Source organism: Fistularia commersonii, chromosome 20 (genome assembly GCF_037954325.1).
Source record: "Fistularia commersonii isolate RoL2024-O1a breed Wild chromosome 20, RoL_Fcom_v1.0, whole genome shotgun sequence".
Taxonomy (NCBI): domain Eukaryota; kingdom Metazoa; phylum Chordata; class Actinopteri; order Syngnathiformes; family Fistulariidae; genus Fistularia; species Fistularia commersonii.
In genome coordinates, this window is record NC_141303.1 from 4,980,575 (window position 1) to 5,052,663 (window position 72,089).

The window sequence follows — 72,089 nt, forward strand, 5'->3', positions numbered from 1 at the left end:
CGTTCCATGGTCCAATGATCTGTCAGCATAGCACAGGGAAAAGCAGAGCCAATCCACTTCCTTGGAGTCACGCACAAACACACAAACCGGTGACACTGTTTATTAAAGGTGAAGGAGTAAGGAAAGGTGTATGTGCGTGCATGTTCAGATTCACATACACAGACTGGTGTTCAGTGTGCGCTACATTGGCTCTTTGATACACAAACACAACTCAGACTCACATATTCAGTCATTCACACACACACCTCAACGGCTTGCCTTGCTCCGACCCGTGATGGATTGGCTGCACTCCTGCCGTGACAGACGAGCGATGGATGGGGAGCTGAGAAGATGAAGGGGAGAAAAGGAAGGGGGGTAGTGTGTTGGTGTGTGTGTGAGGGCGTGTTGGAGGAGAGGAAAGAGCTGAGCACAGTGGTCTTGGTGCCAGGGAGGATCTTACATGGGGCCAAGAAGATCATTTCCTCCTCAGCAGCACGTGTCATTTCCTCTAAACAAACAGCCTTTCTGTGGACAGGAGAGAGGCTGGAGGCTGGTCCTGTCAATCTCTCGCTTTGCTCTCCTCTGCCTCCCTCTGTCCTCCTATATCTCCACTGTGTGCATGTGTGTTTGTGCATGTGTGTGTGTGTGGGAGAGAGAGAGAGTGTGTGTGTGTGAAAGAAAGAGAGAGGGTGAAAGAAAGAAAGAAAGAGAGAGGGGGAGAGAGTTTAGAGGCTAATGTGAGACAGCACCCACGCTGTCAAATGGAAAATGTGAAAATGTTTCAATCCAAACTGATCTTCCTCAGGTTTCTCAATATCAATATACATAGCATAGGTCATCTGATCACATTCATGCAGGGATTGTGACCTCATAAATTCCATGCGGACAAGCGCCTCACAACTTCATATCTAGACTAAAGGACAAGCAGAAGCCGGCATGATGACTTCCGTGAATAACAGTCGACAAGGTATCAACGGCCAAAAAAGTATCATAACATCCTTTAAGTTACCTGAAGTTGACATATTTTTGGAAAAGCTTTAATCCCTTTGACTTAATGATGTCAGTTCTCACTAAAACCTTTTGACTGGAAAAGCTCTTTGATTGGTACAATTTGTATGTTGAGGACAGAAAATAAAAATCAGTCATGTTTAGGGATGTAAAAACGCACTTTTACAGTTTACAAAATTGTCTGTCAAAGTAGCACAATGTCTGTTCAAAGGAGAATTTTTTACAAGCAGACAAACAAATAAAAGCATTTACAGTTTCTTTACTATTCAATGGTTTGATTTCGGATATGTGAAGACAGGTTCTTCTTTCATTCATGGATTAGTTTTACATCCTACTCATGTAATCAATTAGAGAAGCATGATCAATGTACTTCTAACAAGACTGTTGGGATTGAGATTGAAAAAATGTGGCAATTTCAATACTGCGACAAAACAGTCTTTTCCATCTGGGGAGGTTTATCATGAAAAGTTGCTTTGGAGCAACATTATCAAAAATGTACGTTATCTTTATCTTTTTGGCGAGTGCTATATGCTAAGGGCTAGATAGCAGTAGAGATAACTTAGCAAATTACTGATTTATGTACTGCTTCACGCCTAGTAATCATTTAACTGCTTAAAGCTTGAATCTGAAGACCAAAGTTCAAGTTTCCTTATAAAATTCAGGGTACTTATTTTAATATAGGTTGGCATGTTAACCGTGATGTAATCGAGCAAATCATATGCATGTATGCGCACATTATTTGGAGATTGCTTGTTAACATGAACACTATGTCGAGTCTTCAAAACCAGATACAGTGGTTGTTATTAAGACTATGCAAGAGCTGTTAAATCCCCCCTCGTATCGTAATCGCTGGTGCACTGTTTTGGGATCTGATAAGCCTTTTAATTAATGTATCTAACTTCCTGGGTATCATCTATTCTCTCTTTGTTCTCTTTGTTTTCTTTTCTTATTGCTCTTGTTAAGTCATTTTTCCAAAATACCAGAGTCTCTTTCCAGCTTCTCATATGTCATTATCTGGATATCACATACTGTTGAAGCATTTTTTTGTAAAAACAAAAAAAAAAAATCATCAACTGAGTTTTTTTTAAAAAAAAGTAATAAATAAACAGGCTAACCTTTTATGTACTCTTTCACGATCAACTCTGTAGCCCTACCTGAAATAAGTTGCTTCTATGTGCCTTTATGTGTACATGCATACAGGAAAAGCAGGCATATACCGGCACCACCTGTCAATACTGCTGTAAATAGCCATGTTAGGCATTGTGTCAGACATGATTTGTGTTTTCCAACCACGAGTGTGTTCTGTGTGCAAACCACCAATTACACTCGCTTCTAATTACACACTTAAAGACATAATTAAGCTTGCCTGTTCCATCGCAGACGTAAAGAGATATTACAAACGACACCAAGGCACTCCGTGGAGGGAGAAGGTTCATACATGGGCAAGGAAACACACATGCGCATGCATTTTAATTAGCATTTTAATCTCATACGCAACATATATAGAAAACTAGCCGGGAACAAGTCTTATGCTTTGTTTTCAGGTTTATACATTTTGGACTGATTATTCTGAGGCTGCAGCAAAGACTCTCCACAATAGGGCAAGAGCATAAAAAAATGTAAATGAAACAAAAAAAAAAAAAAACAGCCATCAACAGCCCACATATGAATTATGTTACCAATCAGTTAACAAACTTTATACTAGTTTTAAGATACAATTGATTTTCTGCTTTTATATAATAATGACGAAGTAGCTTTGGTCCAACATAATATTTTTTCCAGCGTTTAAATATCTGTGTGTTATCATTTTTCTATTCTTGCTGTTGATGGCTGTGACCATTGTTGCAATATCTCATGTTTCATTGATTTGTGTTATTTCTCTTAAATGTGCCAACTACACTGTAAATGTTGTAAAAAGAACCATGCTGTGGTATAATGTACAGTCAATTAGCTAAAATAGCCACAAGGGGTAGAAAAAATTTTGATTATGTTTCATGATGTCAACATAGGTTTTTTGAAAAAGGAAAACTAAATGCTTAAATTTAAATCATACAATGATCACTAACTTGGCAATCTCAAATTTAATTCGAGGCATATTAGCTCTTAGTGGTTTTGGCACCTCAAGCAAAACACCAAACATTGAATAAGTAACTGTATTCATTTTTAATACAATTTTAAATAACAGAACTAACAATTTAAAATTTCTGACATCAAGTCAGGATGTCCTTGCGTGTACTTGGATAAAATATTCCACTTTGCATCGTCCCTTTCCTCCTTCCTCTGTTCCATCTGTAAAACTACTAAAAATGCCTACAACTTAAAAATAACCTAAAAAAAAGTCAATATATGTGATAAAAATAATGATATGACACCCTGGGAAATCACAGACAAACACGTACAAACATATCTAATCGTTACCTCAACAAGCATGCTGAAGCTCTGAGGCACTGAGCTACAAGAGAAATGAGACACGAGCCTTCGTCTGAACCTTGAGATATGAGTGGTGTGTGTGTGTGTGTGTGTGTGTGTGTGTGTGTGTGTTTAGCAGCCCTTACTCTAGCTGGCTGCTTAAGAATCCAGTCACATCTCTTACTAGCAGGCAGGCAGTAAGGCGCTTTCACGCTCACAGGTTTGCTTTGGTTGGTCCTAATACCCCTTTCTTTCTCTGCATGTGTACGGTTAATGTTGGTGTGTGTGTGTGTGTGAGAGAGAGAGAGGGGGAGAGAAAGAGAGGGAGCAAGACAGGGAATGCATGAGTGTGTGCGCATCCAGTACATGTGACTAAATCTAATGGCATGTTTCTCTTACTCCATGATTCTTTGTTTTGTTTTTTTTAAGTTTCATTTGGATGTTCATGTGGACAGTGTGTGTGTGCATGTGTGTGTGTGTGTGTTGGCTCTTCGCAGCACTGATAAACCCACTTAGACTCTCCCCTGATCTGTTCACTTTGGGTTGGCAGCCCCCTACCTTGGCTCTCCTCTCTCCCCCCCCGACACACACACACACACACACACACACACACACACACACACACACACACACACACACACACACAGCCCTCTGCTTTAGCTGCTAGCTGATCTGTGACGGCCTGCCACTCAAATGCAGCTCCGTTGAGACAGTGCACAAAGGAGGAGGGGAGGATGCCGAGAGTGGAGGGAGAAAAAGAGAGGAAGGGGGGGGGCTGGAGGTGGAGGGAGAGGGTATCAGTGTCTTTCTTTCTGGTGCCTGCTAGCTGCTGCTCTCTGGCTGCCTCCTTATCTCTCCACTCCTCATTCTCCTCCAATGGACTGGCTTTGGCAGCTGCTCCCCCTTACACACACACACACACACACACACACACACACACACACACACACACACACACACACACACACACACACACACATACACACACACACACACACACAATGTCTTCCTGTTTTATTTTTATTTTTTTACCTAGGCAAATATCAGTTCATTGTGCCCTCGTTTACTTCTCAAGACAAGGAAACTTAGTGAAAAAAGATAAAAAGACAGAAGGCAGGCAGTGGCCACGTCATGAAGACATTCTGTATTTTTCATGCATACACTCACAACAACACATTGTGTAAAAGAAAGAAAAATATTGGATACACAGAGAACAAGAAGCAAAGAGGTGTGGACAGAGAGGAGATAAGAGCAGATAAAACAGCAGCTCTCATACGTATGCTAGTTTTCGATGGATCGCAAGTAAAAAGCGCAAACCACATCCAGAAGCTCAAGAATGGCGACACATAGAGTTTCAATCTCAGCTAAGTTTCCAAACTTCTTCCTTATAATGCAGTTAGAATATTCGGACAAAGAACTAAAAGCCACTTTTGGTGTCAGAGATAACTAAAGTGGCCTAATGGTCCAAAGTAGCCAATTGAAAGCAAGATTGTATTTATGATACAAAAGCACATTTGTCAAATAAATTGCAAACCTCCTTTTTTCAAGATGTATGGGGAAAATCGAACAGTTGCACCTGCATGTTTATGAATAAAGGTGAGTGCCAAAGACACATGTGACAAATTCATGGGAAAATTGTTAGTAAATGTTATGAATCCACTCATGTATTCAACATGTCACAGTTAAATAATCAACACTTAACCATCCATGTTGCCTTCTTGGCACAGTTAAAGTGCTAAGTGGGTCCAGGTGGTATGAAAATATGACAAATTGCAAGATTAAGATTTAAGGTGTGTTTGTGACTGATGGGAGAGTATCCAGTCACAAAGATGCTCCAATGGCATCTGTATTTAGCAGGGACAGGTACTTAGAAGTCAGGGGCATGTGTGGGGAAAAATAACTGAACCAGGTGAGATATTATAGTAAGGCACATTTGACCACTGTTATAAAGCATTGATATACAGTAAAATATGGTCGATCCTTTGGAAACTATCAGCCCTGGATTTCAAGACAAAACACAACCTCATCATAATAACAAAATATGTATTCAGATTAAGGTAAGCAAAACCCCTTCAAGAAAAAAAAAATACAAATGAGAGTCTAAAAGGAAGAGAAGTCAAAGATCAGGCGATTCATTGTTCACTATATAATCAACAAGTGGGTTGGTGGATAGGAGGAATCCACCGAGAGGAGTTCTTGACTTACTGAGGAGATGTATGGATTCTGCCTTGCTGGAGGGTTAGGGTCCATTTGTCCCATAGAAAAGCAGAGCAAGAGTTCCTGCCAATCAATACAAAGCAGGTGTAAGGGATCCCATTTGTCATGTGATACTGATGGGAGTGGTCTTTTCCAACTAGGGGGCGCAACGGATAACTGAACATCTGATGAATTGTATATTATGTGAATTATATGCTGCGGTCAAACAGAAAACATATCGGCAAATTTGGACTGATGCATTTGACAAAGCAAAATAACTATTTTGCAGTTTGTTAGCAGGCAGTGATCTGGCTGTTGTCAATTATCTACCGCAGTATTCAATAAATAAAATGTCAAAAATATGACATTGCTGATGGATGATATATGATGTTAACTGATAGGCTGACAAGACTGATTTAGTAGTATTTCACAACTTTTATAAATTGAATCAAAGTCTCCTGTCCCCTAAGAACAAAAGATGTTATCTCCTTCTGTGGAAGGGTATGATAAGATTCCAGTAAATGAACAAAAATACATTTAGACAATAATCCCTTACACGACAGGTGGTCAGCTAAACAAGGACAGGTAAGATGTTACGGTATCGAGGCAAAGGCACAGTCACTTCTCAAAATTGCATTTCTGCTTAGGTCTAATAAACATTTTAGCAACTTTTTATTCACTATTTTGGTTTTGACATCAAAAACATCAATTTATGTTCTTTTTGTATTGTTTAATAGTGCCCACCCAGCCCCAAGCACCAAACAGACTTGCCTGGGAGTTAAAGGAAACCAGGAACAGTTCAGGAAGAGTTGGACATTCATTCATCCATGGGTAAGTAGTAAGGCTGCAAAATAAAAATAAAAAGCAATTTATTATTATTATTTCTTGTTTTTAATGACATTGCAATTTAATGTGAGGTAATTTTGAAAGGAATGATTGTTACATTATAATTTTTGCTGTGATTGAAAAACATTTTAAAATGACGGCTGTTTAGGGATTTGGATAAACATGCCGGGGTGCCACTATTGTGAAAGGACCCCGTAGAAACCTTGGAAAAGGTAAAAAAAAAGGGTGATTGAATGATGGATTGCAACTACATGAACCAATCAGACAGTGAATTCATTTGGGAAAAGAGCAAATATATTTTTTTCTATTAAGTAAAAGCCTTCAATGCGGCTCCTTGTACTCCTTTCATTTAAGATATTCTGCTATCGCAGTATCATCGCCTACTGCTTAAGGAGCTGCTGTTGTAACTGTTTCTACAGACTCTTTTTCGTAAACTGGAGTTGACTTTACTGACGCCAAAAGTGTTCCAGCCAAACAGAATAATTTAAGAACGGATTCTCATGTGATCTCACAAAGGTCGCAATCACATATCAGGGTTTGCTATATGTTTGCTCTTCTTGTTTTCACTACAATGAATTCATGCAGCATAACTGGAAATAATTCTGAATCTGCCTATTTTGCCATGGTTGAGATGGAGTTAAAGCGTAAGAAGAAGTTTTGATATTGAGAAAGATGAGAGTGGGTATAGACAATAATCAACATAGGGTGGGTTGACTGATGGGAACAGACATTAAGGGTGAGTAAAGAGACAAAGAAAGGTGATGTGGTGAGGAAGCAGTGTGCTCAGCAATATGGATCCATAACCCTTGGTAAGTGGAGGCAGAAAGAATTCATCATCAGAGCACCGATTGATGCCAATACTGCTGAGTCATCGCTCTGATGTACAAATGCACAAGAAAGAAATAACACCTTTCTCCTCATCTCCAGCAACTGCATCACTTAACAGCCTTGTCACTGGCAATATACAAGATAAAGGCCATTATCTGCATCTTTCAATATGAGCGAGTACAAAAATATTCAGTTTTAATGATCACTTTCTAAATGAATAAACTGTTGGTGAAGTTCATCCCTTTAACTATTCTTCCTGAAGCCTAGAGGGAGATGCCTGGAGCTATCGGGCATCTTTCCCAGTGCCAGCCTCTCACCTGCCCCTGGCAAAAACAGAATAACTATGCAAAACTCACTTTCACTTTTGCAGGCTGCCTCTCCTTCCTCGTTTTCCTCTGTCTCTCTTTCAGTTTTTAATTAAACAGAAGCAGAGGGCTGCAAAAACCTGCGACTAATTACACAGCTAGTGCCTCTCTCTCTCTCTCTCTCTCTCTCTCTCTCTCTCTCTCTCTCTCTCTCTCTCAGCTCATCTCTCCTCTCCTCTCCTCTCCTCTCACTATTCTCATTCTCTCTCCTCCGTGGAGCTATAGTGGAGCTCCGCCAACAGCCTGTGGAATCAGTCACCAGTTATCACAATGGGAAAGAAAATGTACACTCCTCTGCCTATGCAGACTAAACAACAAATCACAAACACAGTGCCACACGGTGCACGGACCACGCATGGCCACGGGACACTTGTTCACAAGTAAAATATGTCATGATTCTCATGATAGATCAGACTGTAGACATACTGTACTTACATAGTCATACTGACCTACCATCCCATTTCGGCATTGTAACGGTGTGTGTGTGTGTGTGTGTGTGTGTGTGTGTGTGTGTGTGTGTGTGTCTGTGTAGTTGAGACCAGGGTGATCAGCACACTAATAGGTGAGAAGACTAATCATGTTTCACACTGACACAAACACAATCACATCTGTACCTGCTGCGTGCCACCCTCTCTCCCCTTCTATTCCTCCCCTCAACCCCCAGCTTACCCACCCTCCGGTCTACCATACTCATTCATTTCAAGCATTTTAGTGCTTACTTTTTTTTCTTTCCCATTTTTGGGCTCTTTTTTTCCTAACAGAATAGAAATACAAGCTCAACATCAACTGTGTAGAAAACAGAACACTTTCTTCTCTCTGCCTTTCTCTATCCCCAGTGCCTCCCTTCATTGAACGGAGTTCTTTTTCTCCTCTGCTTGCTCTTTTTTTTCCAGCTTTGTACAATGCACTTTTATTTAAGCTTGTGTTTGGCGTGGTGGTAACGCCAAAGTAATTTAACACAAGATCGTCTAATCCATCACACAGACAAAATATGCATATGGCTGCCATGCATCATCTGCAGACAAGTGTGTGCATCTGTATGTGTGAGGAGCTGATGATGTGTTCAAGTACGAGAAAGCAAAATACTACGTCAGCAAGAAGCAAAGGGGCAAAGGAGGGAAGCAAAGGTGAGGATCACAACAGAAAAAGAGAAAGAAAGATGGAAGGGATAAACCAGATTGTAACCTAAAGATGAGATGCGTCCACTAAGGAAATGTACAATCACACCTCTGAGCAACATGATAAAACCAGAGAGATAATAGAAAGTAGAGAGAGCAGAGAGAGATGCAGCTTTTGCTAAAGTAGCTGGACAGCAGGGGTGGGCGTGACACAGAAGCCCCCTCTGCTGCATTCAAGCTTTTGTCACCATCTGGACGCCATTTTAAAACCATCAGCTGTGGCTCCCCATGTAAACAAGGGCGCGACCCCAAACATGTTCCCCTAACTAAATGGGCTCTTTCTGGTACGTCACACCTCCAAATGGCTGACTTAAAGGTGTTTGAATCTGAACCTGGCTTGCCGACTATATCAGTAAAGTGGGTTTACTGTTCTTCATTATTGCTGCAGTTCTGGGTTACACACAAGATGTTTTGTCTTCATTTATTAAGGCAACTTTGCATGCAGTGCCACAATCATCAGATATTTTTTTTCATTTTGATTTGTTGAAAATGAGGGCAATAATAAATCTATATTGTTTTCAAACCCAAGGAATATATACAGATGAAATTTAATTTATTGATATAGAAAGGTTAAAAAACAACCAACAGACCAAGCAAACAAACCAGAATTATCGATGTGTTATGAACTACCTAAATTTTACACTTTACATTTTCACTCACATTGATTAATCGGTCATTTTTTGACTGTGTAATTTGTACATCTAGATATTACATTGCATAAGTGTAAAAGGAGACTAAGAACAATTAAAGCATACTATGTGTTATTGATACCATTCAATAAATTAGAAATGCATTAAACAAGCGTTTTAATTTGCTCACGCTATGCTGAATTTGGGGAGTTGTCAAGGAAGTCACCTAATAAATTACTTGTTCATGTTTTCAACTGTGTCATGAACATACAGGCCAGGTTGTGACATTGCAATCTAATCACATTTTGATGCGGCCCGGATCCAACAGGTGATTTCGCATCAAGTCTTCAGCGTCGTCCACCTGTTTCTCTGATTTAAAGCTTTACAACTGTGGCCAATTCTTTACTTTAATTGGTATTTAGATTAGCTCCAACAAATAGACAAACAAGGATTATGAATGGCAGATTATTTGAGAATTATAACGTGTCCAATTGGGTGTGCGGTTGAGATACAGAGATATAGTTTATGACTGTGAAAAGCAGGCATGTAAGAGGGATATGTGTATTCCTGTGGGGGATTGTGTATACAATGTATTTGTGAGACACAGGAAGAGAAACAGTTGAAGATCGGTTGCAAAGTTCAGTCACATGCATGCACGTGTGCACACACAGACAGACACATGTCGTAGGCAGCACTATGATAATGACATGGAAATGATATGGTAATGATATGGAAATCTGGCAACATTATTCTGCCCACCAGAGACATGGAGGCAGAGAACCTGCCACAATCTGCACATGCACACGATCACACACACACACACACACACACACACACACACACACACACACACACACACACACACACACACACACACACACACACACACACAAAGCCATAAGGTGAGTCTATGGGCTGACATGGCAAAGTGAGTTGGGCAAGTGTGGGGGAGGGAGTGCACAGTTGTCAAAACGTTGAAGGTGGGAGAAAGACTGTTTTAACATTTTGTTTACTGGGCAAAATATTTTTAGCAAACTTCAACACAATCTACCGCAAAATACAATGCTTTACACAAATTCAGCAAAAAAAAATTCTGCCAAACCTAACTGAGGTTCCATTGACAAAATGATTTCATCCAAGCCGTCCATTGAATATTCTATGAAATTATAGCCTTTTTTTAATGTATAAATATATATTTATATAGTGTATATTTTTAAATGTAGACCACAGATGACGTAAACAATAAGCTTAAAGACTGATCCACAGCGATCTAATAATAACGTCATTAGAGAACTGTACATGGGACTAACTTCTTACATTGAATACAATACTGCCACTCTCTGGTGAGACCCCTACACTACAGAATTACGTTCACGATAATGTGGAAGTTGCACATTAAATAAAGCTTAACTGTTACTGTGTTTAGAAATTACTTATAGGAACCTAATCATTACATATTACCTGTTTGGTAAATAGATAAATAAATAAATAAATAAATAAACTCAAATAATTGTTCTTATACACATTTGTATAAAGATAAATGCAGTATTACAGCCCCACCACAAAGCCTACTTTTAAGGTGATTAATTTTTAAATAAATCCCCACAGATTGGAAAAAGAAAAACACATTAAAGTTTGACGACAGAAAAAGCAAACCTCTTACAAATGGATTATTATCCATTACTATTACTGTTACCAAATGATCTAATGCAGAGCTGTAACACATTGCATTAGTTGACTCGGTGTTTGGTTACTTTTCTTCCGTGTATCATATATTCTGACAAGTTGAGAATTTTTTTCTCCTTCTTTGATTTTGTGGGATTACAATAGTTGATATATGACTCATGTTTATGGCATTCAATTCATCCTTTGTGGGACATTAATGCAGTAATGTAGGTGAGAGAAAATTAAATATATATATATATGTACAGATAAACAAGAGCAAAAGATGAATTTACGATGGAAATCTGAGGTACCTGCTACAATACTAGTGCAAAGTTCCACAACCAACACCCCTATCCATGTTTCCTGTCCTTCTCACCCTCTGGCTTCCTCCCTGGTTGTCAGTGTTTCCCTTGCTGCTCCTCTATAAGTGGCTGTGATTGACAGGTGGGCTATATCCATGCAATATCAACCAGCGCACGTTCCTATTCCCTCCTGGAGCCTTCATCCGCCGGTCAAATTAACCTTCCATGCCAACGGGAGGGGGCCCTGCGTGGGCCAATCAGCAGGTGATTAGGCCGGGGGTGGGAGGGGTGAGGGGTCACTGCGATGGGGCCATCGCAAGTCTGATTGGTTTCAATCAGCGGCCAGCCGTGAGGACAGCTGGGAGCTGAGCCGCACTGAGCGCTAATCAACGCGTCCCACAGTGAGGCATGAACAGTCACTATACACACACACACACACACCTACACGCAGATAGATTGATGTTGGTGTATCACACTGACAACATGTGCATTGCTGTGTGTACACAATTGCACAGGGACATGGCAAACACACACAAACACGCACAGTAAGACATGAGAAGCAGAAATGAACAGTCAGGACAGATAAATAGAAAATCCCATAATGGAAAAACAAGAGAAAAAAAGGCTGAGGGGAGGAAAGAGACATTTTCAGAGCAACCACAGAATCTCACAGTAAATTGAATGACTAATTGCATTGGATTCGTTAATTTGACCACTGGCAGATCTGATGGGGGCCCGTGACATTGGTTAGCAATACTCTGTCCTACAAACCATAACAACACATCTCCTGTGATGTTTTATGTGTGGAACAATCCAGTTTCTGATAATGTGTAGAACAGGTGATCAAGTTAGATTGGAAGAAGTCAAGTACATTTTTAGCTATCTTTTTGTTTTTTTGTTTTAAGGTGGATTGACGATGGCGAGCATACTACTGATATTAACTGTTTTCTGTTTCTGATACTAATGGTTTCAAAATCATTTGGCAGAGCGAAGATCATTGAGAACATCTGCAGAGCCACCAGTCCCAAGGGAGGTATTCTGTAGTTTCAACGGTGATGGACAAATCTGTGACTAACCCTGACAACGAAACAAGCTTAACGCCTAATTCCCATGGTTCTGTGTCTGAACCAGTGAAATGAAGTCGATATTTGGATACGCATCATGTAATTTTCTCTCGTTCAGTAAAAAAAAAGAAAAAGAAACATTACCAAGTTATTTTTAAACAACATTAGTGTCAGACTAATCAGAAAGATTTTCTTACTGATAGTTGAGCATCTTAAAACATAAGGTGTCATCACACATTCATTATCTATTTATCACTACACCTGAGCTCAGTGAACGAAACTTCCTACATTAAAAAATACTGTTTTAGGTACCAGTAACTTAAGATCTAAAGTCCTTAGTTTGCTTCTATTGACCTTAATTCTTAAAATATAGCTTTGTGTAGTTCTGAATTTTAGCTATATAAGGACAATTAAGATAATAAATTACAACGATCTAGAACAATAGCAATAAAGGATTCATGACTGGAAAAAAAAATCTGTTCTAAGATTAAGAAAATGGAGCTCATTATTCACAACCTACTACTGTGAAATCCTGATGTGCAGATGAAAAGTTTCTTGGTTTGAAAAACTGCCAGCTCATTGAAATAGGGGCCTTTTTATTGTTATCATGTGCTCTATCATTTGGCGTAACTGAATAGGTCACTCATGCATCTGTCTCCTATAGACCCCCCATTATTGTTCTCCGATGTATACATCTCTTTGTTTATTATATCGTATATATACATTTTTAACAAATGATCCTGCTAAAGTGTGTTCTATTTCACTGTGATTTGCCACATGTTTGAGTAGCACTCTCCTGTGACATGGCCCTGTCCATATGGAGTACAGACATTGCACGTATTTGTTAGTTTAAAATTTTATGTTTACCCAGCTGATCTGAATCTACCAGAAGTCATATGAAAATCCAATTTGGAAATGGGCGGTATTAGCCAGGGTACAGCCAGCAGTCACATGATAGTGTCAGGATCTGGCTCTGTGCAAACCAACAGCTGAGGCAAAAAAAAACTCCACTTGCCCCAGCCAGCACTTGGTAAGTCATTTTAATTCACATTGTTTTTGGTGGCTGTGATACATATATCAATTTGCATGTCAAAATTAGCTTTACCATGTCTTCATCTTTCCCTGATGCAATAAAATACTTTGCATGGTAATCGACAATACCCCAAGATACAATGAAAGTTGAGATACTGTGAACTCGCGGTGTTTATTTTGCAGTTATTTTCCAATGGATGGGTTTTGTTAAAGCTACTTTAGATATACAGTGGCACAGAGAGTAGGACGATGCAGGGAACTCCATCTACAGTGGCTCACCGTCTGCGCACACACGGAACACAGAGGGGAGGAGAAGGGCGTGGAGACTCCGGTTTCATTATATATTGGGCATTTGGTATTTAGATTAATTTCTCTCTGGGTGGAATAAGAATCAAACAAACAGGAAAAACTTCTTCGTAACACGAACTTACGTAAGTGACCGGAACAACTTGAAGTACGCCATGTACTGCTAGCAGATGTTTACAGTTGAACGTGGACTGAGGTAGGACAAGTTTGTCACAATTTGAAGCCAATGTACTAATATTGTTAACGGTCTCACAGTGTAGTATCGTAAAGACGCAGCATTTATTTATTTAACTATCTTTTTTTGAGGAATTACAAAGCAAGACTTTAGACAACTACCTGTTTGTCATCGTGACGTTACACAGATGTCAGGTGTTGTGAATCAGCTGTTAGCGAAGTTCCCAATTTTGTATCGCAGGAGAATGGCGCCTGTGGGCAACTGTCACTTCCACTCGTCAGCGGCGGTGGTTCAAAGTGTGACGAATTCCGCGGTTATTTCTCTGCCACGTCTCAAATTTTAACACTTTCCCCCGCGTGTCAGTCTATTTCAGGAAGAAAGTTTCGGTCACTACTTGTGACAGAGGTGGGGGGGAAGGGGGAGACTTAACAGGGTTACGCTTCACAACCACAGCTTTACATCCCCCCGAGTCACGGTACGCGGCACGAATCCGCCATATTTCCGGGTTGTATCCTAAAAATAAATACTACGCTACAAATCGACCTTTTAACCTTTATTCGTCTTTTGGGCTCTCTTTTAAACACGGAACTGTTTTGCCTCTCTTACAATTGAGTCCTACGAGCACTGTAAAGTAAATACAACTTTGTTTTGTTTATTTTATGTTGTGTTTTTTTTTGTTTGGCCACATCCGAACGTCGGTACCAAGTACGTCAATTAAAACTAAAAAGCGTATACCGCCTTCTACCGGTTTGGAGTGGTGATGCTTTTCAGCTTCCTGCTGTGAGGTATCAGAGGTTAGGGCTGAGCTAACTTGATAGCATGTAAAGGTAACCTAGTTACAACTTGTATTACCCATAAAATACTATCTAGCAGAAGTATACTGCGTTTTTTTTCAATCACAGACCGAGATTTTTTTTGTTGTATTAATTGATACAAAAACATTTTTGACTCATACTGCTAGAGTGACATTTGTTATTGTATTTTGTTCCTAACATAAAACTTTGATAGAATTTCCTAAATATAAAACAGTAGTTTCATAATACATCACATTTGCTATGTTTCATTGATATGTTTACCCACGGAGGGGGTTGTAAGTCCCTCTGCAACTTCATGCAACTGACTGTTGTATGAAGTCTGCCCCGCAGTAGGTATGAGGATGAAAAAGTAGTAATACCTGAGGCAATTTTACATAGAAAACAAATTAAGGACACCGTCCTTCAAACCAGGGACACCGGCCTTCTTTTGTCGATTTTTAATGCATATTTAGTGCAGCTAATGAAAACAGCAACTCCAAGGAAAACATTGAAACGGCTGTTTTTCTTAGCCCTCTGGTCTTTCCTAGGAGCACTGGGTTTTGAAACCAATTTGACATTGTGGCCAAACCATGTAATTACACTGCCATGCTTGCCCAAAAAGACTTTCCCAGGGGCTTTGTTGTGAAGGAAGAACCTTGTAACTGGTTGATGTATATTTATAAGCATTAAATTATGACAAATTTAACTATCATTATTAGATTTGTTTGGTCTTAAGATTTGTAATATGTCAAAGAAACACCAAGATTAAATTATCTTATCCCCTTGAAGTAAATGGATTTCAAAACTGGAAGTTTGTTGGCTGGTACCTCTATCGTGCATGCTCTTTGTACTGTCGTTTGAAAGAAATAAAAAAAAAGGTATGTCTTAATACCTGGCTGTGTGCTGCTAGATTTCTGCAGTGATGTCGCTCTGGTGGGGGGCACAGTGGCCCCTACTGGCCAGAAATGGTACTCCTTCACCGGGGCTCCTGGACAACAGCAGCTGTTTCAGTTCTACTCACAATACTGTCTTGACCGGAGTCAGCTTTGGAGGAGTGCCAGTTGTACTACTGCTCAATTTCATTGTCTTTCTGGTATGCAACTATTTATATCATCTTTTGATTCTATTTTTGCTTTTCTTAAAACCAGAATGCAGTCTGGAATGGATAATTAGCATGTTCTTGTAATCGTAATAGTGACTGTGGGATCATCTTGTTGTAACAATTGGACCTTTTCAGAATTGACTAATTTCATCCTTGGATGGCGAAAAGTTTTTGAAAAAATGAATATGCATAGTTACTACAACAAGTAAGATGACCTAGATGACTGAAAACTTTCACAACTATGAGAGAGCTCAACTGCAGATTTCTTGGTACCTCCAGGTGCTGCTGCTCCTTTTCTCCATTATCAGGAGAAAGTTCTGGGACTATGGCCGTCTAGCATTGGTTGCAGACAATGAAGGGTCAGTCGTGACATAATTTCACTCAAACATTCGTAATTATATTGCACAGATGATTAGACTGTTTGTGTGCACTGCAACTAGTCTTTGTTTGTTTAGTATGTCTTTTTCAAATTGATGTCATTACTCATGATGCGTTCTCTTGTGTAACAGGTTTACTGAGTCAACACACCGTTGCTATGGACACATGTCATCGTACGTGTCCAGTGTGGAAGAGTATGAGCATGAATTGGTATGCAGAAGTATTTTCCCTTACCGCCCAATGACATGTTAGAAATAGCTATCAAGATGAGCAGGATTATAAATTCAATGAGTCAAATGACAACAACAAAAGGATCTCATCACTTTATACAACTAGACTGGCTACCCATTGTTATTGTGAACCACACTTGCTTTGACCACTCTCACGTAATTAACACACTATCATTTTGCACTTTTGTAGCTAGCTTAATTCTTTGGTAGAGTACTTATAGCATAATATCTCTATGTGCAGGGCTTCTGTTCTTGGCTGCCTTACATCCTCAGAATGGAGTGAGTGACTCTTGATAAATTCAATTTGTTTTCTGATGTTCTTTTATAAGGATAGAACATATAAATGAGTTTCGTGTGTGTGTGTGTGTGTGTGTGTGTGTGTGTGTGTGTGTTTCTTTCAGTGATGAAAAAATAAAAGCCAAATGTGGAATGGACGCTGTTCACTACCTATCTTTCCAGCGCCATCTGATTGTCTTGTTGCTGGTTGTTACTGTAACCTCCCTGTCCATCATACTGCCTGTCAACCTCACGGGTGACCTGCTGAGTGAGTATTCCATAGAGTATTGTGTTTTATGGTGACATACTCTAGCATTACAGAAGGATGCAGCATTTTAAATGCCAATTGAAAATGAAATGCCAGACAGCAGTTAAGAAATTTGATTTCTCAGGTCTCAACAGTCTTTGACATGTACTGAGACTGAGTGCCTTGATTTGCCACACTTTAATATTCAGGATTTAATGGTAGTCTTGTAAAAATGATAAACCAATCTAAAGTGCGGAGCTGCAGTGCAATGATTTGAATGTAAAGTGTGTTTTTTTTTTGTTGTCTTAGGACTTGTATAGGTATTTTTTTCCCTAAACCACGATATTTGAATTTCAGACACTGACCCACAGAGTTTCGGAAGGACAACAATTGGGAATCTTCAAAAGGGGTAAGTGTCAATGATATAAGAGTATTGAACAAATAGCACAGGCTTTTTTAAATAAAAAGTTCAGTTTGCAGTGTTGAATTTGACTTTTTGACTTTTGGTCATTTGGTTTTCTAGAAACAACTTACTGTGGCTGCATACAGTGTTTGCTGTTCTGTATCTGATCCTAACTGTGGTTGTCCTGCGACATCACACATCACAAATGAAAGGCATGCGCAGGGAGATAGTAAGTCACATATTTCTGCAAGAATAAATCCATCTGTCCTTCATGGCACATTTACAGTTTGGTTGTATAGAACTACCGGTATATTTGTGAACTGGTGAGCTGTAATTTGTTCTGGCACCTGAGCATGGCCTGTTGTACATGTTTTATGATTGTAGGCCAGAAACACCTTGTTTGTGAATTCACTTCCTAAGACGGCAACAGAGGAGGCAGTAATGGAACATTTTACGTGAGTAGAATGTTTTTTTTGTTTGTTTTTTAAGTTGAATTTCTTGTTTTGTTAGACTACTCTTGTCAGAGTTCTTCCTAATAGTTCTCCACTTACTGACATGAGCAGAAGTTGCAATGATTGTTGCATTTAGGTTAATATAATCAGTAAGCATACTGTTTGAATATATTTTAAAATATATTTCAACCCTAAATGATTCTCCATCCATTGTCTCTTTCTACTTGATTTATTTCTGAAGACCAAAGCAACATTACCATTGACTATAATTTTATTTTTCATTTTTCAATGATTATTTTCTTACCATTTAAAACTGGTACAATATCTATGAAGAGCTGCACTTTCTCTCAGTCATAGTTTAAGTGAAAACTAATACATACCCATCATCCACTCATCCACTCTGTAACTGTCGATAACCAAACAGCAGCACGGGTAATATGTTGCCAAATACTGCTTGATTTTTTTTTTTTTTTTTACTGATCTCAGTCTTGAGTCTCATAGTTTGATTATGCCTGTACATGAGAGGAATGCACAGAAAAACATCCGCAACTGGAAAATCCACTGCACCATGGAACATTTCCACTCTTCACGCACAAATGTGTTCCCACAAGCACAGGGCAGTGACCAGTGAGACAAGGACTCGTGACTAGTTGACAATCTGACCAATCTAAATTTAGTTAAAACTTCAGGTCATAAAACATATTGCTTACATGGAGTATGCCAAGTCTTGATGAATTGTACTGTGTCTATAATTAATGTTATTAATGATCTTGCAGAGAGGCATACCCCTCCTGCCGAGTGTGTGCTGTCACTCTGGGCTACAACGTGGCCAAGCTAATGCACCTCGATAAGGAAAGGTAAGAAATTACAGAAATTTTGAAATAACCAAGTATTGTTTATTATTGTTCTAAGTGTAAACTCGTGTATGCATCAGGAACACTGAACAGGGTCTGTGGTCAATATAGAATGATTTCGGTTCTTTGCTTAACATATGCAGTCATTTTTGAAGGCCCAAGTCCAAAAATTGTGAAAAACCTTGACACTCTGTATGGATTGGAGTTGTGCTGCACCAAAAAGCCTCCTTAATAGCTCCTTGAAAAACATATTTTTCCTTTTTAAAAAATGCACTGTCTGTATGGAGCGTGAAAGATGTGCCTTAAAAAACTCACAAAGTAAAGCACTTCTTTGTTGTTTTTGCTTTTTACTTGCACTGCTTTCATCACTACCTTTATTTAAAAGGTAGTGATGTACAGCAGTACTTGCCCAGTACTGCTGTACTTTCAATCAGAGATTGGACAAGGTTGCAAAAGACTAGCTATCAAACAAGATAAAAGCATATTTTGGTTGAGAGATGGGGTCACATTCATCAGGTGGCAACAAATAACTTCTCTTATTAGATTTTGTTTAAGATGAAAGTTATTATCTCCTCTCATAACATGTTTTTGAGCACAGAGCTGAGTTCTCTTTTAACACAGGTTGAGTTACTATTAGTCAAAATATGAAAAAAGGGTTCTCTGTTGTTATATCAATTAGCTCTACATCATTTGCCTGTGTTAACTGTGCTTGTAAACTATCAGATTTAAGATGGTATTGTCATGGCACCTCTCGTGATCAAGTGCAAAGTCCTCTTCATCACTCATGGTTCATAGTTTACAATGTTTTCAATAACCAATGAGTCTGGTTGGACTCCAACGTCGTTGAATGGATGAATTGGGGATTATTGGGCTCTGAGGGTGCATGTTGTCCTTGCAGCCCTCATTTGTGATTTATGGCTTATGTACTCAGAGCAATTAACATACTAATAAACAAGGAAGGTAAACCCAACATTATTTTAATAGCTTTTGATACTAAATTTAGCATCCATGAATTTTAGACTGCTTACCTGATAACAACCATAACAGGCGGCATCCTGTTTATTTGTCTAATTGCAATCTAATCTGTTGCAATATAAATCATCAGACATATAATGTTGTTCTATACCACAAAGGTAACCTTATCTGCACCTGGTAAAATTATAGTATCAAAAAAGGGCAATCATATTATGCTTTTTCATAGTTCTCAGTATAATGATCAGTTCTCAATTTTAAGTACAAGCCATTGTTTAAAACTATGGCTTTAATAATTACATATGATATGAATTGAAGCTACTTTCTGTGTCCTGCTGTTTTCACCAAAGGATACGAGCTGGAAAAAACCTGCAGTACTATGAACGTGTTTTGGAGAAAACAGGCCAACGTGAAATGATAAATCCCCGACTATGTGGTCACCTTTGTTGCTGTTCAAATTGTGAGAAGGTAAGTTAGCATCTCCATGACAAATTGTTAACAATGTATGATGTAGTAAGACGACATATTTGCGTAGCACAAAATGTTGTCAATTTTCCTTTTGATGATGAAGTATATAAGAGAGCTAGAATATTCCTCTAAAGGAAAATAAACGTATTCACAGCTTCCCTGCTACTGAATTAAGAAAGGGATCTCTTATGCGCTGGTATCTGTTTTGTATTAACTTAATGATAACAAATGTGGCATTGAGATAGTCAATTACAAAAGGTAGCAGATTGTTCTGTAATGCAGAATTGTACTCTGATGATTTTGAACAAAGTGTTTGGCTCTACTAGTCTTTGTTGTTGAGTTAATTGGTCTTGAAACAAAGAAAACTATGTGTGGCTATTAATAATTTCATTTTGGAGCCTGGAATATTCTATTTCGTCTTTCATAAAAAAAAAATAAAAAAAATGAATGAGGTCCGTGTCTGTTTTTCTTCAGGTTGATGCCATAGAGTACTATACCACAAAAGAAAAAGAACTGTTGGAAGAAGTGAGGAATCAGGCAGAAGTGGTTCCAGAGCGTCCCCTGGGTATAGCCTTTGTGACCTTGCAAACAGAGGCTATGGCGAAATAGTAAGTAGGCCTTTATTGACAAGCTGTGTCGCTATTTATCAGCAGAGGAATACACCCCTGGTGATTTTCCATTGTAAGCCAAATTTCCATCGCTGTCATTATTGTTGAAAGCTCATTAATTCCCACCACTTACTGTTGTATTTTACTTGTTAGCATTTTGAAAGACTTCAATGCGCTTGAGTGTGGTGGCAAAAGCTGCTGTTGTTGGCGGGAGCCCCAGCCGTCTTCCAAAAGTGCAGTTCTAAAGGTGAACAGGTGGAGGGTTAGCTTTGCTCCCATTCCCAAAAATGTCTTCTGGTAAGAATGTTGTTTGTTTTTTTTGTGTTTTTTATTTGAGCTCCATTCTGGTCATATGACCTCATTAGTTTTTATGATACTGCTTCCAACATGGCTAGGCGATAACTCAATATCATAATTAAATAAGTAGAATCACATGGGAATTGTGTTTTTAAGAAAAAAAAACGTTCAAAAGAATTTCTGTAATTGAAACAAAATGATTTGTGCTTATTTTCACTCTGAAGTAAGGGAACCAATATATTTGAACTGATTTTCAAACACATCACTTGACCTTCCTGGTTAACGCTCTTGTCTTCTTGTGACTTACAAAATGATTTTATCGCCCTGTGCTGGAAATATGCTGTGAAAATTGAATTTGCTTTGCTTTGCTGAAATAGTCGTCATTCTTCGTTCCTCCTGGAGTGTAAACTCCAGTTAAGAAAGACATTGAATTACTCAGACAAATTCATTTCTCTTAAGTTACTGCAGATACCATCAATAAATATGTGACTGTGGGAGGAAAACGTAGTTGCATAATTGCAGTGCAACCCACACAGTTGTTTTTATTTGCTTCATGTACTTCTCTCATCATGTAAGAATTTTAGCTCATGCTTTTCGGTGTCTGTTGCATCTGACAGGGAGAATCTCTCGGTACGTGGTTTCCCCTGGGTCATGCGCTACGTGATGCTCAACGCCTTTCTTTTCGTCCTGCTCACCTTCCTCACAACTCCCACCATTATCATGAGTGTCATGGACCAGTTCAACGTCACAAAGCCGATCATGTATCTAAATGTAAGACTTCTTGACAAACACGGTTCATTTTTTTTGGTATTTCTTTTAGACAAACATGGGTCTTTGTTTTGATTGTGCTTTAAAAACATTTTCCCATTTCCCCTATTCTATTACTGTGGTTCTTTCCCTTTAGAGTCCTGTTGTCAGTCAGTTCTTTCCAACACTCTTGCTGTGGTCCTTCTCAGCACTACTGCCTACCATAGTCTACTATTCAACATTGGGCGAGGCCCACTGGAGCAGGTATAACATGTATTTATTTTAGGAGTGCAGTGATTGGTTCCTCTTTGTGGAGAATAATGTTTTCATACATGGACATTTGTTTCAGATCCAGCGAGCAGCTGAGTATGATGCATAAGCTGTACATGTTTCTGCTCTTTATGGTGCTCATCCTTCCCTCACTGGGACTCACCAGGTGATTTGAATAAATATAAGTGTCAGTCGAATGACACATTTCAACCAATGTTTGATCTGTATATATCCACATCTGTCCTACTCTGAGAGGATATAACTGATGACTGTTTTTATATAATATATACTGCAGGAGTAAATTGAATAAATGACATCTGAATAATTCTGTATGAGCACACAAAGGGCAAAACAAATCCAACAGTTTTTTTTTGGCCCAACTCCTAACTTTCAACTTCCATGAGTACCAGGCAAGATGTTGGCAGTGGACTTTACCTTCAACACTGGCTTCTAACCAGTATATTCTCAGGTGCACACCATATATGTGAATTTGTTTTGCTTAATAGAAAAAAAACAAGCTATATTTCAGCATTGCTCCCATATTCCTCTTGATACAAAAAAGAACACAACCCGTTTGCGTAGATGTGAAAGTTCTGTCTGTGACTGAAATGGTCAGCAGAGCAACACTAATTGATTAAAGTGCATAGCAATCTGCTATGACAGATCTTTGCCCTGCCCATGCAGCTGGAGAGATTGGTGCTGCTTAAATAGGTTGCAGCGCAACTCGGTGTTGCGTACCACTTGCTGACTTTTTCTCAGCAAAGCAATTGAGGAACAATAGAGTTGTGGCTTACAGAAAGAAAAGACTCAGACAAGGAAGAGAAACTCCCAACCATTTTCTGCTTAAACCAAAGATCTTGCACAACCTCACTGAGAATAAAAGATGTTACCAGAAAGTCACAATCGGTTTCTAAAAATATTTAAAAGGATTCATACATCATCTTATAAGATTTCATACAACTCATCCTCTATGCGGTTATTATATAATTAATATATAGATGTCTTTTTTTTCTAATTTAATTAATCTCATTTCTAAAAAAAAGTGACCTTTTCTAGCTGCTGTTATGCCGATGCAGCACAATCAGCCACTTTGTTATTTCCACAATCAAATATTTTCATTCTTATGATGTTTTGCTGTTTTTATGATGTCAATGATTTTCTTTTTTTTACAGTTCAACAATAGAATGGAACTATTCAGAAATAGCGATCATATTTGTTATCACATGTTGCATTGTTATAGTGTGTGCATGTTTTACATAGCCAGTGAATGTCATTTAGCTTTAAAAAAAGAATCTGTATAATGGAGAAAATTATTTGTACTTTTTTGGTCTTGTTTTTTTTTCCTTAGTCTGGCAGTGTTTTTCCGTTGGCTGTTTGATAAAGAATTCCTGGTAGATGGGAAACTGAAGTTTGAGTAAGTTAACCCTCTTTATTGCCATAACAGTTTAATTCAATTATGTAATTTTGTGACTAATACAGAAGTATTCACAGCAAGTACTGTTTGATATATAAACATTATCTGCAACTAAAATCTAGTTTTAGAATATTTTACTATGATCATGTTCTTTTTGCATGCATTCTTTTGGTTCGACTAGTGCTGTGCTGAATTTGTTTTTAACCATCTGTTTGTTTTCCTCTTACTGTGTACAAGGTGTGTGTTCTTACCCAACCAAGGGGCATTTTTCGTCAACTATGTAATTGCAGCGGGCTTAGTTGGTTCTGCAATGGACCTTTTACGGTTGCCAGGTTTGCTGCTTTACACCGTTCGTATGGCAGTGGCTAATTCTGCTGCAGAGAGAAAATATGTTAAACAGGTTTGTAATCACCATATGCTTCAACGGAAAGCTATGTTTTTACTACCGATCTGAAATTTTGATGGAAGTATTTGTCCAAGGGCTGCCTTATTTATATCCATACATAACACTGGAAAGAAAGACTTTTCTTCATGAAGGCACACATGGGCAGCCTCAAGCTTATTTTGGTATTGTTACAATTTTTCAGGTTTGTAAAGAGATGGGCAGGGGTTGACATTTTCTGTTGATTCCCCTTGGCAACTATTTCTAAATTGTCTTCAACAGACCCCTATCCCTTTGAGGTTATCACTTCTTCTTATCAGTTGTATCAATCTTAGTTGTTTTTTTCTGTGCTGCTGGTTTACAAACAATAGAATCAAACGTTTAGAGAGGACTGCTTTCTGAGTTATAACTTTTAATCAGTTTTGTGTTGGTCAAATGAAGTTTGCTAAAACACCCAAGAGTTTTACCTTTACATAAACTAAGTGATTCGCATCACACATTTGTCCTCTGTTGACGTTTTGGCTCCAAACAATTTCCCTTTTCAAAGCCATGTTGGTCCATACATAGGATTAGAGTATGACCTATTCTAGGGGTGAATGCCCATCCTTGACATTGTGTGAACAGGTTGATCCCAGATAAATAAATAAATAAACAAACAAAAAGTAGTAAAGAATCTTGCGATTTACAATGATTCCTATTTGCAGAATCAGGCCTACGAGTTTGAATATGGAGCCATGTATGGCTGGATCCTTTGTGTGTTTACCGTCATCATGGCATACAGTGTGATCTGTCCTATAATTGTACCATTTGGTAAGCACATAGCTGAACATGATCTTTCATATAGCCATTTCTCGGAATGTTCTTAAAAATAACATGATCTCATTTAATTTTAACAGGTCTTTTATATATGATGTTGAAACACCTGGTGGACAAACATAATCTGTACTTTGCCTACCTGCCTGCCCGTCTAGACCGCCAGGTCCATCTGGAAGCTGTCAGTCAAGCTCTGGCTGCACCTATCATCTGCCTGATATGGCTATATTTCTTTTCTGTTCTTCGAACAGGTTAGAGAGATGAATGTGCCGATTTAAAAAAAAAAAAAAAAAAAAGTGGTTTGAAATAACCCACCATTGTTAATGTGGTTAATAACAATCTAATTAGACTTCAAAACATTTTGTAAGTGTATGTATGATTTAAAAAAAAAAAAAAAATCTGTCTTCTCTTTACTGACCCACATCAAGTGCAGTAATGAATAAACCTTTCCATCCTCAGTAAAATCATGCCACATTAGTATGTACTTGCATACGGATGAATAGGGGGACACCTGTTTTTTAACTATTCACTTTGTGTGTGGCTGAATTTGTCTTGTTGCAGGATTCTGGACATCCACATCTCTCTTTACCTTGGTGGTTTTGACCATTACTGTGGTCATCTGCATCGCCTACACGTGCTTTGGACATTTCAAGTACCTCAGTCCACACAATTATCAGGTGAGCATCAGTTGGTGTGTGTCCAAATGAATACTTGTCATCAGGCATAATTTAAACCTGTAGTTGACAATTTGCAGGTGACAGAAGAAGATGAAGATGCAGTTGAGGGAGTTGAAGAAAACACCATGGTAACGTATTTGCACTTGTTTCTATGGTTGATATTTTTTAAATATCTAAAACTACTATACATAATCTTACCCTCTGCATAGAGAAACCTACCATAGTAAATATGCAGTTGGTCGTTTCTAATAATAAGCGAAACACATCACAAAGAAACAACTCAAAGGTAAAATTCAAGTTTTAAGTTGTTTTAAATGTACTCTATTGGCATTTGTGCCTTTACAGGTTTACCTTCCTAGAGTGTTGAATCCCAAGTCACCAGCCAGCACTGCACAATCCAATCTCCAGCAGTCTTACGGCTCCACAGAGGGCAGCCCAGAGTATAGCTCCAGTGCAGTGGAAGGCAGCGTGTCAGATGGCTGAATTGGACCATTAGACACTGTGTCAAAGTCTTGAAATATGCTTCTTTCATAATTATTTCAGCATTGATGGAGAATTCCCCTCAATTTCATTGCTCTGTAAGAGTTAAAAGAAAAACTGCAATGGATTCCAAAGAGTAATTTTCTTCCTCTTGGGAAAGAACCATTTAAGATACTGAAAGTGTCCCATATGGTGATGATTTGCTGTCTTCACCACAGCAGGTTAATGGGAATTTTAGATTTGTGTATCATCAAATTGGCTTCCAAAAACACCTCAACAATGAATGCTAAAGCACAGCTCTGTAGAGCAGTCTTTGAGAAAGAACTGCCTCACCAAAGATTGTTGTTAATATTCTTCCCCTACACGCTGATGCCAAATAAGCAGTTGTTTTTTTTCTTATATTGTATGTTTTAAAGTCCAAGTGCCTCTCTTAAATACTGGGGACAAAATTTGCCAAGGGAACAGCTTTCTGCCTAATATCTTTTGAATGCACTTTTTATATTGTGTCTCAGAGTACTATTTATATCATGTATTTAGTCAGAAGAACAAAGATTCATGTCAGTATTACAGACGTTTTACAAGAGGTCAATTTTCATTGATTCACTATTAGCCATTATTCTTACTATTAGTATCCAAATTAAGGTTCTGTTTTGGTGCTTTTTCAGCTCAGAAAATATTTGTTTAATATACTGTAATGTAGTTTGCCTTGAGGTCGTTTTTTTTCCCACTTTTTCTAAATTACCATTTTAAGGAAACTAGTTTTAAAAGCAAGTTCTAAAAGATATCCAGTTGATATGATTGTTCATTGTCAAATGAATAAATAGCCCCGTTATGGTACTGAAGATGCAGTTGGTGTTTTTCTTTTTTCTTTTTTACAATTGTAGGTATTTCTTTATTGGACATTCTGAGGCATGGTTTGAAAACATCAATAATAGAAATCATATTAAAGTAATGAGCATCGTCACTCATCAGGGGGCACTGTTGCTTTTTAGTTGTGCAGTAAAATAAAATGATGCACAATGGTAAGTGGAAACCAGGAGAAATCACCAGTTTTCACTGAATTTCTATTATATCTTGACAGGCAGTTCCCTGGGCAACACTTCCAGTAGCTCCACCTCCTCACCTGATCGTGCCTTATTGTTTCCCTCTTTTCACTTCCCTTCTTTTCCTGCCCCTTACCCTTTCTCACCACGGTACCTGCCTCAGCTAAGTGAGATCTCTGTTGTCAAAAGGGGTTTTAGGGGGCTGCAGTGATTACCCCAGTTCTTAAGTATGTGTAATGAAGTGCTAAACTCACAACATACCCAGGTTTAACTGGGATAAAAGAGGTTTGACCATCTTGGTTCAGAATTAGTTTGCCCAAATGGAAATTCACAAGTCACTGACAAAAAAACAATACTGTTGCACAGTTCAAATTATACTTAATATAAAATAAAATGAAGCCATTGTTCATTGTCATTTTCAGAATTTTAAAAATGTAGTACCTCCTCTTTGCAGTGTAGCTTTTAAAGAAAAGATAAATCTGCCAAACAAACACTCCATGCAAAAGATTTGCATGGAGATAAAAAAAGATAAACAATATAATTCTAAACCATGAGGCATAACAGAGTCGTGATAATAAGGTTGCAAAAGATGTCTGTACAGTTGTTAGTAAGACATAGGTACATAGATGAGCTGAGGCAGTTTGTCAATAGAAACCTGATATGTTGTCTGTGGGTTAAGTGAATGTTGTATATATTTAATGTATGCTTTGTCTGCCAGTTAGTCAAAGCTGGAGAAATGTGGATGATGTGAGGGGCGGCAAAAGCCTGGGAATCAGCTTTGTCCGGCAGTCAGGCATGTAGCTTTCCAAAACCACACGCCAGATTTTGACCCAGTGTCAAACTCACCACAAATTGCTGGCTCAGTTTCATCCCACATGATTCTGGGATGAATCTGTGTGTGACAATTTGATCGAAAGTTCGATATAGTTACATATACGTGAGTGAGATGATTTGGGTGTGAAATTTCATACTACAGCACAAATGTTCATTCATTGAAACGTTCAATAATGCGCCTGAGGTACAGTGCAGCGCATTTTACATTCTGATCAACCAGTAGGGGAGATTTTAACAAATCAAGAACCAAACTGCAAAAAAAGAAAACTCATTTCCTGACACTTGCCCTCTATTATATCACAAAACAGCAAAATATCTAATATTGTCATGACAAATAGTTTTAATATCAAGTGTAACTTTAAATGACATTTCTGACTCAAAAGCTGAGAAAGAATATTCTAATTATGGGACGACAACATGTTATTGGAAATCTTATGTTGAAAATTTCAGTATGTGGTCAACAGTACAACTACAGTTTGATTAAAATATCCCAATAGTTAATCTATTGGTAAAATGATAAATGCAGTATCAAGTCAATTATGTTATGTAATATTGCTGCACGGTAACTAATATGGGTTTGTAAAAAACAAAAATTTACTTGGGGGAATAAATCCCTGAAAATTACAGTGCTTATTTTGGGTAAGTAGTCAATCCTGATTACTGTATTAGCAAATGAGTAGGCAATCAAATGAAAATGTGAAATTTTTTAGCCTAAAATTAGCATGAAATTGAAAAATACAGCGCATGCACATTTGTTGGATCAGGGCTCAAAGAATATTAAAAGCTTCCACCAAAACTACTGTAAATGCTACAGAAAATTAGCTGCAAGAAAAAGATGCTAAACTCTGCCATTGCCAGACAATCTACTCTCTGTTCATTTCTTTATCTCAGATTTACTAACAGATTTACTTACAGATTTACTAACAGATTTACTTACAGATTTACTCTGTATTTTCCATTTGATATCAACACCACTATTTACACAAAAACGATAAGATATTTTTTGCTACTAAAAGAATTCAGTCTTTTGATTCCTGGCCAATTTCTGATGGATGGAATTTCTCCATTCTTATCTGATGCTTTGTTAACAAGCAAAGATTTGATTTTTCTGCAGTAATTGTTAAAACTATCAATAACAAGCTACTGTGAAGCTCAGTCGGCTGATAACCACACCGAGTTAAGATAAGACAAGGAGCTGCTGCGGTCTTCCGGCGCAATCTTGATTAAAAAAAAAAAAAAAAAAAAGGTACAAATTGTATGAATAATGATATGTTAACTGTTTTTAATGAATCATGCAAAAGTAAAATGAAAAAGCAGGTAACAAAGAGAAGGATTAGTGGTTAACTATGGGCTCGTTCTTGATGATGAAAATGATGGCAGCCATTAAAAAGTACAATATTTACGAATCACAAACTCATAATACATATGGCCCCCAAGTTGGTATAAAATCAATAATCGATCAACTCGGCTTAAATATGGTCCCCATCTGTGCCATAAGTCTGCAGCTATATGTGCCAAAAGGGGCCAGCTTCATTGAGGCAGTTGATACACTGTATCTCCCAGTGGCAAGACCAAAATGTAAAATTATGAATTACTCTTATAGTCTGGCCATCGTGGAGTACATTCTTCATAAAGTCATAGAATAGATGAAGCACTTTAGAAAACGAAATAGAACTGAAAAGTATGTTGAAAAAAGAAAACCTAAAATCTGTGCATTTGTATGTATATATATATATATATATATATATATATATATATATATATATATGTGTTATATATATATATATATATATATATATATATATATATATATGTGTGTGTGTGTGTGTGTGTGTGTGTGTGTGTGTGTGTGTACAGGCCAGCCTCCTTTTATCATTTATTACATTTTACTTGCATGTTATTTTTTAATTGTTAATCTTTGATGGTGTCTCACGCCTAAATCTCCCTGCTGTCTCCAAGATAAATGTATCCGATTAAGTGGCAGAAGTAGACTAGAAGAAATGAAGCAAGAGAGCGCAGAATTCATTAGAATTAAAAACATAGGGGGCAAATGAAAAATATTTTAAAAAATGCTTGGTAAAAATTGCAACACAAGAAGTCTCTTGGTTGTTTTTTTTGGTTCAAGTGATTTCACATCATCGTGAAGCACCGGCGAATGAACATGTACTGTATCGCTCATGTAAACAACACACCCTTCTTTGGATCAAAATATTTAGCCATTGTTAATCCAAAGCCTCTCTATGTTTGTGTGTAGGTGTGCCACCCAGTCCGCCAGGCAACCTCACCGCATTCCAGGTTTTGTTATTGTCTATGCTTTTGTGTTACACAGACACCATTATTTGGTCACCTCTTTCCCTCTCTTTCAGTATTCATTCTACACTCCTCGGCCACTGAACTCAGGACAGCCACTATGTGTTTTGTGTGTGTGTGTGTGTGTGTGTGTGTGTGTGTGTGTGTGTGTGTATCAAATAGTAATTAACCTCATTTAGATTTATTTTTTTCCAAGGTTTTGGGGTCAGGTTTTCTTCATGACACCATCAAGATCGATGGATGTGACCTCTTGACTGCTCTAATTTGTATATAAACATGGCATTGGCCAATTGCAATGTTGCATTGGAGTAAGCCAGCCAATGAGAAGGCCGGGCATCAACTCACTCTGTGGCACTCCCAGCTTTTGTCCATCAGGATTAGTGCCGTGGCAACACTGGTCGCCTGGGAGGTGAGTTTCCCAGAGAAGAGGGACGAGGACAGAAACTCGACCACTAATGGTAATATTCCAAGACTAGCTTCCTTCCCAACTAAATGAGAAACAGAACTGGAGTGAAGCGTGTGTGTGTGTGTGTGTGTGTGTGTGTGTGTGTGTATGTGTCACTCTGTTATGCGTCCAACTCCAAAACTTCCACCTACACTGCCAACTTTAATGAGGTACCATCCAGAGCAACCAGTTTAGACCGTGTTGGTGTTTGTAAATGAGTGGGCGGGCTGGTGAAGGCTGTCCTTATGTGTTCCCTTCTGTGTGGGGTTTTCTGTAGAAAAGTCACCCCATTCTCCTTCTTTATTCTGTTAGCAGACGACATTGGCCAGATGGGCTGCAGGCCAAGCAACTGAAATCACTGCTGCCGATCAAACATGTGACTAAGGCCCTTTTTTGGACAATTACAGCGAAGACCGAGAGCTTTAGAAATACATAATGACACACAAAACAAGGGAATTACTGACCTACTTGTGTTTTTCTGATTGCTTGTAATAAGATATCTGCCAATGTGCATTTGCCTGATTGACAAGAGAGGTCTTTAACGTTTCACATCTACATCCCAACATGCATCAATATCTTGTAAAATTATCTTTCTCTGTCTTTTGTGAATTTAACTATCTTCTTTTGTTTTGTTTTTTCCTTTTGGCATTTCACCCATATTTGGTCTTGGAGTGATAATTTGTTTTTTGTCAACCACATTAAATTTGAAAACAATATAATTGAAATCTGTGATAAATTTTCTGCCAATAATCAAGACATTACTTCACAGTAATCAAGAAATTATACACGTCATTACACAATCATCTGGGAAAAAAATCAATAAGAAATTACTCAGCACTTTACAAAAAATACGCCCAAATTGCAACATAATAGCTAAAAATTCCTCACTAGGCCATCCTGAGTTCTCAGCTGGTTCAAATGCCTTTATAAGTGCAGGTATTCCAGGCTGATATTTCATCACTTCACCATCAATTATATAGATTTTTCAGCCAGTTTGAAAAATTATTTGCAATGCAGGAAAATACTTGGCCTCAGTATCACAATGACTAGGACAAGAAGCAGATATTTAACAATTGAGCCCAATGCATTAAGTAAGATAAACAGAATTGGGATGAAGTTCAAAATAAAAGACAAAAGAATTGTGTTTGAAGAATGTCCCGTTTCCTCAAGCCTCATAGCCTCACACAGGGTGCTGATTTAAAACAAACTGACCCATTTAGAGATTGTCTTTGGAATGACCACCTAAAGAACTCGGGCTGCAAACTGACTCATGGGATAAACTTTGTAGTTTGAGGTCAGGCCCTGACAAGCTCAAAATGTGATCACTAAAATCTCCCAGCCAATTTAAACCTGGAAAGGAAGCGAGTCGGGGGTGGCCGGGATGGACTGATATGATTTTTCAACATCTGCTTAAGCCAGCGAATTTCACAGCTGGCCTTTTTGATCTCATTTGCAGTGGCACAAACTGTGGGAGGTGCTTCCGTCAAATAGTGTGTTTTATAAGTTGATTTCATGCCAATATAAATATCATTGGACATTTTCATTGACTAAGGATTGTGAAGGCATGCCATGTAAAGAGTGTCACCCTGTTTTGTTCCATTTTGTACAAATAAACATAGAATATTTTTAACAGTTTGGACGAACAAAATGGGATCCCTAGGATCAGGATCAGCCAGCCTGTTATTGAAGCCAAATTTCTGAGGATGCTGGACTTGCGCCAGGCTAAACCAAACAACTGTTGTTCATTTAGTCTGCTTTAAACAGGATTTGCCTCATAAGAAACAACAGTTCTCGACACCAGAGGGTCAGACTGTATTTAGGCGGCTCAATGCACTGACAAGTGCGTCACAGTCAAATAGAAAATAAGCAAAGAAATTGCCGGGAGGGAGGAGGGAAAGGTTAAATTTAGTGGAAAAATCAAGCTGGACATTTCGTCTTTCGGTTTGGGGGTCAAATATATGTATGTGTGGATACATACATATATATATATATATATATATATGTGTGTGTGTGTATGTGCATGTGTGTGTATTTAATGTTATGAAATGTTGTGATTTGCTGTGGCGACCCCTGAAGGGAGTAGCCGAAAAGAAAAGAAGAATAGGTGGTGGCACTTAAAATGTTATCACTCTGGAACATCATTGGTATTTCCAGGCTTGATAGTCTGTCAGTCCTCCCTCCTATTCTGGCCTTGAATTCCACCCATGAAACTGGAGTCCTCTCATAGCACTATATGCTTCTGTATGATGTTAATTTTAACAGTTTGACTATCTTGAATTATGGTCAGTCAGACACCCATATAATATGACCCTCTAACTCATCTCTAACTACAAGAGTGTATTTGTTCCAAGCAAATATTATCTCTCGTGTTATTTCTAAAATATTTCCTGATGCGTGGACAAACACACACACCATAATTTATACTAAACAACTCGCCAGCAAAGTTCACTCCTATTCCCATGTGTCATGCAGTCATGTCAGTGGTATCTAAGTCCACATCTGCGTACAATTCTGTCCTGCAAACACACAGCTGTCATAGTGCTGTCTCATAGTGACAGTCAGAAACTAACACATGAAGCCATATGATGGTAAAAGTTAGAGGAGTTTGACTTTTCTAGGTTGTAAATGCAATTGTAGGCCATGATTTAGACAGAGCGGTACAGAGTCTTCAGGGCATCACTGATGACCAATGTTAAGGTGTTTTTTGACTTACCAACATAGGACAATATTTGGTGAGATTTATAAATGATTCTTTATGCAAAACTTCAAGTTTAGGATTTAGTTTTTACCTCTGGTAAACATATGTTTGAGTCCGTAATTCAATTCAACAAGAAGCCTCCTGGGTTCGAGTCACGTGACTTGACGTTATACCGGATGTAAAATCAAAATGCAAATAAATCACTCTTTTTTTTTTTTTTTTAAATATTACCTATTTATTTATTTTTAGATTTTGATAGGTGATTTTATTTTGGCGCTATAAAAACGCATATTGAGGTTCTCACAGAAAAAAAAACCCGAAGATTAAACTAAGTGGATGGCAAACGGTTGCTAGGACAGCGGCTCATGAAGGTTTGTTGTCATAGCAACCAAACAAACGTCCGGCCTTAAGATTGTGGTAGTGATGTATGCTAGCAAGCCGCACGGTACGTGACGCTGAACGTTAGCGCGTAGTTCATCGCAAAAACAACAACAAAAATGGACTCTAATTCGTTATACTGCTTGGACCTGGTTGCTGGTATTGGATGCATTTTGAACGTTGAGCAAAGAACCGCCTTGCAAACTTCACTGGTTATCATGAAAAAAGACTACAAATTCCATCGAGTCTTGTTCTGGGGGAAAATACTGGGATTAAAAGAGGATTACTTTATCGCTCAGGGTGTGGGAGAGGATGAAATGAGCGACAAAAAGAATCTGTACAGGTATACCCGATACCCCGCACTGCAATCTCATGATGGTATCCGTCGTTATTGAGTGCATTTTCTCTCATCCGTCCAGTTTGAATTGCATGGACTGGTTTCTGCTTCCACCTGCCACCGACACGATGGTGGAGGAAGTGTCTAAAACAGCAAAAGGTCGCTTCATAGGAGACCCGTCCTATGTGTACGAGCGTCCAGGAGAGGGGAGTGATGGTCTGGATGAGATGGGGGTGAGTAAGATCAACAGTGATGTTGCGTTGTCTACATTACTTTCGTGTCTGCCCACAATTCTTTTGGAATTCAACCCACTAATCCACAGAGTATGTGACATCATTTGTATGTATACATTACTGTGTCATGTGGCTTCCCCTGTGTGACATCACAGCATCCCCATTCACAATCTGTTGAACCCATGCACCCCACTTATGACGTCACAGTCCCCCATCCAGTGAGAGGCATGTTTCTTCATCTACAATCGTCATATTAATGGAAGAATACATTATGCATTCTGTGATTATTATCTTGGCAACAAAGAACAAGTGACATTTTTTTTTCTTTTTGAAATCATCACTTGCTCTGAAATAGTGATCTTGATTCAGAGTAGCGGAATATTTTCTTCTTGAAGTGCATCTGTTCTTCATCACATGGTTGAAAGCAGTCAGAATTTAGAGTTTTTTTTTGTCACCATTCCCCCGATAATATCTAGAACAGAGTTAAGAATTTTATGTGTTTATTTGTTTGCAAATTCAATTTTTTTTTTTTTTTTCAAAGGGGAACAAAGTAAGACAACAAGTCAAAGTGACAGCATTGGGGGGGTTGAGTTTTTTTTTTTTTTTTTTAATTTTGGAATGAGAGCTGTGTGCAGAATTGAAATCCCGGGCAGTTGATGTACACCGTCTGTGATTTTAGACAGTGACGGAGGAAAAGAGGGTGGCGGTGACGGTCCATCAGATCACAGAGGAAGTGTCTGTGGTGCCTCGCGGTGCCTTCATCAGGAGTCCGCATGGCACCGTCCAAGTGAACCGCAGCTTTGAAGGTATTATTTATGTCACATCTTTTAATTAGGCCCTTATTAACCACAGCTCTGTGATTTTTCTTCTTCAGGTCTGTCTTATACAGAGGCAAGGAAACTTTCCAATTTCTTCCACTTCAGGAAAACAAAGAGTCTGAAGAAGAGGTCAATCTTGGACATGGCGGATTTGAATCAAGCTATGGACTTCCTCGACTCATTGACTGAAGACACTCCGAAAGGTAAAATATAATTCCTGTTATGCGTCATATTCTCACATGTCATTACATAACTAAACTGAATCATTAGATTTATATTCTTAGGAACACCTCTCCAGACAGTTGCAGTTAAGTTTTAATTACTTGGAATTCCTCCACTGGCTGACTCTGCCCAGTGTTTCACGTTTTCTGTTGATTTCAAAGTCAATGCTGGATTATGCGCATAAGAATAATTAAGCATTGCTGGGGGGCAGTTGTTTGATGAGGAAATCCATGATAACCATTGGCTACCATTCGCATTGCTTAGCTCTGCAGCAGAAGCTGGGCGTCTTACAGACAGAGGAGAGGATCTTCTAATGGAAAGGTTTTGGTTAAAACTTCTTTAACTGGAATCAATCAATCCATCAATCTATAAATCTAGGAAGGTCTCCACTAGATTATGTATTCTGAATTTTCAAAAGTATTTTTATTATTTGAAAAAAACACCGAAAAAATAAAAAAGAAAAGAAAAAAACTCAACCCAGGAGATAGTAAAAACACACACGAATATGATGACATGATTTGTATGACACACTGTCAGGTTGGCTGGATGAACTCCAGGCCACAGAGAATGGAGATAATCTGAGGACCTGTTTGCATGTGTGTTATGAGGAGTAACATGCAACAATGTCTGATTTATGGCCCGTTTGCACATGTGTATACACAGTATATGCGTGTGTTCTTTGGTCTGTTGTGTATGTCAGCAGGGTCGTGGCTGCAGCAGATGATACACAGCTGTCTTAGTGCCATATGCACTGCACAACGCTTAACAGTGGGGCGCAGGCTTTTGCTGAGAGGAGACAGTTAGCATTTTTTTAAATGGCACTCAAGAGAAAACGCCATAAGATGAATTTCCGTCAAAAAAACAGGTGTAATTCTCTCGATAGTGCTGGAAAACAGGTTCAGGCTGTGGATTTACGGCTTTAAGATTTCCTACTGCAGCTGCATCCATATAACCAAAGAACATATATTTTGTTCTACAAATATATTCTGACCTGTTTTAATTTCATGTCCAACAACATTATAGAATACTGCAAGGGTTTCTCAAATCCTGTAACCACTGAAAATTCAAAAGAGCTGTTGATCATTTTTCTAGTTGTGGAAGATTCAGGCATGACATATATATATATATATATATATATATATATATATAATTATCCTGGAATGTCACTCACGGCTGTAAAAGTGTATTGCAATATTAGGTACATTAAACTGAGTGCACCGCTGTATGTGAAGGGGAAAAAATTAATCAAAAAAATGACAAAACCAAAAAGGTGATTTCTTTCCATCTGAGCAATCTGACAATAAGCAAAATATTATACAAAAAATCAATGAAGATGTACTAGAAAATGTAAGTAAAAAGTATCTGAAAATTAGCCATAAATGACCCTAAATACTGTGGAAACCACAACCAAAAAGAAAGACATAACCTCATATATTAGTGATATAAATAAATAAAAGAAAAATGAACAATGGCAGGCAGTGTAGAAATCCCCTCAAAATAAACTAGAAATTGTGTGCAAATTTGAGGGAAACTAGTTCAAGTTTTCATCCCAGCAGATCCAGCTCTTGTTTTCAGTTCTCAAGGTCCTCAGCGCACGGTCACACCCAGACTTATAGAAATAGGTTACGACAATATCTATCAAAAGCACAAAGAGGTTATTTACTGGAGTATCCCCTAGCTGGCTACAGCATGTGAATCATATTATTTTCTTGGACTGATTTCTACCAAGTACTCCAGCTTTGGTTTCAGTTTAGCTCTAAAGTAGAGTCGGTGAACATATTGTGGCAATATTCTACATTAAACACATATCCACACAACAGAAGGCAGCTATGGATAAAAAAAAAATAAAATGCATCTTTAATACAACCAGCTAAAAGTGATCCATGAAGGATGAGGTGGCTTATAAGTTTGACATATCACCAGAGATTTAAATGTTTTGAATTTCATTCTTTCGGTCTTATCTGTTTGCACCTAGGATCATGGAGTCTTCAGTTTGAAGGTGCCAGCAAAGTGTGTGTGATCCGTAGCCTTTTATGGTTGGGACTGAGCTTCTACCATGTTCCCATGACACCGCTGCATGGATACGTCTACATGGGTTATGGCACCAAGAATTTGGACTTGCCTTTCATGCTGTAAAGTTGGGGTTTTTGGGTTGGGTTTTCTGCGACAATTACATAACATTAATACGTGTACTTTTCGATTGACTTTAAAATCTATTAAGCCAAACACATTTTTTTTTCCTTTTCATTGCTCATTTTTTTCATGTCAGTATGTCAACATTGGAAAATATCTTGATGTCATGTTTGCTCAAAACATCAGTTTAGACAAACATGTCAAATCCTGTCTCTATCATCTTTTGAAAACATATTAAATAACATCTCATTGAATTGACTTTTGTTTGGTTGATTTTTCCCCTGTGTTATTTTGGTAAATTAAAAGTAACATGTTTGAATATGCATATCAATAGTTTATTTTTTAGTTTCCATTCTCATATAAAAAAAATCACTACCACCACTGAAAAATTATAAATTCAAAGAATTTTTAAACTCTCCCTATTCCAAGTGATAAAATAACGTGTTTGTCAGTTGACCTTTTAATAATCAGTCTCCTAAACTTTCCTTTGACAAAGTTGGAGGAGCAGCCACATACTGGTTACAGATAATGCTCTTACCCTTGGGCATATTTATTCAATTGGTCAAACTTGCCTAATTTGTATTTAGTTAAAACCAGCTGCTGCAAGTGAGTAGTTATAAACTCCAGTGGGTGATATTTCCTGTGCCTGACAAACACAGACACCAATACAATCTATGTTCTTTAGAAAGGTTAAAAAATACAGGGTGGAAGCTTGGATATTAATTAGTTTGCAACTACCTTGATGAATAATCTGACTGCTATCATATATAATTTATATATATATATGTATATATATAATGTATGTGTTTATATATATGTGTGAAAACAGTCAGATTGTTTTACTTAAATGTTATATGTAGTTTTCACTTTTGTGTTTTCATGGGTAAATGCTACTGGTAGCAACTAGTAACATGTTCAACTCAGTCTTCCTTTAGGTACATTACCAATTAACTTTGAGAGTAGTTTTATATGTCACAAAAATATATTGGTTGTTACAGTTTAAAAAGTATAAAGATGTTCCCACAACATTTGTGTTCCATTTACTTTGCATGACCAAAAGCAATTCTCATACAGTAAACATGTGCTAAAGGTCAACAAGACAGATTTTATTTACACATCTGTGTGGCTTTCAGTATACACAGTCAAAGTACCACCTACTTTGAAAACGTAAAACTGACACAGTTGTTGCTCTCTCCGAGTTGTTATTGAGTTCTCTTCAAGGGCTTTTTGTACAATAAAAATCAACAGAAAAGACTGCTGTGGGTAGGACTGAGCCTGACTCACAGTTTGACAAGGCTTTTATTAAGAAAATCCATAATAAATACAGATGGATCAAGATGGACTTTTACAAGAGAGTGTGAACAGACATTGGAGGTGAAAATGGGTTATGGAAAAACCCACTAGAATTCGCATCTTCACTACACACCTGCAAACTTGTCGGTGTTCAGTGTTTTAAATAAAGAGGCTTGACACTGTATCTGACATTGTTCTTGAGTGCAGGGTGTCCAACGGCCATACGCTTCTTACACCACTTAAGCCCCTTTTTGTAGATTGGTTTGACTGTGTCAATGGACCAGCGGGTCAGGTATCTGTGAAACAAACAGCAGATAAAGGATTTGGTCAGTCTCACAAGAGCCTGCATACTTGGACTTAGTAGACAGTAATCAAAGCAGCACCTGTTCAGTTGGGGCTTCGACCTCTTGGGGACATGGCCCTCAGGAAGTTTAGGTCTGTGGTCAGGAAGCAGACCTTAAACAGGAAAGCAACAGTTTTATTAGCTGAACTTAAGTAAACAGAAAAAGGCTGCCATTAAAATATATATATCTGCAAAACTCAAAAAGAAAAAGGAGAGTAATTTTATTTGTCTTTTCTATGTTTTCCAGCTATGGATTTTAACCTGACTGGCTACCAGGCAAAATGACTTTTTCATAAATACCAAAAACCGATCAATGTTGTCAATGCACATGGACAAAGTCATTCATCAATCATTACGATTAGTAAATTGATTACTTGCTTCATTTGTAAAGTCTCCTGTTGAACACAATTGTAAAATGAGCAGCCGACTTTTATTTCCCAAAAATCCTGACTAACGCAAAGATCACTGCTGTCATAGTCCCTGTATCTAACTGCAAAGCATAAATGTACCAGTAATGGATACACCTCAAGAGAATACGTGAACACGGATGAATAAAAAAAACTGAGGATGGGCCACCACATATAGTTACATTTTTCCAAAGTCTTGACCCATGAAAGGGTGGAGAAAAGAAACTTGGGAAGGGATAGATGGTCATGTTTGCATGGGATGACTGAATAGAAAAAGTAATAATGAAACAAACACTGGCGACACCAGACAACTGGCGCTGCATCCCTCGAAAAAAGAAAAAAATATAATCAAATTTACCTTCTTTGAAAAGTATTTAGGGACTGATTGTATTCCCTCTGTTTGGTTTCAAGAACATAATTCAATTCTTTTTAAATGTAATATTGTTTTTAAAAGAAGAAGCATCAAATTGAAGTCATCAATATTGTCCAGTAACATCTGGGAGGAGGTAAAAACAGCACTGGGAGTTATGATTTTAACGGTCAGCAGTAACTAGCTTGATGTGTATGCAGAAATCCCCTGTAACAGGCTTTCTCCTTTTGTTTATAAGTTCTAAAACTCATTGCAGTCGCACAGACCTGCTCTGTGAGCCATTTGCACACAAACAGCAATTTTCCGATGCTCTTCTGGGCAGAGGCCGGTGATTCTCTTGGGCAACATACCTCCATCCGACCTGATGAACTGTCTGAGTAACAACACATCCTGGAAAGTGCGAGACAGACAATCCTGACACATTGTTTATGCAACTATGTAGTCATTGGTATTCTGTGGTTGCCTTTACTGTGTAGGTGTATTTATGCTGCAGGTTCCATCTGTAGATGGGGCACTTGGCTGCGGGGTTTGGAGGCTGTGGTCCTGCTGGAATGTCCAGTATCTCCCCTTCGATCTGTGAAGTGATTATAATTGGGAGTTAGTCTAATAATTATCTGAAGTAGGATATGAGTATGGCTCGACTATCTGAAAAAATGAAACCAAGATATTCAGAAGCCTGTGTGTGTGTGTAATGTAGTCAGAAGAAAAATCACATTTAACATTCACAAGAATAAATTTAGAATTGAAGCATTAAAGAAATCCAGACCAACAGCACTACCTCTTGAGCACAAAAGAATTGCCTGGTGAAAGAAAAGACTATACTCTTATGTCAAATGATACAATTGGCTGTTTTAAAAAAAAAAAAGCACAATTCTTGCTTCAATGGTCTTTCTGTCAAAGGTCTTTTTGAAAATATAGTACCCCTGGTGCTGACATCTCTAAATGTGATTGACCTCGTAAGTTGTACAAGACTGCATTCTATCATCAATATTAACCTAAATGGTACAGACCTTACAAGCTATGCTTAAACTTGAAAATCTTAAGTCAGTGAATCAATTAAAGCTATTTGAAAATTATTCTTTAGTAGCAGAAAATGTTTATATGCACAGGCACTGGACCCAAAAAAAAAATACTAGATGCTTCTCACATGCTATTTTATTTATTATAATCACACATTGTGGGCACAGCAGGTGCTTGATGGTTACTCACGGTCACTGTGTTGCCTTCCTGTTTCTCCACAACTGAAAAGTTGACATTTTTGGGGGTTAGGCGTGGTCTCACACAAACTTACACACGAACTACTTAATTTATTCCTGTTCATTTTTTCCTAAACATGTTTGTAATGCTATGGCAAACGTGGATAACATAATGAGACAAGCTTTATAGAAAGGTCAGGATTATAAAAAAAATAAGTCTCCTAGAGGGTAAAGACTCCACGTAAAAAGCCATGTCATGAATAAACTTAGAGTACAAAGATTGGGAGATTAATGAAGAACTGCTACCTTTAAAAATAATTGTTTGTCTAATTAGCCGAGTTCGACTCCTAGCTCTAGGACTCAGACGAGCTGGCTTGTTTTTCGCTACATTTGAAGAATACTGCTCACCTTGGCGAATTCCTCGGCTCTGGAGTACTGACACAGGCATCTGGGGGAAATGTATTCTCTGCAAAATACCCGTAGATGTACCAGTTACACATTTTAAACCCGCAAACGAGGAAAATATGGATCTCAAAACACCGCCGGCTGCCATGTTTCGTTTCTTGACCTTCCCTTGCCTCTTCCTGTCGGCAAGTATCGCGAGATCGACAAACAGCGACACGACCGGTTAAGACCGGTTAATACATGCATGTGAAACTACTGACGGGAAATTCCCGAGAAAGTAGGTTGAGAAAATAAACAGAACAATTTAGACGGTTTGGACGTCAACAGATAAACTCTATGTTTGTACACGGTATGCACGTATTTATTCTGTTTTGTTTTGTTTTTTTTACTCTCAAGGCAAAAGCAAAGTCATTTTCAGGTCGTGTTATATTTATTCACATGGCAATTAACTTTTTTTAAATCGTATTGAATGTTCAGTCCCAAAGGGTGAAACTGGCTCAGCCAAGGTCTAAAATCTAGTTGATCATCTACGAGAAAAAAAACCCCAATATGTTTTAAAATTAAACACAAGAGAAAGGAACAACTTTGAATCATGATGTATCTATTTCTATGACCAGAGAAGATTCATTTTATAATTATAATCTGTGCTTCTTAGTATTCAGAAAGAAAAAAAATAAACTTGAAACGTATCTGATAAACTGTGGCATGTGCCCTTGAATCCTGGGGGTATTTTCATATTCCTGCCGCTTTTATTTAGATGCTCAAAGTTCATAACAAAGATGGGGTCAGAGATGTCAATCCTCTCTATTCATGCTGAGAGGTATGATGAAGAGCAGTCGTGCAGAAACATACCAAACTATTGACATGAAAACCTGAGGATAAAGGTGGATCCCCCATGTCCAGATAAAGAGACTGTGTTGATATTGTGGTGATGTTTGATGTAATTATCAGGAAAACACAAAACCATTGTGCATCTGCTTTGTTATTCAAGCTGCATTCAATACTTGCATCTGTTTATACAAAGAACGATCAGGTACGCTCTGGTCCTATAGCAACTACTCATTGGTTAGCAACTCTATAAGCTTACTGAGTCTGATAATGTACAATCCTTTCCCCTTTAGGATTTTTTTTCTTTTGGTTGTAAAAAAGAAAAACGAAAGAAAGTTAGAAGTACATAGTTACTTGGAAAACATTCAGAGCTTAAAAGTTATCAGTTATCATTCAAAATTACTTGTTTACTTTTGAATGTTCTGAGAATGTAATAAGGACTACATTCAACACATTCAACATACTTGCTTGGGTAATTCCAAAATTAAAGAGATGCAAGCTTTTTAAAAAGAGCCTCCAAAAAAGTAATACAAACACAGCTTTGTCAGACATATAAAATGAATGTCCTTTTTTCATTTATTTGGACAGCATGCGATTAATGGTCTGTGTGCGGTTTAAATGGGACACAATATTCCTCACAAAATATTTAATGTGATGCACAATAGACACACTCCCTGTGTCCAGTTTTATGTGTCTAGTAAGTGCAGTTCTGCCAGAATGCTACTTGAATCTGAGCCAGTTCACATGAGAAAATGACTTTCTTTTGTCTCTCATCACAGATGTTTCAGCATTGTTATTGTGATTGCAGTATAAATACATCAGCCCATGTAAACCAACAGGGTTCCCTGAGTTCAATCTTTAAAAAATTTGAACAAATTCTCAAATGCTGTTTTAACTGTGGAGCCTTAAAGAGCCACACACTTAGATGCAAATGGCTCTCTTCTGTGATTCCCTCTTCCACAGAGCAGAGTAGATAGATGGATTGTGGTCACCCCGCCACCACAAAGGAACCGTTGTCTCAGTGATCAAGTCTCTTTGTCAAGGGCTTTTAAGCAATCACATTCCTTTAGAGATGCCAAAAATGGCATTTAAAATGTCTGGCCACCTCCTTGCCGGCTTTGATATTTAAATGAAACATGTTCTTCTACAAACAGGCACCTCAGTCAAGGAATATACAAGGAGAATAGGAGGAGAATAAATCAGACAGGATTTCCCTCAGATGAAAAGAGCTTGTCTGACATTTTCACAGCGAGTGCCGAGGGACATTGAGGCAATGTTGGTTCGATGTCATGGTGGGAAGTTATTGCTGTGTGGAAAAGGTTGGCGTTTTCACCTCACTTCCCTGGACAAACTGTGAAAACACAGCATGGAACAAGCAGATGAGCTGAGACCACAGCAAAGATGAGTAGACACAGTCAAATCACACAAAAACATATACACCCCACCATGTTGCATTCTCCCTTTTGTTGTCATGCTGATCAGTTTGTTTTGACTTAAATGTTTTGGTGGAGTCCCAAGTGATTCCTTCTGCTGAAGAGCCCAAACACAAAAAGACCAGCCTGAAGATCAATACCATGGGATCCAAGTGGTCGGAATTGGTGTGGTACCTTTAATCAAATTCCCTGAATTACACAACCAGACTGCCGTGTCATAACATTCTAATTCTTCACCGGAGGATGTTTCTTTAGATCAGCATATGTCTTATTGTGAACCAAAAGTTTTGGACAGAATATCTCATTCCCATGCAGATGGAATGTGTGGATTTGCTGCCATCCAGATTGATGGGCATAGTCTGGTATGCAATTAAGGCATAGCTGTCACTAAGAGGCTTTCTTGGGTGATTAACTTGTAAGGGCTGTTGCATCCAAGGAGGTCAACTGAACACAATTAGCCTATTTCAAGGGAATGAGGTTGGTTAAAGGCCCGCACCGCTTGTAAAATGAGGTGAGAAGAATGAAGCTTTGGGGCGCAGACAACTGGAAACAGGTTTCACTGACCAAGGAGTGGAGATCAAGGTCCGTTGTGATGTTCGCCGTCTCCTCTGATTTGATGGTGGCTGAAGGTTCTGTGTAGGTGACAGAGATCTTTATTCATCCGAGTATCAACAACCTTTTGTGTTTCCCTGTCCTCTTATTTAGCAGCCTTCCCATACTTATCCGGGTGAATGGAGTGTATGTGCAAAATAGCGCTGGCTTCTTCAATAAATTTGTTGCTCTTTGAAGAGGCTCTTATCCCCAGTTCTCTCTGCTTGGCACTATGAGAGTGCAAGCCCCTGATCTCTAGCACACACGCGCACGCACGTACGCATGCACACACACGAACACACAAACACGAACACACACACCTAAAAATACGTGTGTTGTAACAAGCTCATCCTCCCCCTGCATTCATTTCACAAATATGCACACATTATACGGCAGGCAGGCCTCTGAATCCTATTTTCATGCAGGTTGCATTGCCAGTGATACAATAGCTACTTGGGCCCTAAGGGGTCCTTTTCACATTTTTGAAAACATTTTGTTCTTTCTTTGCATTTTATTCCCATCAGCAATTTGACATTTATCTTTGTTTGAAACTGGTGCTGCACCTCCGGAGCTCCCATCAGTCCTCAGTTGAATTGTGTTGGTTGGACGTTTTTAAAGGATCACCCCCTGTTGCTAGTAACATTAAGTCAATTAAAGCAACGGGAACATTGGAGGAGGCCACTATCATGCTTTTTCATCTGGATTGTGGGTCAGGATGAAAAACAAAGCTCAGGCTGAATCCTTGTCAGTATCTTTGTGTCATTCTGAAAGAATGGGGTTTAATCTGTCCCACACACCAATGCTCTGTGCAAGATGATACAGGGACACTGCAATGCTCCTGTTTTTTGTGCATCATTTCCAAATATTTAGTTTCTCCCAATGATGGACTCTGCAAGTAAGTTTATTACTATGCTCATCATTATGAATCCTACAGCTGTATTCAGGCTCTATCCAAACGGCCAACTGATAGCAGACTACTCAAAATCAACCTTTCAGTCTAGTTAGTCATCAAAGATGTTATGGTCAGGGTTGAAATAGTAAACTAATGTGTTGGATATGCACGCTACTCAAAAAATCCCAAGCCCCATTTCTCTCTGATTTGAAATGATCTTGTACATGAATAACTGTGCCTGCCATTCTTTGCATTAAACTGGAAAAGTTGTGTTCAAGCAATGAGGAAGGTCCCATTATTTCTGTGACGCTTTCCCGGAATTCTAGCACTTTGCAGCTCTAAAACATGCTGTTGAAAAAACTCTTTTGAATTTTAAGCATTGCAATAGAAATCGGATTCAGTTGCATTATATTTGGGACTGGGCAGATGTGCCTATGATGAATACTGTCAATAATCTGCATGTCAAAATAAAAAAAACAAGACAGTTTTGTTTTTCTATTAGCTCACCCATGCTTTTTTCGTTAATACAGTTTTGACAGTCACAACAAGTAATGCATGACTTGCAGTGTACAATCAAAAGTTGCTACATTGAGAATAGAATACTCCCTTATTGTCATTGCACAGAGCAATCTGTACAGTGAGACTGGATTTGATTTTCAGCTCTTTAAGATGCTCAGTATGAAAGGGGAAACAGTATAGCAAATGTATAATCTAAGAGACAAAATAACGTTATTCGGAATTATTTGTATTTTATTTTCATTAGGCCTTGGGATGTTTTATTTTGAAAAACAGCCCCTTCTGGCTCCGCCTCACTCCTGCACTTGACTGAGTCATTGGGTTTTTCCATGCGTCAGTTAAGTCAGCAAAGCTAACCGTCACGAATGTCACGAATGAGCTTATTTGAAAACATGGAACGAGCCAAGGGCCCCAGCAAAACGAAAATCTGCTTTTAAAAGAATATATCAAGAGTACTTGGTACTACTTAAACTACAGGTTCATTGCAACAGGTGATTCACATGCTCCACAGAGCAGCTTTTTTCACCTCATAACCCAATCGGTCGACAAAATGTTGTACAGTCGGGGACCGCCGGTGTAGAATTCACAGAAAGCAAGACAGGTGGAATCCCAGCAGGGGGCAGTGGTGATTGTCAGGAGCTCTGTTCACACTTGACCTGCTGTGGGCAGTCAGTCAAAAAGACCTTGACAATTTGATAATAAAACACATTGGGCAGAACATTATCAAGAGGACATTTTTCACTCCCTGTTGACTTCAGTTGTTATATCTAATTAGATTAGACATCCTGTGATGTTTAGAAATAAGCCAAAACAAATAATGTCTCCTTTACAGCAGTTTGTTTTCAAAATAAAGGCAGTGTCTTCGACCACGACAAGACGATACCTAGGCTCAATGAACAGATGAGGAACATGATCTGTGTCCCATGTTCTCTTTCCCTATCAGTTGGGGGTAATTAGTGTCAGAAACCTGGAAAAAATATGTTTTTACAGTCTCTTGTATTTTTTCACATTTTAAACCTAAATCTTAAAACTCTGAAAAGAGTTTGTGAGTATTTTTTCCCGGTCTAGCTGTGCATGTGTGTGTGTTGTCACATTTGTGTGTGTCTGCATACAGTCTGACTTGCCATAGCAAGAGGAGGTACAGTGTACAGTCAAGAGTTTTGCTGGTCTTTATGCATGGGGCTTAATTAAGGGACATTCTCTCACACAAAGACACATGATGCAACAAAAGAGTGGAAGTTGAAAAGGGGCAAACCTGAAGTCCTTCCATCTTCCATTCAGCAGTATGTTTAAGGACTGGGCAGTCAAACACAAGGCATACTCTTCAGGAAAATTCCACTGCAGGCGAACACAGGATAAGGAAAATTAATGAGGGAAGAGCTACTTTTTCCCAAGAACTTATTTGTCAAGTGGAGGTACATTCATGTGAAGCAGCAATAGCTTCGAGAAGTCAGGAAAAATGTCATTTATGGCCAATTGTTTAGTCTTTGATGGAACTATCTTTCATCCACAGTTTTTACAGGATTACTGCTCATTTTTTTTTTCTGGAGTATTCTAGGTTTATTTTGACCCTTGTGATGAAGACCTCATCTGGCAGCCTGAGTGAGAAACGCAAGACACAGAGACCGTGCGTGGACCTCAGAGGTGTCAAGTTAGTCATTTAAAGTTATCCCTGGTCCAACGGTACTGTTTTTTCGAGTTATCATCATAAAGACCTCCTGGATATGGAAGGTGAATGTTCTCCTCGTAGGACTAAGTTAGACTTGCATAGACTTACAGCTATAGTTTGAATACAGTCAGGAGTCATTGTTCTGACAAACTCCAGTTGCCAGAATGTTAAGTCTGATGTCATCAGATTTGTGACTAAGTGCAAAGTCATGTGGTTGAACCCTGCAAAATGTCATGTATGACATTGGATGAATGTGTAAGTTTAACTTTGTGTTATGAATTGTGCTTGACACTTTAGGGCTGTTTTCAAATTCATTGGTTTAAACCAAGGTTTTATATGCCCATTTAAAACAGGACATTTAAGAAGATAATGTGCAATGTTACATTTTTTTTTTGATGCAAACCACTGTCGCAATATTCACTAATAGGACTCAGTCATTATCAAGCAAATTGAAGCTTCAAGCTCACAGACACAATGAATGAACTTCATAGTGAAGAAGGAAACATGTCTTGGAGTTTTCCTATAAACTCATAAATACATTGTTTTTCTTCCTCGTTTCCTTTTGGCTTTTACCTTCAGGAGTCGCTACAGTGAATCCATCACACATTTTCTGTATCACCTTCTCTCACGTCTACTAACTTCTTTCACTACATCCATAAATCTTCTCTTTGGTCTTCTTCTACACCTCTTGCCTGGCAGTTCCAGTCCCACCATACAAACCAAACCAAACCAAACCAAACCATCTCAGCCTGGCCTCTCTGACCTTATATTCAGACGTAATCTGATTTTCAGGTCAGAATCACCATGAACTCACACACACATTATGGCAGATGTTCAAAATTGTTTAATTCAGTATAAAAAAAAAAACACTTGATATCAGAGGGTCAAAGCTCAACGTCACTGTAACAACATAACTTTTTGCCAAATAAGTTTTCCATCCATTATTAATTTCCTTCGAAGTATTCACTGTATGAATCCGAACAGACATGTAATACCGGTTTGCGGAGCCATCTAATCCCAATGTGGTATTTTTAGTCTCCCAATTTTTTTTTTCCTTTTATATGGGCAGTTGTGTTAAGCTGTTCTTTGATGAGAACCTTGTTGCCTTTTGATCGACTGGAGAGTCAACCCCGTCTCTCGCCCAAAGATAGCTTGGACAGGCTCAAGCCCCCCCTGAATGCAGGACAAGCGCTTTAATGTGTGATGCATACTCTGAATGGGGAACAGAGAACGGTTTAATTTATATCCTTTTTTGGAGCAACAGCAAGTGAGTTTTTTTTCACATGTTCACTCAAGCTGCATTTTTATACTACACCTTTTCAGGTGCTGTAGATGAGGAGAAATATATGTATCGGTCTGAAACCAGATGTTTAAGACTTCCAAAATAATCTGGTGCACACGGAATATTTATGGTTAGTGTTATATTGTTGTGTGGGCATTACTTCTGAGACTTTTACGGCATATCCCATCATCTTTGACACCTTGGCTCATGTATCGACTAGACATGTGCATCGGAGAGTAAGAAAAGGTGTCTGATAAATGTGCATGTCTTCAGATCATTCTTTTATATGACTACTTACGTCTGGAAGAAGTTCACGTTGGCATATCAGACGAAAGAGAAGCCATGAAGATGAACGTGCTTCCTATTCTAATATTCCTTTTTTCTTGTGTTATTCGGTCCAAAGGGCATCACTTCTGAAAACACCTTCCCATCGAGGAAAGCCAAGCAAGAAACAATAAAAAAAAAAACAACTTGGAAAGTGAACAAATCAGTGTTATAATTCATAAAACCCTTACAGTTTTAATCATCACTTCAGTGCTGATAAAAGAAAATCTCAAGAATATAAACAAGGGACTTGTATCAGAGAGCTTTGATGATAGTATCAACTTTGCATAACATTGTGCGAATCTAATCAGATTTGACTTGATCTTGCATTTGGATCCCAACCCTCAGGGCTGATGGGATTTTGAAACACATTTCCTCTGCTCCGATACTGAAAAGCCATCACACTGGAACGAACCCATTTATAAATGTGCCATGTTTACTCTTTGTTGTGGTAAATTCAATGATCCTGATCCACGGGTGCTCACAAGGAGCCTTCATGGAAAGGGATGATGGAGAAGAGGGTAGTAAAAAGCCGGGAAACACGTGAACAGAAAAGTTCAGTGAAGAAAAAGAATACAAGGTCCTCTTAGCTGATTCAAGTCTGCATATAATAATCACCCTGGTGTCGGCCTCCTTGTTCATTTGTGCGGGGGAAAAAAGGCATCAAAGATCCCGGTCCCTCATGTCCTTACATTTGATCACTAAGCACTTTCATGTTTTTAACCTCACAGCTGTTTGGGAACCTCTACCCAAGTTTTCCTTTTTTTTTCAGGGTAATCTTTTTTATCATCAGAGTGGATGTCTTCTGAGAGGGCTGTGGACTTTTGACTGAAAACTCTTGTTAATTCTTAACTGAGGAGAAATAATTTTCAATATATAAATAAGAATCATTGTTTGTATTTGTAAGAAAATCAGGCGTTGGGGAATTGGACAACTGGCCTTATATCACTTCACATGTTTGAGGCCATCTATAAAAATCAATCTTTGGCCACATCTGGATCATGTCAGCGCTTCACTCCCAACAAAGAGAAGTGTTTCCATTTTTAAAACAACATAGGTCTTTGGAGCTTCTTACAACCTCTACAAAAAGGAATTTATGGTGACGCATTCATGTATCTCAGCCCAAAGCTTGTTCTGCTGCACAAATGTGGCTTGTCATATGTTGTAGATCCTTAGTAAACATTAGCCACTGGTTTAACCTACTTCACAAAATACGATGGTTCAATGTAATTGCAAGACAGCGCATATATATATATAGGATACAGTATGTTTTGCATAACACTGATAGAGGAGCTCTTTTTGGATTGACCGCTCCACCTGTTAGATGTTAAAGGGATCTATGTGTTGTTTGTGTAAGTGCTCTGTATGATTCAATCACTACTGGAGCTCATCTATTTACTGATCCTCAGGAAATCTGCAGATATTTGATCTGAGGAAGATCTCTTTGAAAGTTCAAAAAGAAGCGGTGTCTCCACTCCATGCAGAGCCAAAGATTGACTGGAAGCTGGACCAAAGCAATGTGTTCCTCATCTGCGATGACAAAATGTTGATATCTGTCATCGTATGAATGTACAGGCTTTGATTTGGGAAATCCTCATAGACTCATGATATGATGAGTCCATTTAGATTTTTTTTTTTCCACTTAGGGGGATAGGGTTCAAGAACTGCATGGTTAAATGAGTCGATTACAGATGCACGTTTTACCTGATCCAAGCTCTGTAATGACTTGACTGTTGAGACCTTGGAGTGGCCTCTGTGCACTCCGAATTTATTGCATTTGAGAAACTCCTTGACCGGCATAGTATAATTGCCCACCTTAATTTTACAGTATAATTGTTCTTCGTTTTCATATGTCCGAGTCCAAGACATTTCTAAAAAGCTCCCACCCCGCAGCAGAAATGTGTCTCTGATTATTGGAGCTGCATGTTGAATGAGTTGCAGGTTAAACCTTGGGAGGCAGCGTAATGTGAAACAGATATCCTATATCTATAACACAATAGACCACACTTACAAGGAAGACATACCTTTGTCATCATCCAGAAAATCATGTTAAAGTCTTTGCTCTGGGCTGTGAACAACGCTGTTCAAATCCAGATAGCAGACCAGAGTCTCCGAGGACGTAGACAGTATTACCTGCATGATGAATGTGATTCTTTTCCCTGAAGTAATATCAGCATAGCCTGAGGCAGCAGAGCATTCACTGACAGGAGGTATAGAGTTTGCATGCCAGTAGTAATATGATAGTCCAACATCATTAAACTCATGCACTGTCAAAATATTTGCAACCCCATAACGAGCAAGTGAAGGCTATACAAATCTTTGCCGGGGCTTACTGTTTTAGGAGCATTTGAATTCCCAAATGCTTTTGATCATGTGTTGAAATATTCAAAAAGTCCACAACTAGAAAAGGGAGTTTGTCTTGGCTCTTGAAATCTTGATTGGCAGTATAATTTTTGGAGATGTAACCACTATTTGTTCCCCCAAGAAATCCACACTGTAAAACGGCAGCTATAACTTCACTTTTTTAATGTTCCAATGACATGTTTGTAATTAATAATCAGAATTTTATTGGAAATTTTTTATTTTTGATTTTTGCTATAGATTTTCAGTCCCACCGTCACCTGTCAATCACAGGCTCTCTCGCTGACTCTCACGTTCACACGTACCGTCAATTCCGCGAGTCTTTTATTAATTTAACTGCCTATATTTTTGGCCGCTGGAGGAAACAGGAGAACCCAGACAGGAAGAACAAGTGCACTCAATGCAGAGAGGCCCCAGGTGTTAATTGAACCGGGAACCTTCTCGCTTTGAGGCACGAGTGCTAAACACTGTGCCGCTATGTTGCCAAAATGTGTCAAACTCTGTCAAAATCGTCCAAATATGTAACAGACAGAATGATAAAGACGGTGCTAAGGATGTGAACCGAAAAACACCCAAAAACCCCTATAGCCCACTGGACTTATTTTAATATTTTAGTCCAACTTAAATGCCATTACATGACTATATCAGTAAATGACTGTTCACAAAGGCCTTTAAAATGCGCTTTATTGTAATTGTTTGATATTCAAATAAAAATATTATTACAATTTGTATTTCACAATGGCAAAAGGTATCAAGAGGAATTACTCCTGTAATTTGAACTCCAAATGTTTAATAAAGGACTTTGGATAATGCATTCCTCAGTTTGCGGTTGTTTTTGTTGTAGAGACCGAAACCTTTGATACACTGTATTTTGTAATGAATAACTTTGGCAGAAAGTGTCATATTGTTCCGTAAATTAATAATACTTACAGTGACCTGCCTTGTCCTCCTCCTGTGAGAGGTTAATGAATTTGAGCCGGGATTCAAAACATCTGCCTTGTTTGCTCTGTTTCTGTTTGCATTCAGTCCCACTGCAATATCTGACGGTGTGTGTTATGTCTTTATCTGCATCCGCACATTTCTACAGAGAGTTCCGAAGAAAGCTGTCCATCTGAGAACTGTTTCTATTGAACAAGACATGGACAGCCTCTCACCTGACCGTATACAGAGTGTGTAACTGGCCTCCGAACATTTCACTGGGACTTTTGCCAGATTGCAATCATACTTACTACCAATCAATCCAGAGAGCCAAGGGGTCTGCCTCTATGAAAGGGGATGTTTGTTTTTTTCCCTTATATTTTTATTTTCTTCCAATAGTTTTCTTCACACTTGAGACAGAGCAACTAATTCTGATCAGTCTGGAGTTTTATCAACGGCCCAAATCCTTGTAATGTGTTTATATAGCTTGTGCAACGCCCATTTCAAAGTACGACAACCAGAGTTATCTTTTGTTGAACACAGGGGGATAGTTTTCTTACCTCATTCAGGAGATATGGCTGATTCATGGCAGCAGTGAATTGAGGGATAATGAAAATCACAATAGCCCATTTCCCCATTGGCTTATTCAGAATGTTTATATTGTATCTATATTTAATAGTTTTGGGACTTGGTGAAAGTTTTAGAGGGACCACAGATCTCACATCCAGGGGCCGGGTTTTCAAAATAGCTTTTAAACGTGGGGGTGAAACTGTCTCCGTCAATATCTACAGGTACAATAAAGATATAAATGGCATTATCAGACACGGAGAACAAGAGTCATGCTGCTCTCGAAGCCGAGACCTTGTGTTGATCTGTGATCTTAACATCCTGGCAGGGGATCCCGATGGATCTGCTCCAAGCAAAGTCTGCCTCACTGGACTGGGGCCCTGCTGGAAATTAAATTACTCCTTTTTTCATAGCAACAAGGTGGTTACGTTAAGAAAGAAACCCAACAGTAACAGTGATGTTAATTCTAATGAGTTCTATTCTAGTTAAATAAAATAAAAAAATGAAAAAGATTTAGCGAAAGCTTTTTTGCAAAACAGACAATGCTCACTTTGGCTTTAGAATTTTGAAATTGAAATCCATAATGTTTGCTCACTGAAACACAGAGGAGTGAAAAATATATTTTCTCCAGCTGTTGCTCCAACTCCATGCCTGTAGGATGTGCAGCTGTTTATGCTTGATCCCCTAACTGTCCCCAAAGCATGTTAAAAATGTAGCCGAGTAATTAATTGTCAGTGCAGTACTATTATATTTAAGTTATAGGGGGATGGTCAAATAAATGACCAGACCCCTATGCAGTGAAATTCGAATAATGATGTGTATGTGAGATAAGATGGGCAGGAAACCAAAAAATCCAGTCTAACTTAAACTTTCCAAACAAAGAGTTATTATTAAAAAATAGTGATGTTTAGCTAGTGCCAACAGTCGTTCTGGGTTTGAATATTCCTTGGACCTCTATGTATTTGGTATCTATAAATTAAATTTGCCTTCTTGCTTCACTTCTTAAGCATCATTTGATTGTTTGTATTTGCCAAACTGGATCGTTATTGCTATTCTTCGCTTTTATTTGTATTTAATGAGATTCTGCTTAACTTTTGTCAGATTATTGTTATCAGATGATTCCTTTTTCCTGTTTAATCTTGTCATACTGTGAAGATAATTGAAAAAGTGTTTCTCCTTAAGCATACTTATACATTTGAGAGATCCCACCATCTGGGCTTTGTGGGACTGATTTGAAAGACTCAACATTTTCAATAAATTCTCATCCTGTTCTGTTTTTTTCCAACACACGGTTGCATTTAGTCTTAGAACTCATGATCATAAGTTGTCCCTTTTAAAAGACAATCATTATCTTCAAGATTCATGCTTGATTTAGTGTCAGAGCACCCAGAAGGGTTCTGGTTTGAGTCTTCAGCAGTCTGGAAGCATTACTAATTGAATGAATGATGTCTTGCTCTCATGACCAGGAAGTATTAGCGCTGTCATTAACTTTTATTATCGCAGAGTCACTTGGAGACTTCAAAACCCACATGAGGAAAAAAAAAACCCTATTCAAGGTTTATCGATCCCTATGTTTTTGTCTCCAGATGATGAAGCCAGTGAAACTGCATTCAAGTTAATGTTGGAAGCTAATTCACCATTTTGCTTATTTGTAACTACCCTTCTTTTCCACATAATAACATCTTCATGACACGAGAAAAACTTTCCTCTCCCGTTGTTTCTTTTACTGTGTCAGAAGTGCTATTCAGTGTCATGTATGTCTTTCTCAGGGGTCTCGGTCTTGCTTTGGTTGAAAACCCTTGACAATGACATATACGAAGAGGAATCTTCAAAGTCAAAGCTTTCCTCGTTTCTTTGTGTTGTCCATGCCATTCATGCTTTTCTTCTCAAATATCCCTTAAGAAATGACAAGAGAGGATGGATGGCTCTTGAAGAACCCCAGCTACCAAGGTATCCAGTTGTCTTCCCGCTCCATCTGTGCATCAACACATCACAACCGATCCAGACATAACAAAATGGAATGTAGCCCATCCAGAAACAACCCTGTACCCTCAAAAAAACAAAAACACCTAAAACACTAATGAAGTCATTTTCATAAAAATACAAAAAAAAAAAGTTTCTTAATCTATTTTTTGCTACAAGAGCAAATTCCATTTGATTGCATTTTATTTGAGCAGCCACAAATAAAGAGAAGAATCCTCACGGATCATCTCAAACATGTATGAGAGTATTTGTGGAATGTCCCCTGGAAGTAACAAATAATTTACTTTTAGTCCAGGCAGCAAAGGTCGTGAATTCTCCGGTGCAAGAAACTATGAGAAGTTTTTTTAACCCACACACTCAGTTTATTGTAGATTTCAACCATATCTAGCCGGCTGCCTTGTGGCAATTCTGCCCACTGTATTTATTTCCTGTCAGATGGGAGTCCTAATAATTGTGTCACTCCCTGTGGTCCCACCACCCAGACAGTCCAGACCCCCATCGTCCTCACCTCTGCCTCCCCACCTCGCCCCTCAAGGCAGTGACAGCCTCATTCCCCTCTTGTCTAACCCCTTTATATTCTCCTTCTCCCACTGTTCCCCTGATTTTTTTTCTCTCATCTGTCCCGTTCTCCCTTCTAGTTTCTGAACTGATTCTGTCCACCTTCATGTCTCTGTTGACTCACACATGTGGGAAACATTAAGCGCAAATTAACGCTTTGATTTCTCATATAGGAAGATTCATAAATCTGCTAAATATTCAATGTGCAGATTTGACTAAATTCCACAGGAAGTAATACTTCAGGAGTGCTGTAATTTGTCATATAATCCCCTCCATTAAACCTGAACTACAATGAGCAAGGGAAACTGTGGTCAAAGCAGTTACAGAAGTGAGGAGGTTTCAGTATATTTGAAAATTAAACCAGCACTCCAGACATATCAAATTTGTAAAGTGATTATGGCTCTTATAAGCAGCTGTAACTGAAGATGACAAATGAATTTAGCCATTTCCTGGAAGCATCGCACTGCCTCCTTATCTCGGCTACAGAATCTTTATTTCTTTTTTTTCCCCTTGTCTCAAAGTCATTAAGTATAAACATAAGGAACCAATGCTAATTTGCACGTGTCTGTAGCAACAATGATATAACACCAACAACAAAAATGTTAATAATGAAGAAACTGATACCAGTTGAAATAAGTAAAGTCACAAATACAGAATTGCATTCTAAGGCTTCCACCACTCAGTCGCTGCCAGATTTGTTTCGCAAACATTATTAGTGGAAGACAACTAGTAATCTTACAATGAGGTTGACTTTTGATCAACTGGATAAGAAAGGTCGCAGTGACTGGATCGTCAACCAACAAATTATAATAAGGTTGCTACTTTGTGCAAGTAAATGATTGTATCATGGCTTAAGAAACATACTTAATGTATACATAAACACTTTTGTGTTTGAACTCCAATATGGAGACAGTGCAGTTTACTTAAGTTTGCGCAGATATGGTGAACAGTGGGAAAGTGGGGACTTACATGTGATACAGTAAGTATATATTGTAATATATTGCATGCTTGCGTGTAAAATAAAATTAAATAAAATTTAATTAAAGTCAAAGGAAGGGCAGTTAGACTTTCTTATGCACCAAATCTAATGTTGTCATCAAATCCTGAGGTGTAGAGGTTTGGAAGTTTTGACAAATTATGGTTGTGTTAGTGGTGGAGAAGAAGTAGAAATAGAGCCAAGTGAGACTCACTCCAGCTTTGTGCATGACAAGAAGTGTCAAGTAAGGTATGTTGATGGTAAGGTTTAGGGGAATAAAGAGAAATGGCAATGGACCTCCAGTAGAGCCGTGCCAGGTTAGAAAAAAATGGAAGACCACCTAAATGAAATGAAGATGTGACAGTTGTCCTGAATAGTGTGAGCACATCTGGTTAGAACGTTGTTAAAATGAACCACTTCAATCCATTATCGTTTCAAAGTAGCTTAAATTTCAGCAAGAGACAAGACAAAAAAAAGCAGCTGTTGGAGTGATAACTCGTGACAAAACTCTCACAGACACACACACTGCATCAGATTGGCAGGTTTACAGGGTGAAAGATTGACCACTAGCTGTAAAAAAGTGTGCATCAGTCTGTCTGTAAAATGTAATGTAATCCTAATGTCACAAGACAGGAGGGGGGAAAGTGGGTTTCTCTGTCTGAAAGCAGCTTTTCACTAAAGGGCGACTTTATGTGGGAGTCAATTCAACTTGGTAAAAACCTCTTTTTTTTCTCTGACTACATATGTTCTGGTGTAATTCCTGGTTACAACACTACTTCACAAAAACTAAAAGTTCCCTCTGGAATGGGCCTTCCAGGAGCAATGGTAGGGCCTGGCTCTTAAGGGGGCCCTTTTTGGTATTTGAAGGATGGAGTGATGACAGTGGGATATTGTTTGGATACAAAAGTTAAACAGCTCTGAAAATTTCAACACCACTAGATAAAAAAACTGTTTGTTTAGACCCTGTAAAACAACAAGCAGCACACCAAAAACAACACTTTTTTTTAACCAAAAAACTATTAAAAAAAACTTCAACTCATAACATTCTGTCAAAACGCATTTTTTCAAAATTTTCAATTACAAACCATCAGAAACAAGGAGTCACAAAACCGATAACGTTTTGTTACATATTTTCTATGGCTAATATTAGTGAGTAGATTAAGTCAATTCTCCTTAAGGTGAACTAAGAAAATTTAGCAAGTGTATATTTTTTTAAGTCCACAGTCCAACAAACAGGCCAATAATGACTCCCACCAGGCAAAGCGTCTTGAGAGCGTGGAACTTGAACAACACAGTTAAATTATTCACCCCATAGTCATTATTTCTCTTCAAATAGAACATAAATCTATAAGAATGCAGAAAATAAAAAGGTGAGAATGAAAAAGAAATAGACATACAGCAATTGGCAAAAGAGAATAATCTCTTGTGAACAGCAGTTTGCCAGTGCAATTGGACCTTGAGTTCACACTTCTGTTGTGTCTATCTGATGGTAGCGGTATAAAGACCATCTGTTACGGGTATGTGCTGCCCCTAATAATGTGCAGCCGCCTTTGACTGCGGTTTGTTAAAAAACACGACGTGAAGGAGAGGCTGCTCATGAGATGTCACAAAGTTAGATTACACCCTGGAGAGTCTCCCTGTCTTGAGCGTGACGTTACCGTACTAGACTGCGGTGAAACTCCAAGGACCCCTGTAATTGGAAACTTTAGGAAATTGCTGAGAATTCGCCACATGTCCTCAATCTTCTGGCGAAGAAAGTGTCCTGAGACCAGGTGACGTCCTCTTTAACATGAATATAATGCCGGTGTCGGTGATGCAACCTATCGCGTATGAGGCAAGTGTAGCTCAGTGAACTCGGAACACACCCCTTGGGGGTCCCTGTGCTTACAGTTTTTCTACCTGATGAGTGGCGGAGAGTGGCTGGAGCCCGGAGTTTGGAAAGCTTACCGACTAGTTTTGGGAGAGAACATGAGTACGAGGGCAAGGACCTTTGCTGAACATTCCTAATGGTATTCTAACAGCGTCCTCATTCTGTAATTTTTCACGAGAGCTGTGAGGAATGTGACAGTTACTGCATTGTCAGTCGTTGACATGATTGGTTGTGATGCAGGCCGTCCGAGATGTCCTGTATGGTTTTCTTGATCTAGGTCATGACTTTTTTTTTTTTTTTTCAAAAGACCTCAATATAACCAAACAATCCTGATGAAAAGACTGTTGTCCCGGACCTATTGCCCCCATTGGCGTTTATTTTCTTTGCAGCCTTACGAACATCCGTAACAGACTGAATGATTAGTGTGTTCGGTATTCTCACAGTGGTTAAAAAGCTCCCGCGTAAGTAGGTGTTTAGGGGGTCGAAGTTAAATTACAATTCAATCAGTTAACCTTGGGCTACGGCTACTATGACTGTGACCCCCCCTGCTGCTTTGCTGGTCATCCGTGGGGTGTTGCAGTCTCGGCCACATGGACAAGTACCATCTGTTGGTGGAGTAGAATCCCTCTATTTGCATCTCTATGTATACTGGCCACCCTAATAGCCGTTGGTAGGCCATATATCTGGCTCCTTTGTCATCTCGAGTGTTGCCTGTGTTGGAGAGCAATGGAGAGAGCACGGGGCAAAGACCTTCACATTTTATCCAGGGTGATTTGTTTGTTTGTTTTTAATTACGAGCCGGAGTAACTCATGTTATTGTAGACTCGGCTATATATCTTGCTCGTCATAAAGGTCACCTGCTGTTGGAATTCTAAGAGGTTTCCAGAAGGTTGTAGTGATCAACATGATGAATACTCGGCTGAATGCTTTTCTTATTTCTACATAGCATAGGTAGCTGTTTACCGTGGTTCAGATATTTATGCTAAGCTAAGTGTCTTCTGTGTTCAGATCGAACAACCGCTAGAATTAGACATGATGAGTTGTTTTATGTTCGTGAGAGACAGTACTCGTTGAGAACCCCGTTTTCGAATGTCTGCCCAACGTACAAGACTATATAAAATAAGTATTTTCTTTTTTTGTTGTTGTGGATATTCATAAAACTGATGCCTTTGGCTAAAACATTTTTTTTGTTTGCCACTGTCTAGCGTGTTACACGTCTTTTACAGCATATCACATCTGACACCCAGAGAGAAAGCAAAGCATATATGTTTTATTTTTCTTTCTCAAGCAATGCTTGACCATGCATTTGAGTTTATTGTTATCTATCTTACTAATAACTGGTAAATTAGCGTTACATATCAGTAGACCAACATCTAAGCAGTCATGACATATTCTGGAATGTATGTCAGTATGTTTTACTTTCTGTATTTAAATAACAAAGTGATATATTTTGATCCGTCCCAGACAGTCTGCCCATCTGGGGGTCCATGTTGATAAAATCAAATGGCCCAGTTCATGTGTGTGTTTATGTATACATGCAGTATATTTGTGCGGAAGTGTGCTTTATGTCCTGCGGCAATGCATCAGAAACCCTATCCCTGCCACCTAATGGTGCCATTACTGTATAAACATTGAGACCTTCTGGCATTAGTGGGCAATAATCCTGTGACCCTTCAGTGTCTTTCCCATGATACTTATTTTGGCCACAGATGCAAAGTGTCTATTATGATGTTTGTCAGTGTGAAGGTATGTTTTTTGTGGTCAGACAAGGTTAGGACTGTGTGACCATCTAGAATTTGGCAGATACATTGTGTGAAGAAGCTGGTGCATGGAAAGGTCACAATGCCTGTATAGCTCTATTAATGAAAACCACCTCTGGCATCTATCAGATAATGATACATGCTGGGCGGGCCGGCGAGTGGGCGCGAAAGTACGCACGCACACACAATCACTGTACAGAAGGTGTCCTGTGTTAGTGTGTGTTCTGGTGTTGATGGAGGAGTCACCTGAGTGATAAGGGTCCTGCCAGGTGGGGCAGACAGCTGCACGACTATTTTTGTTTGATATCAAGTAGGTTGTCCTATTATAGGCATGAAAACAGTGCCCTTTCCACAAAGTGCGTATCTCAATGTGAGTCAACCTCTTCGCAAAGATTAGTTGTCCGATCCATTTAAAAAAGATACTGCCGGAGGCAGAGGAGCGCAAACAACGTTCATGGGGTGGTCAGTTTGTACTTGTCGAACTCTAAAGTGTATCATGTCATACCAGCTAGATTATTTGCTTTGGAGACAAGGCCTTGGCAGAGCAAGGGCTTCCCCTAATACCCTCACCCGTTACAGCAGTGACGCGCAGTCAGTAGAGGCAGGGGAGGCCGGGCCTCACCTGTCATCGTGGAAAGAAAAAAATGCTAAATAAAAAAATTAATTAAATGGTTATATTTATTCAGTGATTTGTACTATAAAGTTATTTTCCACTTAACTTCATAATTTTTAGTTTTTTTTTTTCAAATGATAACTAACTTCAAATCGCTGAAAAAAAATTCACATTTACCGTTCAAATATGATGAAAAGACGTGAGGTGCGGTGACGCGACAATCAGCCGAGCCCACTATCGATTGCGCAACGATTCTGCTAACTGTGCTTGCATGCTAGGCAGTGAGACTGAATTGCTGACTCTGTGGATGTCACTATTAAAAACACACTTTTAATATATGAACTAAATTTTCATAGTTAAGCTGATGTGTCTTCTGTTTTTTGACAACAACTGTAACGTGTTTCTCATAATCATACAACGACTACAAGGAGACATTAGGTGAGGCACGCAGTGACGGTGCCTCACCGTAGGGGGCACCACTAATCCCAGGGATTCTTCTTACTATTCGACCACAGAATAATAGAATTAGCAATAGCAAGCTACAGTAAACAGCTAGCAAGTCAAGTTAAGCCGTCAAGCCATTATTTTGCCGATCTCATCGGGCTGTATAGCTGACAAACGGTGAGGGATGAATGTAAATCTCCTGGGCAGCTTCTCAACTTTTTGGCCCAGAAAGATCTCATTCAAACTGTTCCTGAGGCAACAAAGTTGCTCCGGCCGTTGGTCACCGTTCCGGCTACGACAGCATCAGTGGAGCGCTCATTCTCGGCACGGAAAAGACTGGAAACATACAGTGGGATACAGGACCGAGCAAGGACGACTGTCTTCACTGGCAGAGATTTCCATTGAGACAGAGAGACTTTTAAAACTGAAAAAAGAAATGGAAGACTTCTACAAGCAAGTTATCGATGTTTCAGAAGGAGCGGCGCATGGACTACATTTATAAGTAAAGGTAAGAGAAAATAACGTTTCTTTACATGTGCTTTTTTCTATGCTACAGTTTGTACATGTGAAGAATGCTGATATGATATTTTAAACAAAACATGTCAACTGCTGCCAATAAAATGGGGAATAAGCTACTCTGTAGGATTCACATGTTTGTAAATCTGACTGTGTTGACGTCAGGGCCTCACCAGCCATGAACCTCACCGCACGTCACTGCGTTACAGCATCAAACAGTCGGGGCATTTGTGTACCAAATATTGTGATATATGCTTACCTGCATATCTTCCAAATGAAGTGTCCGTCACCCCCCAGCCACGTGCTCGAAAAGCCACCCACCTGCGATGGCAGAAGATCACGCCCCTCCTTACTTTTCAGTGGAAGATATCAAGGCCGTTTGGAGGTGTGTTTGTATCTCACTAATCCTCCGTATGAGAGAGAAAGCGCTTTCGGCTCGACCTGCCTTTTGATCCCCAACAGATGAAGACAAAAAAAAGAGGCGAAAAAACATTTAAGCTACTTAGACAGCCAGCCTTTTCTCTCTCTTTCTCTCACTTCCTGCTTCATCTTTAGCTTTTCCCTCACCTCATTTATCTGTAATGTCAGATGATGAGGTCAGTGAGGTTGTGGAGGGCAGCGACCCCACAGGTTAGCATACTGCACGGAGTCAGATTTAACACGCTTGTGTTCGCACAGCAGTCGCAGGCAGGTTGATTTATCTTTTCACAAATTATCATATAGTATTTTAATAAACACATTCGCTTCAAAAACGCTGCGACGTGCTTGAGCCTTCTCTGACCTCTCGCTGACACTTTCAGTTTATCTCTGTTTGTGTACCACATTTAGCTGAAATACAGATAAAAAACATCTGTGTTGAATGTGGAGTCAAGAACCGCATCTGCGCGTTGCATTTGTTGTGTGTGGTCAGTTTAGTGCTTTTTTTTCAACTTTGTTTGCAGTGATGAAAACAAAAACTCAGTTAGAATACAAGTGTGTTTGGTCTTCTACGAATTTGACGCCGTGTGAATATACGTCATCGTTGAACTTTGTTTTTAAATGTTTTTGCCACACAGGCTCGATGATAACGAACGTGATCGTGTGACTGCTGGGGTAGGTGGCTAACGAGAAAATTATTCTGATGTGTTTGTTTTCAAACTGGGGTGATGTGGAAGACCTTTGCAGTGACCCTATAAGTGAAAAGTATACGGAAACAGACATTCTAAACACTCTATTCATGTGCCAGGTGTTCAGCGTGCGCATGCATGCATGCATGCATGCATTTGCGTGCACGGACACACGGTGAAAATGAACGAATGAACATTTTCCTTATATTTCACCTTCCTAAAATCACTACATTACTAACAGTAAGTCCTACACAAAGTCCATTTTGCACTCACTTTCTCTTAAACACCAACTCAAGTATCCTCTCTCACAAACGCATGCACATGCTGTTTTAAGGTTAAGAGTTAAGAAGTACAGCTGGGAGCTGCTGCCAGACCCTGCTCCTCTGTCACTCTCAGTAATCAGTCTGTCAGTATGGTAATTAACCTAAAAGTAAAGTAAGCATGACTACTGAACTGCCCCACTGCATCTCACATTCCTCTCCTCCGCCCCCCCTGCCTTTCTGCCGTGACTCCCCCTCACTCGGAGGCAGGGCGAGGTTGTTCATTTGCCGATGGTTAGGATCTGGGATGTCTTCCAGTGCAAGTGTGAAACAAGGTCTTTCGTCTCATCCTGTTGCTCTAATAGAGGGAAAGATCAGAAAATATATCGTGTCATTGGCTCCTGACACCACAAAAATCATCAGAAAAGGACAATTATAGTTTTATACGAAGAATACGTCATTGGACGTTTAGGAATTTACACCTGGTTGGCGAACCGACTGTTTCTGGTTGAGTGTGTGTTGTATGTCAGAGGGAAAATTCTGTTTCAGTATGAAAATATTTGCCCAAGAATGCAGACGATAATTGTGGTTTTGTAATTGTACGGTTTGAAGGTTATGTCACTGAACCAAAATGCAATGTCCTAACAAATATCCACACGTGTTCAACAGGGGTGAAATGTTAATAATGTTTAGATGTTGGCTCAGCACAGGTCAACCTGAGCTAAATGCTCAAGTGAAATTTAACATCAGTCAAATGTCTTTCAGACAGACCGGGTCTTGAGGAATTCCTCCTTAAACTATTCAATCAATTTTAGATCTTTCTACAGAGAATAACGCACTTGAACAATAAATTGAAGCTTACCTTTTAGAGTTTGCGACAGAAATGTCCGTTAAAAGCTTTGTTTGTTTCTATAAACGTCTCAGTGCGTTAGATTTATGATTCACATTTTGTGTGACAGGAGCGGTTGTACCCACATGTCTGTGTGTCGTTTGCCATGTCAACAAACAGATAACCTTTGTAACCTCAAATGTTTATTGTTCAGACCGAGGGAAAGAAGCGGCAGGGTTGCTTTACAGATTTACCAAATTCGTGCTGAACGATGTAGTTAACTGATCTTGTGCGAAAAGATGGTAATGCCTGTGACGTGGTCGGATCGCTAAACGGTAACCTGAGATGAGGTTGTAGGCTTTCTTATAGTCATTAGGGCTTTTGGAGAGTTTTCTTTGTGGTTTTCACTGTCAAACTTAATATTATCGTCTGCACTAATAAAACTCTAATAAAAATGTATTTACACCTGTGGTCAAACTAACCAAATATTGTGTTTCCCTATTCTTATTTTTCAACCACATAGATATGCATAAATGGTACACCTGACCAAAATTTCATTTCAATTTCATAGCTTTAAACCGTCCAAAAGCTCTAAATTACTTTCTATGAATCGCCATGAATAGATTTTCTCTTGGGAGTCATCTGTGTTGTAATTTCCAAATTAGTTTGTAAACCAGTTGCTGTTGCCTATTTCAGTTAATTGAATTTCAGAGAAATAAATCAGTCGCTCACTTAAACCAGGAAACCAGGTCCGTCTTTCCCGTGAAGAACTCAGTAAACAGCACCTTCTCAGGGATAATCTTGGTGTTCCTCCACACACACATTACGCCTGGTGATACAAACACTGGACATGCAGTGCCTGAAACATGGCAGGGTCAAGAACCTTAGGGTCCCTAAGCCTGATCATTAGTCCCGGGGCCTCTGTCTGAAAACATCATCAGATTTCTGAAAGTGGAGGCTTGTAATGTATACAAGCATAAGTGTTAAAGTGTTAAAGATAATAGGTGTGAGTAAACAAAAGATGTCTTCAAGAGGATTCTACATTGCTGCTTTTGGAGTAATTTTGTACATTGTGTTTTGATTCATGAAAACTTCGCCATCTGCTTAATGATTCGCTATCTTTTTATATCCGCAAATATCAGATCCAGTTCTCAGGCTACTTATACAAGAGCAAATTTATTAGCCTCATCGCCTCCCTTTAAACAAGTTTAGCTGTGTTTATGTCTGCAAAATAGAAACAATTGCGCCACAACTTTGATTCCACTATAAAATGCATTTTATTTCCCTCAGCGTGAAATATTGGCTCACATGCAGGCTGCACTGCAGATGAACTTGTTTGTGCTCTACTGCCAGAAGCCAAGCAAAAAAAAAAATATATATTCTAATCTTTCCCTCCCAGTTAAAATGTCTTTATTCTAAAACACAAATATATATAAAAGGAAAAAATATATATAATCCTCAATGGAAGGATCGATGATGGTGTAACTTAAAGAATTGAATAATCGTCAAATTGATATGTTAATTTAGTAATTTGGGCAACATCACTCTAATCTGGGGCAGATAGATGGATAGATTGTAGATATAAAATAGTGGACACGCGTCAAATGTCCCTAGTCAGGGACTCAAGCTGAAGGCAACAAGAAAAAGATTTTTTTTCTCCAACATAATATAACCAAACCTTTGAGTCGCGTCATAAGAAATCTTCCAGTAGTTTAAGCTGGGATCACAGAAGAGCTAGAAATATTGTCTAAATGAAGAAATTATACCTTTGTGGCTAAAGTAGAGGCCGGTATTCCTCATTGAATCTTCTATTCTGGGCTAATAAGTATTTAGTCAGACACGGCAACGTCTTTGTCTAAATAAATCACTGTATCCCCAAATAACGAGACAGCCCAAAATTCCCTTCTTGTCTTTCCTTGGTTGATCTAAGTAGCAGAGGCGGCTTAGCCGCTGCCACATGAGAAGCCTGATGACAAGACTTACTGTTATTCAAAAATGGCTTACGCTGGTGATTTTTTTTAGAAAAGTCAACGGTACAGTATTTGGTCTTCCAAACTCAGTGCGTCTGTAAGATCTTCGACCTGCCGTCGCCGCTGATAGACGAACATTTGGATTACAAGCGGAGCAACAAATCCACATATTGACATAAAGAGGAAGAGTGAAGAAACAGATCCTTTGACAATAAATATATCTGTGTGTATTTTCTCGCAGTCTTCTCTGTTTGGGTTCGTTCCCCCCCGCTACTGTTTATAAGGCACTTTCTCTATACCCTCCTGCAGACTATTGGACCAGGGGGATTTCTTTGAACTGCCTTTGGCCGTCCCTAATGACCTGTAAGGTTTCACAAGTTACTGTCCTCAGATCCTCTGCCAGTCTAAAGCAAGTAATCCTTATCCACAATACCCATTGCAGTGTGCAAGGAAATGTTTTCAATTGATTTCAAAGGGAAATATAACAAATTCAAGTATTGTGTTCTGGATTTGAATTGATTTTGATTTTAACCAGTGTCCAGGTCTAATTATATGATCTGACAACTTCTCCTATGAAAGCGGGGCAAACATGACTGTAATTGTTGTATAAAAGGAAATCAATAGCTGCTACCATGGCTGCTATAGGAAAGACAGTTGCTGCTATCCTGTTGGTCTATATTGACTTAAAGCACAACTTTATCTGTAATCCAAAGTGCAAGCTTTGAATGCATGTATTCAAAGAGGAGATGATTTTCTTTAATCCTGTTGGGGTCAGTGTCGACTTGGAATCCTATTTAGAACGCTATGTTGGTTTTTAGGAAGTGAAGGCATTAAGGGGGAAAAAAGTTTCCTTTCCAAATGAAAATCGGTTCCTTTAGAGCCCCTTTCTATGCCCTTCAATTGGACAAGACATCGCATTTTGCGTGTTCTAATCACGGCCACCACGGCACTCTTGTAAACCTTGATGAGATGCAAAGTATTGCACAGCAGTTAGGAGACAAAGAAAAAAAAAACACTGGGTGAATCTATATGTTATTTGCCGGAGTGCGTCTTCATTCTGCAACCAAATATGTGGATATTAAACCCCAGAGAGATGTTCTTATCTACTCAGGTGCAGTAATAAATTCTCGTAAATCTATACTCCTCTCAGTGTAAGTATCCTTTTTCCAGAGACATCATGTCTACATGCGTGTTATTTATGCTGTAGAAATCACTCACATTCATTTGCACATTCCTTTCCCACACAAGCCAGACTGTTCAGGAATGGAAAGAAAAATCACAGAGATGCTACTGTTGAAAACACCCAAGAATAAGTTCAAACTGACATTTGACTTGACTTGCCACAAATTTGCACATTTATCTTAAAAGGTAAAATGGGCAAATTGTGGATATACATAGTTTTTTCATTAGATCTTCAGGATCTTATTTTGGAAAATGCAAGTTTGAACTCAGTCATGCTAACACAAGCTAGCCCTTGAAAAAACATGAGCCAGAAACAAGAGTTGCTGGAGAGCTTTTTCGTGAGGAAACGAGCAAATGCTGAGATTGCAAAAGCGTCGCAGAATGCAAGCAAAAAGAAAGCTGCATTTTTGAAGATTCCTACCTAAGTTAAAGGTGATAAAAATTTTTAATACACAACTATAATAAAGTGCAAATTATTGTAATCAGTATAAAGTGTAATCGATGTATTCGGATTAAATACTGTGAGCTGACAAAAGTTATTTTAACATTTTCACGCATAAAACTGGTCCCTGGTACAAAAAAAGGTTGGGTGCTCCAGTTTAAACGACTCAAAAAAAAATCAAAAAAATTATTTCCCATTAATTCTCTTAACATTGTAAAGCATGTTCTCTACTACTAATGTGATTGCGTTTTTCTCAATTCAAGTCTAAATACCTTCATAGCTTCATGTTCAAGAAATTGTGGCTCGCGCTTTTATTTTCCGGAGCACAAGTTGACGTGTTGATCGCATGATAAGCAAGTGTTTTGTGTTTAATGAGAACATGGATCTGTTCTGTGCAAATAAACCACCATGTAAAATAACAGGGCCCCCAAATGAAAGCAGATAAATGGAACCGAACCATCAAAAACCTTTCATATTTCGTCTCTGAAACTGTTGATAAGGTTGTCAGATAAAAGTACTACCTGCATATTATGTTATCTATTTCCGCTTTACTTTCAGTTCTTGGAAACAAATAATATTGAATAGCTTTTGATACGTCAAATGGTCCGACTTCAAACACAATAGGGACTGGGCTACGAGCCAAGTGGGCATTCACCAGGCCCGGCTAGAGAACCTACAATAGTAGTTAATCGTTTTGCAGCAACCTTATAACATTATTTATTAATCGCTTATGTTGCAACCTAAATATGATGCAACTAAGGTCACAGTGCGCAATGACAAGACATTACAACTGAGTAGCCTGTAAAGAATAGGAGAAAAGGGCAAAATCTCCAGACACAACCTTCAACCGGTGCAATCTGTCCACTCAACGGCTGTCTCACTATTTCAATAGTACCATTAGTTATGATTGTTGTCAACATTATGTTTTTCTTTGGCTGAATGCACCCAGGAGTTCCAGTCAGATGGCCCAGGTGTGGAGGCTTGCTGTCGGCCTTAACTTCCCCCCTACTGTCTGGATGCAGTTACCCTTTGCCATATACGTCTAAATAAGCCTACATGACAGAATGAGTGAGTTTCCTTATATTAGTGCTTTTTGACATTTGTCTGGCTAGCTGCCAATGCCGTTGTTAAAAAAAAAAAAGCTAGATTTTTTTTTTTAAAAGCTAGAGGTTTTTTTTTTTTTTACAGTTTCAGAAGAGATTCATGTCTATATAACAGGACACAAAGTTTAACAGCTGATTTAAGTCAGACAGTTCTATTGGCAGGGGGTGAATGAAATCTACCTAAAAGTCATTAAAAATGTAATACTTGCAAAATCTGTTTTCATTCTCCAGACAAGACACTTTATACTCAAATAAGAAGCAGATTAACTTCACTGGAGTCCCTCATGTTTTGCTATTTAATACTGAAATGACTGCTTCAATTTCATAGTTACTATGCTGGACAGTGAAAAAGAAGAAAATGCTTTTAACGGCATGCAAACATATGTCGAGACATTCTGAGCAAAAGACGGCAAGTGGATCTTGAAAAAAAAAGGAAAAAGGATATGTAACAGGTGACATATCTTAAAAAAAATGGGGAAGCCTGTCCTATTTGGGAATTCCTGAAGGCCGCCATGAGTTCTTCTGCAAACTTTGCCATTGAAATTGCATACAAATCTGCATTTTAAAGACATTTAAAGAAAAGAAATTGGGGCACTACAATTATGTGAATAATAAAATGTGAGTGTTTTTTTTCCCATGAAGATAATCGCCACAAATTTGTGTTTTTAATACTTACTTCATTTTCGATAATTCTTCTGCTCTTATCAGTTGCCTGTTCTTGTTACTTTGAGGCACTTTTTGTTAAGCACACACTCTAAAGTGTTGCTGAGTTTTGCATTTCTTTCAGCACTGTAAGAAATAGCTACATCATGCCACCACATCTTACAAATTTTAAATCTCAAGATGCAAATTGGAATAAAATATTACTGGTAAACAGAGGAGTAAGTCTGGCATGGCAGCCAAAAATTTGTAATTTACTCTCTTTTCAGTCAATCATTCACTTCCCTAACCAAAACAGGAACAGCTTATTCATCTTGGAAATCAGATTAGAAATATATATTAACACAATCAGTTCCAAACACTAATTGTTTTTTCACGATTATTTAATGGCAGTTTTTACAGCGAAATCACTTGAATGAAACATTTTGCATCCACAAGGTACTAAGATTTTCAATATCACAATTTGAAAATATGCTGATAAAGAAGCAACTTTGATTGCCATGCATGATATATATTTTTTTCAACCAAATGAAAAAGATGCCCCTTAAGAATCAGTTTATGCTGAAATGGAGGCTGTTGATAACAGGAAAAAAATATCAAATGGTGGTTTGAATTCGACTTTCAGTCAAGCTTGTTGGCTTCAAACCACATAGTATTTTTTGAACAACACAATTGACTTCCAAATGTAAAGCAGGGGAAATACAGACATTTTCTCATATCTTCAAGTGTAGAAAATGTCTGCGGTCTGGTATAAAGTAATGAGGAAAAGGGTGGAAGCCAGAAGTTTTGGGGTAACGCAAAGTACAGGAGCATTTCTGGTTTTATCACAATAGCAGTTGGCCCAAACATTGCAGTTATAATGGGTTTCAACTGCACATTTCTGTGCACAACAGCAAACCATGAAACTATCTTTAAGAATTAGATTTCAGTTGAAAAGTGGAGGCTCAAAAAAAATCAAAAATTCCAGCAATGTTGTATAATAGTAATTATATGATGTAACAAGGCAACACTTAATTCAGACAGCAACATTAATGGTCCTTCACCCTGCCCTAAAAGACATGACTTTTATATTGAAAAAAAAAGGTATCAGGTGCACAGAAAATTACCATAATAATCATCCATTGAAAATTAACAGCACTCTGTAGATTTAATGGCTTCAGCAGGTGGCAAGTAATCAGTATTGTTGTTTCACAAAGGTGTCACAGATATGTATGGACTACATGTAACATATGCGTAACTCCGATGAAAAACATCTCCCATGAAACATGACCCAAATAACTGTCCGCTGGAATTAAATCTACAGATTTATTTGCAGCTCAACAATGTTAAATTCTTTTCTGGAAAAGAAGCTGGAAAGAAAAGATGATGGAATTTACACAAGGCTGACTTCCCCATGTTGTTTTTGTAAAGCAGATGGAATTACAAGTCACTTCCAATTTATTTCACGAATATACTACCCTTACACTAATGGAGTTATTTTTGGAAAAGTTTCACACTTTCAAGTTTCTTGCTTCTCACATCACTTCCACTTTTCACTCGCAAAGCAAGCAGTGGGAGATTATAGAAATCCAGGCCCTCCAACTGCCATTGTGGATGACATCACATCAATGTTTTTTTTTGTTTTATATCAAACACCTATGCAAAGACAGAGCAGTTTTTTTTTTCTTTTTTCTCTGAGAGTGAAATGAAATGTAATTGTGGGTTGGCGGTTATCTGTCGGTTATCTGTAGCCAATGAAAAAAAGCTCTGGAAACATTGAAGTTTAACGGTGCACAAAGCCTTTTTCTCTGGCTCAACCAGCCATCCTGCATCACAAAAAAAATTATCTTTTCATGTGGCATCATCCTCGCTGTGAATCTACTTCTATAATTTCATCCGTAACAATAACACATTAAATAACTCATGCAGAGAAACAGAAAGATTTCCCTACTTGTGTGCTGGTCTCGCTACAGGTGTGTCGCCAGGAGCGGTGATGCAAAGAGAAGACTGATAAGACAGCTCAGCTCCGGGTGCCGGGGCCACACAGACAAAACACACTCTTAACTGGCCCACTTATTTTACAGTTTGTGCAAAAGCAGAATCTAGAGAAGCCATCGAGTTGAACTAAGGAGTTACTTTTGTGCTCTTGAGATGAAGGGGGAAAAAAAAACGCCAACACTGCCAGCCAAGATTAGAATAATTCCAGGTGTTTCTTTGGCAAGGTAGCAGAAAGCATCTATTAGTGCAGCTGTTTCCTTCTTATTCTGGCACATCAATTGGAAAAATGATGGATTAAAAGGGCCTTTAAGAGCATGAAAATCCCTGCGTAAATCTAAAAATGTTTCTCCAGTATCATTTTAGAGATCCAGCGGTCGGTCACTTGGGGAGCAAAAGATTACAAAGGGTTTAAGTCTCTTAATTTTACACTTGAACTCTCTTAACGCTCTCCCAGACCCTCCCCTACTTCTTTTCTTTTTCTCCATATCCTCTTCCATTTTCCGTATTGAAGCTTTGAACTCGTCCATCTATTTCCTGACCTTTCGTTCATCAGACAGTCTTTGTTCTGCAGACACTCCCTCTATCTCTCAGGATTCTGGAGTTTTTCTTTGATATGTGGATTAGCTCACGTCTGTGTGTGCATGTGTGTGTGTGTGTGTGTGTGTGTGTGTGTGTGTGAAAGAACTAGAGGGGGTTTCCATTGAATTATATCATGACAAGCAATACATATTACAAGAACCCATTCATTGGAAATGATCTTTACCACATGCTTTGTGCGGCTCATTACACTGTTTTTTTTTTATTTTTTTCATTATTGATTCATACCAAAAATCTATTCTGGTCTTTTCAGAAAGGTTTAATATTCATTTTTATTATTATCTTGTTGGACTGTTGGTTTCAATGATACATTAGACTGAGGAATTCATGTCTAAAAGTTGATAACAGATCAACGTTTAGAATGCGATAATGACAATAATGCAATAATGATACTTCTCATCATTGCATCAGTAACAAACGGCAAAAATCATTAACACAGTATCACAGGCCCAAAATCTGTCTGTAACAGTTCAAATGAAAGATTGTCTAATACATGCTCCAAGTATTACTTCAGAATTACTGAAATTGTGAATCCCCCTGAGCAGTTATAG

At 38.6% G+C, this 72,089-nt stretch overlaps 3 protein-coding genes and 1 long non-coding RNA gene across 5 annotated transcripts; 2 read left to right on the top strand and 2 right to left on the bottom strand.

The window, feature by feature from the left end:
- Window positions 1-239: 239 nt before the first annotated feature.
- Window positions 240-14,449, bottom strand: LOC147222667 (uncharacterized). The gene is made up of 5 exons (XR_015107680.1): window positions 14,144-14,449; window positions 6,364-6,436; window positions 5,602-5,676; window positions 440-590; window positions 240-322 (listed from the first exon to the last, which is right to left on the bottom strand). It is a non-coding gene; the product is annotated as an uncharacterized LOC147222667 (long non-coding RNA).
- Window positions 13,811-26,688, top strand: tmem63a (transmembrane protein 63A). Of its 2 annotated transcripts, none has more exons than XM_086166947.1 (23): window positions 13,811-13,932; window positions 15,687-15,869; window positions 16,158-16,237; window positions 16,388-16,466; window positions 16,728-16,765; window positions 16,888-17,030; window positions 17,367-17,418; window positions 17,533-17,641; window positions 17,797-17,867; window positions 18,641-18,721; window positions 20,041-20,158; window positions 20,633-20,766; window positions 20,920-21,063; window positions 21,681-21,834; window positions 21,968-22,074; window positions 22,160-22,246; window positions 23,429-23,494; window positions 23,732-23,894; window positions 24,581-24,686; window positions 24,773-24,940; window positions 25,251-25,366; window positions 25,444-25,494; window positions 25,712-26,688. In XM_086166947.1, the coding sequence occupies exons 2-23, from the start codon at window positions 15,699-15,701 to the stop codon at window positions 25,847-25,849; spliced, it is 2,376 nt and encodes a 791-aa protein (XP_086023073.1). In that variant the 5' UTR covers window positions 13,811-13,932; window positions 15,687-15,698; the 3' UTR covers window positions 25,850-26,688. The 2 variants fall into 2 exon arrangements, with proteins under 2 accessions (XP_086023073.1, XP_086023074.1); XM_086166948.1 differs by having other exon boundaries at window positions 13,865-14,003.
- Window positions 26,689-33,588: 6,900 nt separating this feature from the next.
- rsph9 (radial spoke head component 9) lies at window positions 33,589-37,546 on the top strand. Its single transcript, XM_086166911.1, has 5 exons — window positions 33,589-33,897; window positions 33,974-34,124; window positions 34,804-34,930; window positions 34,999-35,145; window positions 37,140-37,546. The coding sequence occupies exons 1-5, from the start codon at window positions 33,674-33,676 to the stop codon at window positions 37,298-37,300; spliced, it is 810 nt and encodes a 269-aa protein (XP_086023037.1). The 5' UTR covers window positions 33,589-33,673; the 3' UTR covers window positions 37,301-37,546.
- Window positions 37,547-38,577: 1,031 nt separating this feature from the next.
- mrps18a (mitochondrial ribosomal protein S18A) lies at window positions 38,578-41,508 on the bottom strand. The gene is made up of 6 exons (XM_086166953.1): window positions 41,315-41,508; window positions 40,920-40,951; window positions 40,180-40,284; window positions 39,977-40,100; window positions 38,974-39,046; window positions 38,578-38,886 (listed from the first exon to the last, which is right to left on the bottom strand). The coding sequence occupies exons 1-6, from the start codon at window positions 41,457-41,459 to the stop codon at window positions 38,742-38,744; spliced, it is 624 nt and encodes a 207-aa protein (XP_086023079.1). The 5' UTR covers window positions 41,460-41,508; the 3' UTR covers window positions 38,578-38,741.
- Window positions 41,509-72,089: the final 30,581 nt, after the last annotated feature.

Coding starts and splice junctions, on each gene's coding strand:
- tmem63a (XM_086166947.1), top strand. CDS start 15,699: ATGTCGCTCTGGTGGGGGGCACAGTGGCCCCTACTGGCCAGAAATGGT. Junction 15,870..16,157: donor TCAATTTCATTGTCTTTCTG/GTATGCAACTAT, acceptor TGGTACCTCCAG/GTGCTGCTGCTCCTTTTCTC. Junction 18,722..20,040: donor ATGCACCTCGATAAGGAAAG/GTAAGAAATTAC, acceptor TTTTCACCAAAG/GATACGAGCTGGAAAAAACC.
- rsph9 (XM_086166911.1), top strand. CDS start 33,674: ATGGACTCTAATTCGTTATACTGCTTGGACCTGGTTGCTGGTATTGGA. Junction 34,125..34,803: donor ATGGTCTGGATGAGATGGGG/GTGAGTAAGATC, acceptor CTGTGATTTTAG/ACAGTGACGGAGGAAAAGAG. Junction 34,931..34,998: donor AGTGAACCGCAGCTTTGAAG/GTATTATTTATG, acceptor TTTCTTCTTCAG/GTCTGTCTTATACAGAGGCA.
- mrps18a (XM_086166953.1), bottom strand. CDS start 41,459: ATGGCAGCCGGCGGTGTTTTGAGATCCATATTTTCCTCGTTTGCGGGT. Junction 40,285..40,919: donor AGGAAGGCAACACAGTGACC/GTGAGTAACCAT, acceptor ATCACTTCACAG/ATCGAAGGGGAGATACTGGA. Junction 40,101..40,179: donor AGCATAAATACACCTACACA/GTAAAGGCAACC, acceptor CGCACTTTCCAG/GATGTGTTGTTACTCAGACA.